The 72,089-nt window shown below is 41.5% G+C and overlaps 1 protein-coding gene across 1 annotated transcript; it reads right to left on the bottom strand.

Moving 5' to 3' along the window:
* Window positions 1-56,010: 56,010 nt before the first annotated feature.
* On the bottom strand, window positions 56,011-58,575 carry LOC123425706 (vacuolar protein 8). Its single transcript, XM_045109419.1, has 2 exons — window positions 56,447-58,575; window positions 56,011-56,350 (listed from the first exon to the last, which is right to left on the bottom strand). The coding sequence occupies exons 1-2, from the start codon at window positions 58,102-58,104 to the stop codon at window positions 56,242-56,244; spliced, it is 1,767 nt and encodes a 588-aa protein (XP_044965354.1). The 5' UTR covers window positions 58,105-58,575; the 3' UTR covers window positions 56,011-56,241.
* Between the last annotated feature and the right edge of the window lie 13,514 nt (window positions 58,576-72,089).

Below are 72,089 nucleotides of genomic sequence, written 5' to 3'. Positions count from 1 at the left end.
AGTGGATTCTCTCGAGAAAATATCAAACGGTGGGTAGACAAATTACTATTGGTCAGTTGATAGAACAACGAATAATTATGAAAATATTCAATACAATGATCATGTATATAGGCATCACGAGCAAGACAAGTAAACCGACTTCTGCCCACATCTACTTCTATTACTCCACACATCGACCACTATCCAGCATGCATCTAGTGTATTGAGTTCATGGAGAACCGGAGTAATGCCTTAAGAATGATGACATAATGTAGAGTAGATCTATTCAGGTAGGAATAGACCCCCATCGTTTTATCCTTGATAACAACGATACATGCGTGTCATGTCTCTTTCTGTCACTGAGATTGGGCACCGCGAGATCGAACCCATCACAGAGCACCACTTCCCATTGCAAGATAAAATATCAAGTTGGCCAGAAAAAACCAAATATCAGAGAAGAAATACGAGGCTATAATAATCAAGTATGAATATAAATTCATATATCTGATCATAAACTCACAATTCATCGCATCCCAGCAAACAGACCGCAAAAGAATGAGTTACATCAAATAGTTCTCCAAGAGACCATTGTATTGAGAAGCAAAACGAGAGAGAGAACCATCTAGATACTGTCTACGGACCCGTAGGTCTGATATGAACTACTCACGCATCATCGGAGGAGCACCAATGAGGATCATGAACCCCTCCGCAATCGTGTTGCTCTCTAGAACAGGCTCTAGATTGGATTTTATGGCTTTTGGAACTTGCAGCAGCTGAAACGATTTTTCGTTGACTCTTCTAGGGTTTCTAGAATATTGGGGTATTTATAGAGGTCAAAGGCAGTGAAGGAGGCGCCCGAGGCCACCACTAGCTACCAGGCCATGCCACAGGCCCTCAGCACGCCCTGGTGCCTAGTGGGCTGCCTGGGCCTCCTCTGGTGATCATTCTTGGCTCCCAACTTTCCTTCTGGTCCAAAAAAATCTCCATAAAGTTTCATGGCATTTGGACCTCATCTGAATTGATTTTATGCAAATGAAAAATAGCAAAAACAACAACTAGCACTAGGTACTATGCCAATAGGTTAGTTCGAAAAATGATATAAAGTTGATATAAAATGATCATAAAACATCCAAGAATGATAATATAACAACATGGAACAATCAAATATTATAGATACGTTGGAGACGTGTCGGCATCCCCAAGCTTAATTTCTGGTCGTCCTCGAGTAGATAAATGCTAAAAATAGAATTTTTGATGTGGAATGTTGCCTCACATGTTCATCATAGTTTTTTCTTTTTAGCCTGGTCATATGGACTTGTAGATGATACAAAACAATAGTCTATAGCTTGACATGAAAATTTCGATACTCAAGCATATCAACAAGCAACCAAGTCTTTCAAAATATCAATGCTAAGAACGCTATCCCTAGCACATCATGCTCCATCATTGATCCATTCATGCAACACACCCAGATATTAACTACATCCAATGCTCAAGTATGATAATGGTGTTCCTTAGTTGGTCCTTTATAAGAGAAGATGGAGACTCAAATTCAAAATAAAAATTGCATGAAGTAAATAGATAGGCCCTTCAGAGAGGGAAGTAGGGATTTGTAGAGGTGCCAGAGCTCAGAGTGAGAAATTTAGAGATAAAATATTTTGGGTGGTATGCTTTTCTTGTCAACGAAAAGGACTAAGAGTTTCCAATATCCTCCATGCTAAACAAATTATAGGCGGTTTCCAAACTGAAAATAAAGTCCATTCCTTTTTCCACCATTCTTTCACTTTGCACGGCTAGCCGCATCCACGTGTACCATTCATACCAACACTTTCCAAGGAATTCATTATTTGACAACATAAAATAGATTTTCTTTGCATTTTGGGACTGGGATCCCTATTATCTTCGTACTCTCGTGCAATGACAAGTGAATAAACACTCATTTTGAGAATAACCTATTTAACATGGAAGATACCGGCCACCCCTCGCCGCTTCAAGAGTGGTACATGCACACAAAACATAAATTTATTTTGAACATTAGAGTTGGCACTTGCAACTTTACTTAGAAAAACATTGAAATACCGTATATAGGTAGGTATGATGGACCCATTTGGCAAAACTTTGGGTTTAGGATTTGGATGCACAAGCAGTATTCCCGCTTAGTACAAGTGAAGGCTAGCAAAAAGATTGAGAATCACCCAACCAAGGAACAAAAATCATCATAAGTGAACATTAAACATAACTAACACCGAATAATGCAACACAAGTAGGATGTAATTTTATAGCATAATTATTGACCTCATGTGCATGCATAGGCTATCACAAACTTTAACACCAATATTCCTACTAAGGCATAATTACTCATCCACATACTCACATATCACTATTTTCATATCACAAAACCATTGAAAAGAATCAAGTTTAACATCCAATGATCTTCACGATTTTTTATTATATCCTTCGTGGATATCTATCACTTTTGTACTAATTTCATTTAAAGCAAATTGCCATTGCAAACAACAAGCTCGCAAACAAATATAAGTGAAGAACAAGAGCACACATTTCTTTTAAATTTTCAGCTCTCAAAATAATATAAGTGAAGCAAGAGAGGATTTCTCCAAAAATTTCTACTACTATAAAAATAATCTATGTTAAGCATGAGAGAAAAATTCGTCAAAATAACAGCACCACTGTGCTCAAAAAGATATAAGTGATGTGCTAGAGCAATTCCATGGCTCTAAAAAATTTAAGTGAAGCATAAAGAGTGATTCTATAAAATCATAGCATAATTTGGTTCTCTCAAATGGGTGTGTACAACAAGGTTTATTATGAAAAACTAGCCAGCAAAGCAAGCAAAGACACAAATGATACAAGACGCTCCAAGCAAAACTCATGATATGTGACGAATAAAAATATAGCTCTAAGTAAAATTATCGATGGTTGTTAGAAGAAAGAGGGGATGCCTTCTGAGGCATCCCCAAGCTTAGTTGATTGATACTCCTTGGATATTACCTTGGGGTGCCATCAGGGCTTTTATCACTCCTTATTCCTTCACACATCGTGATCTCACTCAAAACTTGCAAACTTCAATCACACAAAACTCAACAAAACTTTCGTGAGATCCGTTAGTATACGAAAACCAAACTTTACTTTAGGTGTTGTTGAACTATTCCAATTTTATTTTCACATTATACCTACTGTATTCTAACTTTACCATGGCTTATACCACCCGATACAAACCATAGAATCATCAAAACAAGCACATAATGCAAAGAAAACACAATATGTCAAAAATAGAACAATCTATAAAGATTTGAATTTTACTCATACTTTTGTAAATCTCAAAATTCTGAAAAATTAGGCCAACTTAGATAATTTGTATATCAATCTTGTTTAATAAATTCAGCCACTTTTGATGCATCTATGATTTTTAGGATTTTTATACTTGGCCAAAAGTTTCTGTTTTTCAACATGATTAAAGCAACTAGCTCCCCACATGATCCAAAAGGATTTACTTGGCACAAACACTAAATAAACATTAAAAACGCAATATTAACCATAGAATAATTGTGCTAACACTCAAGAACAGAAAGAAAAAGTGAAAAATAAATTTTATTCATTGGGTTGCCTCCTAACAAGCGCTATCGTTTTACGCCCCTAGCTAGGCACAAAACATAGATTTTAAGGGCCTCTTCAGAGGCACTCCGCTCCGGGAGCGGGTGGAGCTGTAGTTGGCGATAACGGAGTGGAGAAAGTGACGCTCCGCAGATTCTCATATTTATCAGAGCTGGTGGACTTCCGAACAGGCACTAAGTATTGTCATCCTTAGTTTCCAACTCCTCAATCACACATCCATGATTCCTTAGAGATCTAGCATGTATATCCTAAAAATTACACTCCTGGAGATAAAGTTAAAGAATTCATTCATATGAGGAGGTTCATTCAATTGAAGTGAGCCCTAATCATCTTAAGATCTACGTTTGCTAGAAGAGGCGCCATTGTTCTTGGGAGTTTGGGTGGTTTCCTTGCCAAGAGGAGTTTTGTCAATAGTTTCAACAGAAGAAAAAGTTGTGCTCAAGTTGCTGAAAATTTGCTCTAATTTATCAATCCGAGCGGGACTCTCTACTACCCTTTCATTAGTTATGGGTTGTTTCTCTTTTAGCATTTTAATAGCTTCTCCCATCTTCGAACAAATACGACTAACAAGATCTTGCACCCTTTCATCCAAATTTTCAACATGCTCTTTGGTAATAATTTTCTTTTCAATAGCATATATCCTTTGCCTAACATGCTCCAGAGTTAAAAATGTTTCATTTATAATAATAGGTGGAGACCCCAATAGACTTACCATGGCATTTCACCCTGGGCGTTTGGGTACCCGAACCCGAACCAAACCGAATTACCCGAATTGTCGGGTAATTCGGGTATCGGGTAAGGGTTTGGTTCTCATTTCTTGACTATTCGGCTTCCGGGTTAGGGTTCGGGTTCTAGTGTGAAAAACCCGAGATACCCATACTACCCAAATTATTCATACTGTCCAAAAATTTAATGCTATTATTATACTAACTTGTTATCAATACTAACAAAATTACCCATATTACCAAAAATATCCATACTATCCGAGTTATTCATATCAAAAGTTGATGTATGCTCCGAATATTTTGGGTATTTTGGGTACCCGAATTACCCAAACCAAAATTTTGGGTAATTTGGGTTCGGGTATTTTTTTGATAGAAACAATTTTGGTTCCCATTTTCGAATACACGAATTACCCATAAATCGAACTACCCGAACCGAAATAACCAAAATACCCGAACGCCCAGGCTGAATGGCATTGAGAGCATCGAAGGGTGGACAACTTAAGAAATTTCCTCGGTGATAGTGCTAAGGACAATTCTGTACCATGTGGTAATTCCCACATAAAAGTTTCAAAGAACAATAGTAGATTGCTTGTGGATAGATCTGTCATGAGCATTGAAATCCTATACCAAGCATCTTTCAGAGTTTCTCCTCCCTTTTGCTTAAAATTGAGAACTTCAATCTCATGGGTGATCATAGCAAGGAAGGAGTTTTACATAGCGATAAGTAAACAAAAGATCTGACAAGAGAACGGCAAACAGAAATAAGGAAAATAAAAAGGGATTTTTTATGAAGTGGGGGAGAGGAAAATGAGAGGCAAATGGCAAATTATGTAATTGCAAGGAGATGAGAGTTTGTGTATAGGAACCTGATAGATCTTGACTTGATTTTCCCCGACAACGGCGCGAGAAATCTTAACTCCCCGCTGATTTGCATTGATTTCCCTCCAGGCTTAAAGGGTGATGTAGCACAGCAACGACAAGTATTTCCCTCAGTTATGAAAGCAAGGTATCAATCGAGTAAGAAGATCCACAAGACTATGTAAGCAACACTTGCACATAAATAGTGAATCCTCGCAACCCAACACATAGAGGGGTTGTCAATCCCTCATGGGTAAAATAAGGATAGATTGATAGATGTCAGCCTGGGCATTCGGGTATTTTGGTTATTTCGGTTCAGGTAGTTAGGTTTATGGGTAATTCGGGTATTCGAAAATGGGAACCAAAATTGTTTCTATCAAAAAAATACCCGAACCCAAATTACCCAAAATTTTGATTCGGGTAATTCGGGTACCCAAAATGCCCAAAATATTCCGAGCATACATCAACTTTTGATATGAATAGCTCGGATAGTATGGATATTTTTGGTAATATGGGTATTTTAGTTAGTATGGGTAACAAGTTAGTGTAATAATAGCATGAAAATTTTGGACAGTATGAATAATTTGGGTAGTATGGGTATTTCGGGTTTTTCACACTAGAACCCAAACCCTAACCTGAAAACCGGATAGTCAAGAAATGAGAATCGAACCCTTACCCAATACCCGAATTACCCGACAATTCGGGTAATTCGGTTCGGTTTGCGTTCGGGTACACAAACGCCCAGGGTGATATAGATGCAAATAAGAGTGATAGAAAATAGAATGCAAAAAGTTATTTTTGTGGTTTTTGATGATATTGATTTGAAAACAAAAGAGAGAATAAAGTAGAAACACAAATAGTAAAGTAGAGATTGCAAATAGATGATGTGAAGTAGACCCGGGGGACGTAGGTTTCACTAGTGGCTTCTCTCGAGAAAATAACAAGTGGCGGGTAGGCAAATCATTGTTGGGAAATTGATATAACAACGAATAATTACAATGATATTCAAGACAATGATCATGTATATAGGCATCACATCCAAGACAAGCAGATCGACTTCTGCGTGCATCTACTTCTATTACTCCACACATCGACCGCTCTCCAGCATGCATATAGTGTATTGAGTTCATGGAGAAATGGAGTAATGACCTAAGAAGGATGACATGATGTAGACAAGATCTATTCATGTAGGAATAAACCCATCGTTATATCATTGATAGCAACGATACATGCGTGTCATGTCTCTTTCTGTCACTCAGATTGAGCCCCGCAAGATTGGGGCCATCACAAAGCACCTCTTCCCATTGCAAGATAAAATATCAAGTTGGCCATAAAAACCCAATATCGGAGAAGAAATACGAGGCTATAATAATCAAGCATGAATATAATTTCATAGATCTAATCAGAAACTCAAAATTCATCGGACCCCAAGAAACACACCGCAAAAGAATGAGTTACATCAAATAGATCTCCAAGAGACAATTGTATTGAGAAGAAAAATGATGTCTACTACGCAACCTTCTCCTTGTAGACATTGTTGGGCCTCCAAGTGCAGAGGTTTGTAGGACAGTAGCAATTTTCCCTCAAGTAGGTGACCTAAGGTTTATCAATCTGTAGGAGGCGTAGGATGAAGATGGTCTCTCTCAAGCAACCCTGCAACCAAATAACAAAGAGTCTCTTGTGTCCCCAACGCACCCAATACAATGGTAAGTTGCATAGGTGCACTAGTTCGGCGAAGAGATGGTGATACAAGTGCAATATGGATGGTAGATATAGGTTTTTGTAATCTCAAATTATAAAAACAGCAAGGTAACTAATAGTAAAAGTGACCACGAACGGTATTGCAATGCGTGGAAACAAGGCCTAGGGTTCATACTTTCACTAGTGGAAGTTCTCGCCACAATGATAACATAATTGGATCATATAACTAGCCCTCAACATGCAACAAAGAGTCACTCCAAAGTCACTAATAGTGGATAACAAACAAAGAGATTATTGTCGGGTACGAAACCACCACGAAGTTATTCTTTCTGATCGATCTGTTCAAGAGTCCGTAGTAAAATAACACGAAGCTATTCTTTCCATTCAATCTATCCTAGAGTTAGTACTAGAATAACACCTTAAGACACACATCAACCAAGACCCTAATGTCACCTAGATACTCCATTGTCACCTCAAGTATCCGTCGGCATGATTATACGATATGCATCACACAATCTCAGAATCATCTATTCAACCAACACATAGAACTTCAAAGAGTGCCCCAAAGTTTCTACCAGAGAGTCAAAACGTGTGCCAACCCATATGCATAGGTTCCCGATGTCACGAAACCTGCAAGTTGATCACGAAAACATACATCAAGTACTCACATGAATATCCCATTGTCACCACAGATAGACACGTGCAAGACATACATCAAGTGTTCTTAAAGACTCAATCCGATAAGATAACTTCAAAGGGGAAACTCAATTCATTACAAGAACGGAGAGGGGGAAGCACAACATAGGATCCAACTATAGTAGCAAAGCCCGCGGTACATCGAGATCAAGACATCTCAAGAACACGAGAGAGAAAGATCAAACACGTAGCTACTGGTACATACCCTCAGCCCCAAGGGTGAACTACTCCCTCCTCGTCATGGAGATCACCTGGATGATGAAGATGGCCACCGGAGATGGATTGCCCCTCCGGCAGGGTGCCGGAATGGGCTCCCGATTGGTTTTTGGTGGCTACAGAAGCTTGAGGCGGCGGAACTCCCGATCTAGGTTTCTTTTGGGGGGTTTCTATATTTATAGGAATTTATGGCGGTGGAATTACGTCAGTTGGGCCCACGAGGAGGTCACGAGCCTTCTAGGCCCTCCCGAGGGGTAGGGAGCGCCTACCGGGCTCGTGACTCCCTCGTGGCTCTTCTGGCCTTCTTTCAAAGCTTCGGGAGTCTCTTTTGGTCCAAAAAAATCACCGCGAAAGTTTTATTCCATTTGGACTCCGTTTGATATTCCGATCTGAAAAAGGTCAAAAACAAGGAAAAAACAGAAACTCGCACTGGGCTCTAGGTCATTAGGTTAGTCCCAAAAATAATATAAAATAGCATATTAATGCTTATGAAACATCCAAAGTTGATAATATAATAGCATGGAACGATAAAAAATTATAGATACATTGGAGACGTATCAAGCATGCCCAAGCTTAATTCATGCTCGTCCTCGAGTAGGTAAATGATAAAAACAGAATTTTTGATGTGGAATGCTACCTAACATATATTGTGGCATGAATATTCGGATCCATATGATTCAAGCCAAAAAGTTCAATATTGACATAAGAACAATAATACTTCAAGCATACTAACAAAGCAATCATGCCTTCTCAAAATAACATGGCAAAGAAAGTTATCCCTACAATATCATATAGTCTGGCTATGCTCCATCTTCCCCACACAACATATTTAAATCATGCACAACCCCAGTTTTAGTCAAGCAATTGTTTTCACACTTTTACTTTCTCAAACCTTTTCAACTTTCACGCAATACATGAGCGTGAGCCATGGACATAGCACTATAGGTGGAATTGAATATGGTGGTGGTTGTGAGGCAAAAAGGAGGAGATGGTCACATCAACTAGGCGTATCAACGGGCTATGGAGATGCCCATCAATAGATATCAATGTGAGTGAGTAGGGATTTCCATGCAAGAGATGCACAAGAGCTATAAGTTTATGAAAGCTCAAAAAGAAACTAAGTGGGTGTGCATCCAACTCGCTTGCTCACGAAGACCTAGGGAAATTGAGGATGCCCATCATTGGAATATACAAGTCAAGTTCTATAACGAAAATTCCCACTAGTATATGAAAGTGACAATATATGAGACTCTCTATCATGAAGATCATGGTGCTACTTTGAAGCACAAGTGTGGTAAAGGATAGTAGCATTGTCCCTTCTCTCTTTTTCTCTCATTTTTTTTTGTTTGGGCTCTTTGGCCTATTTTTTCTTCTTCTTTTTTTCATTTTCATTTTTTGTGGGCTCTTTGGCCTCTTTTATTTTATTTTTATAGTCTGGAGTCTCATCCCAACTTGTGAGGGAATCATAGCTTCCTTCCTTTCCTCACATGGGACAATGCTCTAACAATGATGATCATCACACTTTTATTTACTTACAACTCGATTCTTAGAACAAAAGATATGACTCTATATGAATGCCTCCGATGGTGTACCGGGATGTGCAATGACTCATGTGTGACATGTATGAAAGATAAGAACGTGGCTTTGCCACAAATACGATGTTAACTACATGATAATGCAAAGCAATATAGAAATGATGGTGCACGTCATAATAAATGGAACGGTGGAAGTTGCATGGCAATATATCTCGGAATGGCCATAAAAACGCCATGATGGGTAGGTATGGTGGCTGTTTTGAGGAAGGATATATGGTGGGTGTAATGCACCGGCAAAAGTTGCGCGGTACTAGAGAGGCTAGCGATGGTGGAAGGGTGAGAGTGTGTATAATCCATGGACTCAACATTAGTCATAAAGAACTCACATACTTATTGCAAAAGTTTTATTAGTAATCGAAACAAAGTATTAGACGCATTCTCCTAGGGGAAGGGTTGGTAGGAGTTAACCATCGCGCGATCCCGACCTCCACACAAAGGATGACACTCAATAAAAATATCATGATCCGACTTCCTAACATAGCGGTTCAGCATATGTGCATGCTACGGGAATCACAAACTCTAACACAAGTATTTCTACCAATCCATAATTACTAACTAGCATGACTCTAATATCACCATTCTTATGTCTCAAAACTATATGCAAAGCATCAAACTTCTCATAGTACTCGATGCACTCTATATGAAAGTTTTTATTATATCCCTCTTGGATGCCCATCATATTAGGACTAGATTCATAACCTAAGCAAATTACCATGCTGTTTAAGACTCTCAAAATAATATAATTGAAGCATGAGAGTTCAACTATTTCTATAAAATAAAATCATCGCAATGCTCTACAAAGATATAAGTGAAGTACTAGAGCAAAAGGCAAACTACTCCAAAAGATATAAGTGAAGCTCAATGAGTAGTTGAATAATTATTTGGCTAGGTGAAGACTCTCCTATTTAAGAATTTCAGATCTTAAGTACCTTATTCTAAAAAAATAAAATGACACTTCAAGGATAGCACGAATCATGTGAAGAAGCAAAAAATTAGGTTCAACCGATACTAACCGATAATTGTTTGAAGAATAAAGGTGGGATGCCATCCGGGGCATCCCCAAGCTTAGGTGCTTGAGACTTCTTGAAATATGAATTGGGGATGCCTTGGGAATCCCCAAGGTTGAGCTTTTGTGTCTCCTTAATTCCTCTCATATGGTGGTTTCCAAAATCTTAAAAACTTCATCCACACAAAACTCAACAAGGACTCATGAGATAGGTTAGTATAAATCAATGCAAAACTTTATCATCCTCTACTGAAGTAAATCACTAAAATTATTATTTGACATTGCATACTAAATGCCTCTGCATATTTAAAACTCCTATCCTCAAATAGGATCATTAAACAAGCAAACATATGCAAACAATGCAAACATAACAGCAATCTGCCTAAACAGAACAGTTTGTAAATAATGCATCAAGATCCATACTTAATTAACTCCAAAAAATATGAAAAAAAATCCACGCTGTATAGAATTTATAAGAGCATACTGTGTCCAAATTTCAAGTTATTCTGACATATATAAAATTCTAGGAAATGTTTGCACTACAAGCAAACTTTCTGTTTTGGAACAACAACTCCTAAACTTGCAAATTAAACATGGTAAAGGCTATACTTGACATTTTTATTGAACTAAATGATGAAAAACATTAATATAAATAACAGCAATCAAGTACTAATAAAATAAAATGATGCTCCAAGCAAAACATATACCATGTGATGAATAAAAATATAGCCCCAAGTAAAGTTACCGATGGATTGAAGACGAAAGAGGGGATGCCTTCCCAGGGCATCCCCAAGCTTAGGCTCTTTGGTGTCCTTGAATATGGATTTGGGGTGCCTTGGGCATCCCCAATATTATGCTCTTGCCACTCCTTGTTCCATAGTCCATCGAAACTCTACCCAAAACTTGAAAAGTTCACAACACAAAACTTAACGGAACTTCGTGAGATGGGTTAGTATGATAACGAGCAAATCAATCACTTGGGTACTTTCAAAACAAGACTGATAATTATTTTCACAATGCCTAATGTATCTTACTATTTCCAAAATTTATATTACTCAATATAATCTATGGAAACACCAAAACAAGCAAACTATGCATTGAAAACAGAATCTGTCAAAAACAGAACAGTCTGTGATGATCTGAATGCTAATCATACTTCTGAACTTCCAAAAATTCTGAAAAACTTATGAAAATTAAGGAAATTTATATATCAATCAGCATCAAAAATAATCAACCTAAAATCACTCTCTGGATAGAAATTAGAAATGATTTCGCGAGCGCAAAGTTTCTCTCTTTTTCAGCATGGTCAAACAACTATCACCCAAACTAATCATAAAGGCTTTACTTGGCACTTTATTGAAATAAAAGATATAAAACATGATTAATACAATATCTTAATCATGTGAACACACAAAAATAGTAATTATACATATTGGGTTGTCTCCCAACAAGCACTTTTCTTTATTGCCTTTCAAGCTAGGCATGATGATTTCAATGATGCTCACATAAAAGACAAGGATTGAAACATAATGGAAGCATCGTGGAGCATATGACTAGCACATTTAAGTCTAGCCCACTTCCTATGCATATGGATTTTGTGATCAAACAATTTATTGGAGCAAGAATCAACTAGCATAGGAATATAAAACAAGCACGACTTCAAAAGTTTCAACACATGGAGAGGAAGCTTGATATTATTGCAATATGTAGAAGCATATGATCCTCTCTCATAATAATTTTCAGTAGCTTCATGAATGAATTCAACAATATAACCAGCACCTAAAGCATTCTTTTCATTATCTACAAGCATAGAAATTTTACTACTCTCCACATAAGGAAATTTATTCTCATCAATAGTAGTGGGAGTATCGTAAAAGACTTGAACACTACGAATTGTTTCCACATTAAAAGAGTAATGTTCAGTAAGAGGGTACTCATAATTGTGACAAGTTTTATTATCATTCTTCTTTATAGCATAAGTATCATCACAATAATCATCATAGATAGGGGGCATGCTTTCATCATAATAATTTTGATCATTCAAACTTGGGGAACTAAAAAGATCATCTTCATCAAACATAGCATCCCCAAGCTTGCGGCTTTGCATATCATTAGCATCATGGGTATTCAAAGAATTCATACTAACAACATTGCAATCCTGCTCATCATTTACATATTTTATGCCAAGCATTCTATGTAATTCTTCTTCTAGCACTTGAGCACAATTTTCCTTCCCATCATTTTCACGAAAGACATTAAAAAGACGAAGCATATGAGGCAACCTTAATTCCATTTTTTTGTAGTTTTCTTTTATATACTAAACTAGTGATAAAACAATAAACTAAAAGATTCGATTGCAAGATCTAAATATATACCTTCAAGCACTAACCTCCCCGGCAACGGCGCCAGAAAAGAGCTTGATGTCTACTACGCAGCCTTCTCCTTGTAGACGTTGTTGGGCCTCCAAGTGCAGAGGTTTGTAGGACAGTAGCAATTTTCCCTCAAGTAGGTGACCTAAGGTTTATCAATTCGCGGGAGGCGTAGGATGAAGATGGTCTCTCTCAAGCAATCCTGCAACCAAATAACAAAGAGTCTCTTGTGTCCCCAACACACCAAATACAATGGTAAGTTGTATAGGTGCACTAGTTCGGCGGAGAGATGGTGATACAAGTACAATATGGATGGTAGATATAGGTTTTTGTAATCTGAAATTATTAAAACAGCAAGGTAACTAATAGTAAAAGTGAGCACGAACGGTATTGCAATGCGTGGAAACAAGGCCTAGGGTTCATACTTTCACTAGTGGAAGTTCTCTCAACAATGATAACATAATTGGATCATATAACTATCCCTCAACATGCAATAAAGAGTCACTCCAAAGTCACTAATAGAGGATAACAAACAAAGAGATTATTGTCGGGTACGAAACCACCACAAAGTTATTCTTTCTGATCGATCTATTCAAGAGTCCGTAGTAAAATAACACGAAGCTATTCTTTCTGTTCAATCTATCCTAGAGTTCATACTAGAATAACACCTTAAGACACACATCAACCAAGACCCTAATGTCACCTAGATACTCCATTGTCACCTCAAGTATCCATGGGCATGATTATACGATATGCATCACACAATCTCAGAATCATCTATTCAACCAACACATAGAACTTCAAAGAGTGCCCCAAAGTTTCTACCGGAGAGTCAAAACGTGTGCCAACCCATATGCATAGGTTCCCAATGTCACGAAACCCGCAAGTTGATTACCAAAACATACATCAAATACTAACATGAATATCCCATTGTCACCACAAATAGACACGTGCAAGACATACATCAAGTGTTCTTAAAGACTCAATCCGATAAGATAACTTCAAAGGGGAAACTCAATTCATTACAAGAAGGGAGAGGGTGAATAACATCATAGGATCCAACTATAGTAGCAAAGCCCGCGGTACATCGAGATCAAGACATCTCAAGAACACGAGAGGGAGAGAGATCAAACACATAGCTACTGGTACATACCCTCAGCTCCGAGGGTGAACTACTCCCTCCTCGTCATGGAGATCACCGGGATGATGAAGATGACCACCGGAGATGGATTCCCCCTTCGGCAGGGTGCCGGAACGGGCTCCCGATTGGTTTTTGGTCTCTACAGAGGCTTGCGGCGGCGGAACTCCCGATCTAGGTTTCTTTTTGGGGGTTTATATATTTATAGGAATTTATGGCGGTGGAATTACGTCAGTTGGGCCCACGAGGAGGTCACGAGCCTGCTAGGCCCTCCCGGGGGGTAGGGCACGCCAACCGGGCTCGTGACTCCCTCGTGGCTCTTCTGGCCTTCTTCCAAAGCTTCGGGGGTCTCTTTTGGTCTAAAAAAATCACCGCGAAAGTTTTATTCCATTTGGACTTTGTTTGATATTTCTATCTGAAAAGGTCAAAAACAAGGAAAAAACAGAAACTGGCACTGGGCTCTAGGTCAATAGGTTAGTCCCAAAAATAATATAAAATAGCATATTAATGTTTATAAAACATCCAAAGTTGATAATATAATAGCATGGAACGATAAAAAACTATAGATACGTTGGAGACGTATCACAAAACAAGAGAGAGAGAGAGATAGAGAGAGCCATGTGGTTACTTACGACGGATCCGTAGGTCTGATATGAACTACTCACGCATCATTGGAGGAGCACCAATGATGATGATGAACCCCTTCGTGATCGTGTTCCTCTCCGGAACGGGCTCTAGATTGGATTTCGTGGCTTTTGGAACTTGCGGTGGCTGGAAAAAAATTGTCGACTCCTCTAGGGTTTCTGGAATGTTGTGGTATTTATAGATCTTATAGGAGGTGGAGGAGGCGCCCGAGGCCCCCACTATCGACTAGGTCGCGCTAGGGGCCTTGGCCGCGCCCTGGTGCCTAGTGGGCTGCATGGGCTTCCTCTAGCGATCATCCTTGGCTCCCAAGTTTCCTTCTAGTCCCAAAAATATCTCCGTAAAGTTTCGTGGCATTTGGACTTCATGTGATATTGATTTTCTGCGAAGGAAAAAACAACAAAAACAACAAGTGACACTAGGCACTATGTCAATAGGTTAGTCCCAAAACATGATATAAAATTCGTATAAAATGATCATAAAACATCCAAGAATGATAATATAACAACATGGAAAAATACAAAATTATAGATACGCTGGAGATGTATCATTCAGCACGGACCTATGGGTATTTAGTTAGTAACTAGATGGCTATCTTTCTCTCTATGTTCTTCATTGCCATGATCACCGTGATTCCCGCGATGATCTGTCTTATGTAATCACTTTGTGCGGTGCGTTTGTTGGGATCCGATGAATTTTGGATTTATGTTTAGATTATTCATGAATAATATTTGAGTCTTCTCGGAATTCTTATATGCATGATTGTGATAGATTCGTAATTCTCTCTGATCAGTTGATTTGGTTTGGCCAACTATGTTGATCTATCTTCACTGGGAGAGGCGCATTGTAGTGGGTTCAATCTTGAGGTGCTCAATCCGAGTGACAGGAAGGGACGTGAGAGGTATTGCTTCCACTCAGGGTAAAATGATGGGGTTCATTCATATTAATTTTATTTACTTTGTCTACATCATGTCATCATTCTCCAAGCATTACTCTGTTTTCACTTAATACTCTTGATGCATGTTGGATAACGGTCAATGGATGGAGTAATAGTAGTAAATGCAGGCAAGAGTTGGTCTATTTGTTTATGGACGTGATGCCTATATGTAATGATCATTGACATGAATAAATATAGAATAATTATGTGCTTTTCTATAAATTGCCAAACAATAATTTGTTTACCCACTTTATGCTTTCTACGAGAGAGGTGCCTCTAGCGAATACTATGGCCCCCGGGTCTATTCACAAATATATTTACAAAAATATTAAATACCTCGCTTCCTTTTATTTTTTGTATTTACTATTTATATTTAATATATTTCAACTAGTTCAAGGGGATTGACAACCCTCTTGCCCGCGTTGGGTGCAAGTCTTTGCTCTTTTGTGTCTAGGCGCTGAAGACAAGAAATTGCATGGTCCTCCTATTGTTTTGATAACCTTGATTATCAGTGAGGGAAATACTTATCTATACTGTGCTACACCATTGCCTCCTCTTTGGGGAAAACCCCAATGCAAAGCACAAGTATTAGTGCCCAAAACCCAAGAGTAATAAACTTCTCAACTTTTCATTTCCACGTATCACGGTGGAGAACTCAAACCGACGCAACTAAGGCAATGACAAGAACACACAAAGTGGTCAAGTCCCCCACACCCCAATCCCACCACAATAACAAAATCTATGGAGAAATATGTGAGGAATAACAAGGAGAACACAAAGAACTCCAAGATCTAGATCCAAGGGGTTCCCGTGAGTTAGAAGAGAAATTGATTGGTGGAATTGTGGATATAGATCTCCTCTCTCTTTTCCCTCAAGAACTAGAAAGAATAATTGGAGGATAGATAGCAAGATCAAAGAAGGAGAACAACGGGGGGGGGGGGGGAGGGGGTATACACGAGCAAAAGAGATAAAGTCCATTGGGGAAGATGACCCCCTTTTTGTTCGGGAACATCGCATGGGAAACAAAAAAAATCCTAAGCGCACATAAGATTTATCCATGGTGATGACCATCTACGAGAGGAGAGATTGGATCCACATACCCGTGTAGATTGCTAAGAGGAAGCATATATAACGCGGTTGGTGTAGTGGAACATCTTCGCGAGCCAAATCGCAGCCCGTCCCGCGATCTCATCACGATCCGTCCCGCGACTCCATCACGATCCATCCCGATCTAGTGCCGAACGGATGGCACCTCCGCGTTCGGCACACTTACATCTCGATGACGGTCACCGCCTTCTTGATCTAGCAAGAGGGGTAGAGAGGTAGATGAGTTCTCCAACATGACGACGTGGTGGTGGTGGTGGTGAACTAATCCAGCAGTGCTTCACCAAGCTTCCGTGATACTAATCTGGAGGAGTAAACAATCCTGAGAGAGAGAGGGTAGTCGTGGCTTATTAGGATTGAGGATGCCCTCAAAAACCTCTAGTATATATAGGAGGGAGGGTAGGAGGCATCCTAAGCCCCTTCAAGGGGTTCAGACGAATAGGGTGGAGGTGGAGGAGTCCACCTCCAATCCTACTCCAAGTAGGACTCCTCTCCTACTTGGTATATTCCCCTCTTTCCTTTGGGGTTTTTTCTTCTCCCACCTCTTGGCCACATGGGCCCTTTGGGGCTGGCTCGGCCAGCTCACGAAGGGCTGGTGTGCCACCCTAAGGCCCAAGTAGCCTCCCAATGTGAGTTACCCCTCCCGATGGCTCTCCCAGCATTCCCGATACAATCCCGAGAACACCCAAAACTTTTTCGGTGACCAAAACGGACTTCCTATATATAAATCTTTACCTCAGGACCATTCCGGAGCTCCTCGTGACGTCCGAGATATCATCCGGGACACCGAACAACTTTCGGTTACCAAACACACATAACTCAATAATACCGAAACATCACCGAACCTTAAGTGCGCAGACCCTGCGAGTTCGAGAACTATGTAGACATGAACTGAGACACTCTCTGGTAAATAACCAATAGAGGGACCTATATGACCATAATGGATCCTACATATTATACGAATATCTCTATCAAATGAACCTCAATGTCAAGGATTCAATTAATCCCGTATGATGTTTCCTTTGTCCTTCGGTATGTTACTTGCCCGAGATTCGATCATTGGTATATCCATACCTAGTTCAATCTCGTTACCAGCAAGTCTCTTTACTCGGTCCATAATACAAGATCCCGTGACTAACTCTTTAGTAACATTTATTGCAAGGCTTGTTGTGATGTTTCATTGCCGAGTGGGCCCCGAGATACCTCTTCGTCACACGGAGTGACAAATCCCAGTCTTGATCCATGCCAACCCAACAGACACCTTCGGAGATACCTGTAGAGCACCTTTATAGTCACCCAGTTATGTTGTGACGTTTTATACACACAAGGTATTCCTCCGATGTCTGGGAGTTGCATGATCTCATGGTCATAGGAACAGATACATTGACATGCAGAAAACAGTAGCAATAAACTGACACGATCATATGCTACGTTCATAGTTTGGGTCTTGTCCATCACATCATTCTCCTAATGATGTGATCCCGTTATCAAGTGACAACCCTTTTTCTATGGCCAGGAAACCTTGACCATCTTTGATCAACGAGCTAGTCAACTAGAGGCTTACTAGGGATAGTGTGTTGTCTATGTACCCACACATGTATTTGAGTTTCCAATCAATACAATTCTAGCATGGATAATAAACGATTATCATGAACAAAGAAATGTAATGATAACTAATTTTGTTATTGTCTCTAGGGAATATTTCCAATAGTTTCCCACTTGCACTAGAGCCAGTAATCTAGTTCACATCACGGTGTGATTTTAATGAATCTAACACCCATACAGTTCTGGGGTTTGATCATGTCTTGCTTCTGAGAGAAGTTTTTAGTCAACGGGTATGAAACTTTAAGATCCATGTTTGCTTTACAAATCTCTATGTTATCCTGTAGATGCTGCTACCACGTGCCATTTGGAAGTATTCCAAATGACTGCTCCACTATACGAATCCGATTTACTACTCAGAGTCATCCGGATTAGTATCAAAGCTTCATCGATGTAACCCTTTACAACAAACTCTTTTATCACCTCCATTATCGAGAAAAATTCCTTAGTTCACTAGTTACTAAGGATAACTTTTGAGCGCCGTCTAGTAATCCATTCCTGGATCACTTTTGTACCCCTTGACAGATTCATGGCAAGGCACACATCAGGTGCAGTACACAATGTAGCATACTATAGATCCTATGGCTAATGCATAGAGACGACCTTCGTCCTTTCTCTTTATTCTGCTATGGTCAGGCTTTGAGTCATACTCAATATTCACACCTTACAACACAACCAATAACTCCTTCTTTGACTGATCTATTTTGAACTCCTTCAAAATCTTGTCATGGTATGTATTCATTTGAAAGTTCTATTAAGCGTTTTGATCTATCTCCATAGATCTTGATGCTCAATGTTCAAGTTGCTCAATCCAGGTTTTCCTTTGAAAAACACTTTTCAAACAACCCTGTATGCTTTCCAGAAATTCTAGATTCTTTCCGATCAACAATATGTCAACCACATATACTCATCAGAAATTCTATAGTGCTCCCACTCACTTCCTTGGAAATACAAGTTTCTCATAAACTTTGTATAAACCCAAAAGCTTTGATCATTTCATCAAAGCGCATATTCCAACTCTGAGATGCTTGCTCCAGTCCATAGAAGGATCGCTGGAGTTTACATACTTGTTAGCATCCTTAGGATCGACAAAACCTTCTAGTTGTATCACATACAACCTTTCCTCAAGGAAACCATCGAGGAAACAATGTTTTGACATCCATCTGCAAGATTTAATAATTGAAAAATGCAGCAATTGCTAACATAATTCCAATAGACTTTTAGCATCGTTACGAGTGAGAAAGTCTCATTGTAGTTAACTCCTTGAACTTGTCGGAAACTTTCTTTGCAACAAGTTGAGATTTCTTAAATGGTGACATTCACCATAATCGTCTATCTTCCTTTTAAAAATCCATCTGTACTTAATAGTCTTATGACGATCAAGTAGTTCTTCCAAAGTCCATAGTTTGTTTTCATACATGGATCCTCTCTTGGATTTCATGGCCTCCAGCCATTTGTCAGAATCAAGGCCCACCATCGCTTCTCCATAGCTCGTAGGTTCATTGTTGTCTAGCAATATGACCTCCATGACAGGATTACCATGCCACTCTCGAGTAGTTCGTGTCCTTGTCGACCTACGAGGTTTGGAAGTAACTTGATCTTGAAGCTTCATGATCACCATCATTGGCTTCCACTTCAACTGGTGTAGGCGCCACAGGAAAAAATTCCTACGCCCTTCTACTCTGTGGTTGAAGTGTTCGTTCAATAACCTCATCAAATTCCACCATCCTCCCACTCAATTCTGTTGAGAGAAACTATTTCTCAAGAAAGGAACCGTTTCCTGAAACAAACACTTTGCTTTTGGATCTGATATAGGAGGTACACCCAACAATTTTGGGTATCCTATGAAGATTCATTTATCCGCTTTGGGTTCGAGCTTATCACGCCGAAACCTTTTGACATAAGCATAGAAGCCCCAAACTTTTAAGAAACGACATCTTAGGTTTCTCTAAACCATAGTTCATACGGTGTCATCTCAACGGAACTACATGGTGCCCTATTAAAGTGAATGTTGTTGTTTCCAATGCATAACCCCAAAACAATAGTGGTAATAAGATACATTATTGTATGCACCATATCTTAATAGGGTGCGGCTACGATGTTCGGACATACCATCACACTATGGTGTTCCAGGTGGCATTAGTTGTGAAACAATTTTCACATTGTCTTAAATGTTTACCAAACTCGCAACTCACATATATATTTACCTCCACGATCACTTTGTAGACATATTATCCTATTGTCACGATGATCTTCAACTTCACTCTGAAATTGCTTCAAATATTTCACACTTGTGATTCATCAAGCAAATACACCTGTATCTACTCAAATCATCAGTGAAGTAAGAACATAACGATATCCATTGCGTGCCTCTACACTCATTGGACTGCATACATCAAAATGTATTATTTCCAATAAATTACTCTCTAGTTCCATCACACTGGAAAACGAGGTCTTAAGTCATCTTTCCCATGTGGCATGATTTGTATGTCTCAAGTGTTTCAAAATCAAGTGAGTCCAAATGATCCATATGCATGGAGTTTCTTCATGCGTTTACACCAATAGGCATGGTTCACATGTCTCAAATGTTTCAAAAATGTGTGAGTCCAAAGATCCATCAGTATGGAGCTTCTTCATGCATCTTAATCCAATATGACTCAAGCAGCAGTGCCACAAGTAAGTGGTACTATCATTACTACTTTGTATATTTTGGCATCATTTTATGAACATGTGTAATACTACAGTCAAGATTCAATAAGCCATTCATATTAGGTGCATGACCATTGAATGTATTATTCAAGTAAACATAGTAACCATTATTCTCTTTACATGAATAACCCTATTGCAATAAACATGATCCAATCATGTTCATGCTCAACGCAAAAACCAAGCAACATCATGGTTCAACACAAATCTCAAAAGTAGAGGGAGCATGCAATGGTGATCACATCAACCTGGGAAACACTTCCAACACACATCATCACCTTGCCTTTATCTAGCCTCCGTTTACTCCGTTGCTTTTATTTCGAGTTACTAACACTTATGCAACCGAACCGATATCTAATACCATGGTGCTACTAGGAGTACTAGTAAAGTACACATCAATATCATGTATATCCAATATACTTTTAACGACTTTGCCAGCCTTCTCATCTACCAAGTAACTAGGGTAGTTCCGCTTCAGTGACCGTTCCCTTCATGAAGTATCCCTTTTAACTAGGGTACTAACACTTAATAGAAGCAGTTAGTCTCGAGTTTGGGTTCAACCTTGGTTTTCTTTATTAGAGTGGCAACTGGTTTGCCATTTCATGAAGTATCCCTTTTAACCCTTGCCTTCTCGAAACTAGTGGTTTTACTAACCATCAACACTTGATGCATACTTGATTTCTACCTTCGCGGCGTCAAACATCGCAAATAGCTCATGGATCATCAACTCTATCCCTGATATGTTATAGTTCATCACGAAACTCCATAGCTTGGTGGCAGTGACTTTGGAGAACTATGTCAATCACTATCTTATCTGGAAGTTCAACTCCCACTCGATTCAAGCGATTGTAGCACCCACACAATCTGAGCACATTCTCAACGATTGAGCTTTTCTACCTTACTTTGTAGGCAAAGAATCTTGTCGGAGGTCTCATATCTCTCAACATGGGCACGAGCCTCAAATCCCAATTTCATCTCTTAGAACATCTCATATGTCCCTGATGTTCGAAACATCTTCGGCGCCTCAATTCTAAGCCGTTTAAGCATTATACACTAAACTATCATGTAGTCATCAAAAACGTGTATGTCAGATGTTTGCAACATCCACGAACGACGCTCAGGGGGTAACACACCGAGCGGTGCATTAAGGACATAAGTATTCTGCGCATCAATGAGGACAATCCTCAATTTACGAACCCAATCCACATAATTGCTACTATCATCTTTCAACTTAGTTTTCTCTAGGAACATATCAAAAACAATAGAGCTACAACGCAAGCTACAACATAATTTGCAAAGACATTTTGACTATGTTCATGATAATGAGTTCAATTAATCATATTACTTAAGATCTCAAACTCAAACTAACATCCCTCTAGTCATTCGAGTGTCACATGATCCAAATTCACTAACTCAAGTCCGATTATCACGTGAGTTGAGTTTAGCTTCAATGGTGAACATCTCCATGTTGATCATATCCTCTATATGACTCATGTTTGACCTTTCGGTCTCTTGTGTTCCATGGCCATGTCTGTACATGCTAGGCTCGTCAATTTTAACCCTAGTCCTCCACGTGTCTTACACCTGTTGCATGTGAACATAGAGTCTATCACACCCGATCATCACGTGGTGTCTCGAAACGACAAACTTTTGCAACGGTGCACACTCGGGGAGAACACAATTTTATCTTGAAATTTTAGTGAGGGATCACCTTATAATGCTACCGTTGTCCTAAGAAAAACAAGGTGCATAAAAAGGATTAACATCACATGCAAATCATAAGTGACATGATATGGCCATCATCTTGTGCTTTTGATCTCCATCACCAAATCACTGGGATGATCTCCATCGTCACCGTCACAACACCATGATCTCGATCATCATGTCTCCCTTGAGGTTGTCACGACAACTACGCTTGTACTACTATTGCTACCTCTTAGCGATAAAGTAAAGCATCACCAAACACAAAATAATTAAAGACAACCTATGGCTCCTGCCGGTTGTCGTAGCATCGACGTGCAAGTTGATATATAACTATTACAACATGATCATCTCATACATCAAATATATCATATCATGTCTTTGGACATATCATATCACAACATACCCTATAAAAACAAGTTAGACGTCCTCTAATTTGTTGTTGCATGTTTCACGTGGCTGCTATGGGTATCAAGTATGATCGCATCTTACTTACGCAAAACCACAACGGGGATACACAAGTTGCTATTTAACCTTCTCCAAGGACCGCCTCTGTCAAATCCAATTCAACTAAAGTAGGAGAAACAGACACCCGCCAGTCATCTTTATGCAACAAGTTGCATGTTAGTCGATGAAACCGGCCTCTCATAAGCGTACGAGTAATGTTGGTCCAGGGCGCTTCATCCAACAATACCGCGGAATCAAGAAAAGACTAAGAAGGGAAGCAATCTGAATACCAATGCCCACAAACACCTTTGTGTTCTACTCGAGATGTCATCTACACATAGACCTAGCTCATGATGCCACTGTTGGGGAACGTCGCATGGGAAACAAAAAAAATCCTACGCGCATATAAGATCTATCCATGGTGATGACCATCTATGAGAGGAGAGATTGGATCCATATAGCTTGTTGATCACTAAGCGGAAGTGTATATAACACAGTTGATGTAGTGGAACATCTTCGCAATCCAAATCGCAGCCCGTCCTGCGATCTCATCATGATCCGTACCGCGATCCCATCACAATCCATCCCGATCTACTGCCGAACGGACAGGACCTCCACGTTCAGCACACGTACAACTCGATCATGATCACCGCCTTCTTGATCCAGCAAGAGGACCGGAGAGGTAGATGAGTTCTCCAGCACGACGGCGTGGTGGTGGTGGTGAACTAATCCAGTAGGGCTTCGTCAATCTTCTGCGGAACTAATCTAGAGGAGTAAACGATCTAGAGAGAGAGGGCAGCCGTGGCTTATTAGGGTTGAGGCTGCCGTCAAAAACCTCTAGTATATATAGGAGGGAGGGAGGGGAGGAGGAAGCCTACGACCCTCCAAGGGGTTTGGCCGAATAGGGTGGAGGTGGAGGAGTCCACCTCCAATCCAACCCCAAGTAGGACTCCTCTCCTACTTGAAATATTCCCCTCTTTCCTTTGTGGTGTTTTTATTCTCCCACCTCTTGGACGCATGGGCCCTTTGGGGCTGGCTCGTCCAGACCACTAAGGGCTGGTGTGCCACCCCTAAGGCCCAATTAGCCTCCCAGTGTGAGTTACCCCTCCTGATGGCCCTCCTAGCATTCCCGGTACAATACCAAAAACACGCGAAACTTTTCCTGTGACCAAAACGTGACTTCCTGTATATCAATACTTACCTCCGGACCATTCAGGAGCTCCTCGTGACATCCGGGATCTCATTCGGGACTTTGAACAACTTTCGGTTACCAAACACACATAACTCAATAGTACCGAAATGTCACCGAACCTTAAGTGTGCAGACCCCGAGGGTTCAAGAACTATGTAGACATGACCTAAGACACTCTCCGGTTAATAACCAACAGAGGCACCTGGATTCCCATATTGGCTCCTACATATTATACGAAGATCTCTATCAGCTGAACCTTTATGTCAAGGATTCAGTTAATCCCGTAAGATGTTCCCTTTGTACTTCCGTATGTTACTTTCCCAAGATTCGATCGTCGGTATCTCCATACCTAGTTCAATCTCGTTACCAACAAGTATGCTTACTCATTTTGTAATAAAATATCCCGTGACTAACTCTTTAACATTGCTTGCAAGGCTTGCTGTGAAGTTGCATTAGTGAGTGGGCCCTGCTACGTCGACAGAAACCTTTTGTCGTCTCTTGAGCTTGCGTTGGTTTTCCCTTGAAGAGGAAAGGGTGATGCAAGACAGGAGCAGTACGTATTTCCCTCAGTTTGAGAACCAAGGTATCAATCCAGTAGGAGAATCTCGTCAAGTCCAGAGTACCTGCACAAACACACAGACCTTGCACCCAACGCTATAAAGGGGTTGTCAATCCCTTCAAGATTGATTGCAAAGTGAGATCTGAAGGCGGAAAGTGAAACGAAGAAAAAGTGTAAGGCTGAAAATATTGTGTGGAGTAGACCTGGGGGCCATAGTGTTCACTAGAGGCTTCTCTCAAAATAGCAAATATTATGGTGGGTGAAAAAATTACTGTCGATCAATTGATAGAACCGCACAAAGTCATGACGATATCTAAGGCAATGATCATACATATAGGCATCACGTCCGAGACAAGTAGACCGATACTTTGTGCATCTACTACTATTACTCCACACATCGACCGCTATCCAGCATGCATCTAGTGTATTGAGTTCATGACAAACAGAGTAACGCCTTAAGCAAGATGACATGATGTAGAGGGATAAACTCAAACCAATGATGAAAACCCCATATTTTTACCCTTGATGGCAACAACACGATGCGTGCCTCGCTACCCCTTTTGTCACTGGGTGAGGTCACCGCACGGTATGAACCCAAAACCAAGCACTTCTCCCATTACAAGAATCATAGATCTAGTTAGCCAAACAAAACCCACAACTCGAAGAAAATTACAAGGATATGAAATCATGCATAAGAGAGATCAGAAGAAACTCAAATAAGATTCATCGATAATCTGATCATAAATCCACAATTCATCGGATCTCGACAAACACACCGCAAAAGAATATTACATCGGATAGATCTCCATGAAGATCATGGAGAACTTTGTATTGAAGATCCAAGAGAGAGAAGAAGCCATCTAGCTACTAGCTATGGACCCGTAGGTCTATGGCGAGCTACTCACGCATCATCGGAGAGGTCATGGTGTTGATGAATAAGCCCTCCGTATCCGAATCCCCCCTCTGGCAGGGCACGAGAACGTGCCCCAGATGGGATCTTGCGGAGACAGAAGCTTGCGGCAGCGGAAAATTACTTTCGATGATCTCCTGATTTTTTTTCTGGGATTTTAGGGAATTTATAGGCCAAAGACCTAGGGCAGAGGAGGCCCAGGGAGCCCACAAGCCTGGGAGGCGCGGGCCCCCTGGCCGCGGCTAGGGGGCTTGTGGGGTCCCTGGTGGCCCCCTACCCTGATTCTCAGGCTTCCCGATCTTTTTTTGTTTCGGAAAAATCTTTTTGGCAGTTTCGTTCCGTTTGGACTCCGTTTAAAATCCTCCTCTGAAAGGGGTCAAAAACATGGAAAAAAACAAGAACTGGCACTTGGCACTGAGTTAATAAGGTAGTCCCAAAAATATATAAAAGGCATACAAAACATCCAAAGTTTGACAAGATAATAGCATGAAACCATAAAAAATTATAGATACGTTGGAGACGTATCAAGCATCCCCAAGCTTAACTCCTGCTCGTCCTCGAGTAGGTAAGTGATAAAGACTGAATTTTTGATGTAGAATGCTACCTAGCATAGTTGTCCTTTGCAACTTATTTCATGTGACATGAATGTTCAGATCCGTAAGATTTAAAACAATAGTTTTCTATTGACATGAAAACAATAATACTTCAAGCAAACTAGCAAGGTAATAATGAACTTTCAAAATAACAAGGCCAAAGAAAGTTATCCCTACAAAATCATATAATCTGGCCATGCTCCATCATCCTCACACAACTAATGTAAATCATGCAGAACCCCGGTATTGGCCAAGTAATTGTTTTCGCACTCTTACTTTCTCAAAACTTTTTATAACTATCACGCAATACATGAGTGTGAGCCATGGATATAGCACTATAGGTGGAATAGAGTGTGGTGGTGGTTGTGAGACCAAAAGGAGGAGATGGTCACATTGACTCGGCGTATCAAAGGGATATGGAGATACCCATTAATAGATATCAATGTGAATGAGTAGGGATTGCCATACAAAGGATGCACTAGAGCTATAAGTATGTGAAAGCTCAAAAGGAGAACTAGTGGGTGTGCATCCAACTTGCTTGCTCACGAAGACCTAGGGCAATTTGAGGAAGCCCATCATTGGAATATACAAGCCAAGTTATATAATGAAGATTCCCACTAGCATATGGTGGTGACGAAACGAGAGGCTCTCAATCCTGAAGAACATGGTGCTATTACAAAGCACAAGTGTGGAAAAAGATAGTAGCATTGTCCCTTCTCTCTTTTTCTCTTTTTTTTATTTGGGCTCTTTGGGCCTCTTTTTTTCTCTCTTTTTTTATTTTTTTTATTTGGGATCTTTGGCCTCTTTTTTTCCCCTCACATGGGACAATGCTCTACTAATGATGATCATCACACTTTTATTTACTCACAGCTCAAAGCTTAGAACGATGATGACTCTATAGGAAATGCCTCAGGCAGTGTACCGGGATGTGCAACGATCTAGCTTGGCGTATGACGTTGAAACTGTTGGGGAACGTCGCATGGGAAACAAAAATTTTCCTACGCGCACGAAGACCTATCATGGTGATGTCCATCTACGAGAGGGGATGAGTGATCTACGTACCCTTGTAGATCGTACAGCAGAAGCGTTTAGAGAACACGGTTGATGTAGTGGAACGTCCTCACGTCCCTCGATCCGCCCCGCGAACAATCCCGCGATCAGTCCCACGATCTAGTACCGAACGGACGGCACCTCCGCGTTCAGCACACGTACAGCTCGACGAAGATCTCGGCCTTCTTGATCCAGCAAGAGAGACGGAGAGGTAGAAGAGTTCTCCGGCAGCGTGACGGCGCTCCGGAGGTTGGTGATGATCTCGTCTCAGCAGGGCTCCGCCCGAGCTCCGCAGAAACGCGATCTAGAGGAAAAACTATGGAGGTATGTGGTCGGGCAGCCGTGAGAAAGTCGTCTCAAATCTGCCCTAAAAGCCCCATATATATAGGAGGAGGGAGGGGGACCTTGCCTTGGGGTCCAAGGGATCCCCAAGGGGTCGGACGAGCCAGGGGGGAGGACTCTCCCCCCCCAAACCGAGTCCTACTTGGTTTGGTGGGAGGGAGTCCTTCCCCCTTCCCACTTCTTCCTTTTTTTTCCTTTCCTTTGATTTTTTCTCTCTTGGCGCATAGGGGATTGGTGGGCTGTCCCACCAGCCCACTAAGGGCTGGTGTGACCCCCCCAAATGCCTATGGGCTTCCCCGGAGTGGGTTGCCCCCCTCCGGTGAACTCCCGGAACCCATTCGTCATTCCCGGTACATTCCCGGTAACTCCGAAAACCTTCCGGTAATCAAATGAGGTCATCCTATATATCAATCTTCGTTTCCGGACTATTCCGGAAACCCTCGTGACGTCCGTGATCTCATCCGGGACTCTGAACAACATTCGGTAACCAACCATATAACTCAAATACGCATAAAACAACGTCGAACCTTAAGTGTGCAGACCCTGCGGGTTCGAGAACTATGTAGACATGACCCGAGAGACTCCTCGGTCAATATCCAACAGCGGGACCTGGATGCCCATATTGGATCCTACATATTCTACGAAGATCTTATCGTTTGAACCTCAGTGCCAAGGATTCGTATAATCCCGTATGTCATTCCCTTTGTCCTTCGGTATGTTACTTGCCCGAGATTCGATCGTCAGTATCCGTATACCTATTTCAATCTCGTTTACCGGCAAGTCTCTTTACTCGTTCCGTAATACAAGATCCCGCAACTTACACTAAGTTACATTGCTTGCAAGGCTTGTGTGTGATGTTGTATTACCGAGTGGGCCCCGAGATACCTCTCCGTCACACGGAGTGACAAATCCCAGTCTTGATCCATACTAACTCAACTAACACCTTCGGAGATACCTGTAGAGCATCTTTATAGTCACCCAGTTACGTTGCGACGTTTGATACACACAAAGCATTCCTCCGGTGTCAGTGAGTTATATGATCTCATGGTCATAGGAATAAATACTTGACACGCAGAAAACAGTAGCAACAAAATAACACGATCAACATGCTACGTCTATTAGTTTGGGTCTAGTCCATCACGTGATTCTCCTAATGACGTGATCCAGTTATCAAGCAACAACACCTTGTTCATAATCAGAAGACACTGACTATCATCGATCAACTGGCCAGCCAACTAGAGGCATGCTAGGGACGGTGTTTTGTCTATGTATCCACACATGTAAATGAGTCTTCATTCAATACAATTATAGCATGGATAATAAACTATTATATTGATACAGGAATTATAATAATAACTATACATTTATTATTGCCTCTAGGGCATAATTCCAACAGAAACATCTCGCTAGCTATCTTACGATCATGCAATGGCAATATGAGAGTGACGGCACAAGTAATGAGATGGAACGATGGGAGTTGCGTGGCAATATATCTCGGAATGTCTATGAAAATGCCATAGTAGGTAGGTATGGTGGCTGTTTTGAGGAAGGCATTATGGTGGATTTGTGCACCGGCGAGAATTGCGCGACACTAGAGAGGCTAGCAATGGTGGAAGGTGAAAGTGCATCTATACCATGGACTCACATTAGTAATGAAGAACTCACATACTTGTTGCGAAAGTTTTTATTAGTTATCGAAACAAAGTGGTAAACACATACTCCGAGGGGAAGGGTTGGTAGGTGTTAACCATCGCGCGATCCCGACCTCAACACAAAGGATGCCAATCAATAGATCAATTATGCTCCGACTTCCTAACATAGCGGTTCACCATACGTGCATGCTACGGGAATCACTGACTTCAACACAAGTATTTCTAGATTCACAACACCCTACTAACATAACTCTTAGTATTACCAAATCCACGTCTCAAAACTAATTGAGAGGAATCAAAACTTCTCTTTCTACTCAATGCACATGAAGATGGAGGTCTTTGTATCCTCTTTGGGTACCTATCACCATTGGGACTACTTTCATAGCATAAGCCAACTACCAAGTCACGCACCGCCGTGTTCTAAAAGATCTAAGTGAAGCACATAGAGCAAAACTATCTAGCTCAAAAGATATAAGTGAAGCACGATGAGCATTCTAGCAAAATCACGATGAGTGCATGTCTCTCTCTAAAGGTGTGCAGCAAGGATGATTGTGACACAACAAAGAGAAAAGACTCCTAAGATACAAGACGCTCCAAGCAAAAAAAACATATCATGTGGTGAATAAAAATATAGCTCCAAGTAACATTACCGATGGATTGAAGACGAAAGAGGGGATGCCTTCCCGGGGCATCCCCAAGCTTAGGCTTTTTGGTGTCCTTGAATTTGGCTTGGGATGCCTTGGGCAACCACAGGCTTGAGATCTTTCCACTCCTTATCTCTTTGTCCATGAGAACATCACCCAAAACTTGAAAACTTCACAGCACAAAACTTAAACAGAAACTCGTCATAACATTAGCACAAGAAAACAAACTACCACCTCTTTAGGTACTGTTGCAATCTTGATTTCTATTTATATTGGTGTTGGGCTAATGTATTCTCACTTTTCCATGGCTAGTACCCCCCGATACTAACCATAGTTTCATCAAAACAAGCAACAACCTCAACAAAAACAGAATCTGTCAAAAACAGACCAGTCTGTAGCAATCTGTATACTTCGTATACTTATGGTACCTCAAAAATTCTGAAAAATTACGAATGCCTGGGCAAAAGGCATATCAACCAGCAGCAAAAATAATCAACTCAAAAGCTCTTTCTGAATAAAAATTAAAAATCATCTCGTGAGTGAAAAGTTTCTGTCTTTTTCTAGTAGGATCAAACAACCATCACCAAGACTAGTCATAAAGGTTTTACTTGGCTCAAACACAAAAAGAAACACAAAAGACACAATCATAACAGAATTATGATGGTGTGGATGCAACAAAACAGAAAGAAAAAGAAATAAATTCATTGGGTTGCCTCCCAACAAGCGCTATTGTTTAACGCCCTTAGCTAGGCATAAGGCGATAGAATCACGTATCGTCGTCTTTGGTGCTCAAACTATAAGTAGCGTGATCACTTATCATCTTAAGGTTTTCATCTTTCTTGCTAGATGATTCACCACTGCTTTTAGGAACAAAAACAGAATTGGTGATTTTATTGTGGGCAAAATTTGGAGTATTCTACACAGCGGCAAAAGCGGAACCCAAGTTGGTTATAACATCCTCTAGTTTGCCAATCTTAGCGGAATCATGACCTATTTTTTCGTTAACTGTGGGTTCCTTCTCCTTTAAATTTTTCAAAACCATTCCCACCTTGTATCCGTACTGAGTGATTTGATTATGGATCTTTTTATCCAAATTCTCAACGAGTTAGATCGTAGCAACTTTATTTTCAATGACGTCCAGCCTACGCATCACATGTTCCAGAGTTAAGGTAGTTCCATTAACCATGAGTGGGGGTGAGCCTACAAAATTTATCACCGCTCCGTAAGAATCAACGGTATGGCTACCCAAGAAATTTCGACCTACGATGGTGTCAAGAATATACCTATTCCAAGGAGAAACACCCACGTAAAAACCACGAAGCAGGACGGTAGTGGATTGCTTATGAGTAGATCTACTCTGAGCATTGCAAATCCTATACCAAGCATCCTTTAAGTTTTCTTCCTCAATTTTTTGAAATTGAGGACTTCGTTCTCGGGAGTATCGTTCGAAGTGGTGGGTCTAGCCATGAGGATGGACTATCCCACACAAACGAACAGAAAACAAGCGAGAGAGAAGGGCAAATGAAAAGGCAAACGAAAAAGGCAAATTGGTGAAGTGGGGGAGAGGAAAATGAGAGGCAACTGGCAAACAAAGTAAATGCAAGAGATGAGTTTGCAACACTTACTTGGATGAGTTCTTGACTTGATCCTCCCCGGCAACGACGCCAGAAATCCTTCTGCTACATCGACAGAAACCTTCTGTCATCTCTTGAGCTTGCGTTGGTTTTCCCTTGAAGAGGAAAGGGTGATGCAGCACAGGAGCAGTAAGTATTTCCCTCAGTTTGAGAACCAAGGTATCAATCCAGTAGGAGAATCTCGTCAAGTCCAGAGTACCCGCACAAACACAAAGAGCTTGCACCAAACGCTATAAAGGGGTTGTCAATCCCTTCAAGATTGATTGCAAAGTGAGATCTGAAGGCGGAAAGTGAAACGAAGAAAAAGTGTAAGGCTGAAAATATGGTGTGGAGTAGACCCGGGGGCCATAGTGTTCATTAGAGGCTTCTCTCAAAATAGCAAATATTATGGTGGGTGAACAAATTACTGTCGAGCAATTGATAGAACCACGCAAAGTCATGACGATATCTAAGGCAATGATCATACATATAGGCATCACGTCCGAGACAAGTAGATCGATACTTTCTGCATCTACTACTATTACTCCACACATCGACCGCTATCTAGCATGCATCTAGTGTATTGAGTTCATGACGAACAGAGTAACGCCTTAAGCAAGATGACATGATGTAGAGGGATAAACTCAAACCAATGACGAAAACCCCATCTTTTTACCCTTGATGGCAACAACATGATGCGTGCCTCGCTACCCTTCTGTCACTTGGTGAGGTCACCGCACGGTATGAACCCAAAACCAAGCACTTCTCCCGTTGCAAGAATCATAGATCTAGTTGGCCAAACAAAACCCACAACGCGAAGAGAATTACAAGGATATGAAATCATGCATAAGAGAGATCATAAGAAACTCAAATAAGATTCATAGATAATCTGATCATAAATCCACAATTCATCGGATCTCGATAAACACACCGCAAAAGAAGAATACATCGAATAGATCTCCATGAAGATCATGGAGAACTTTGTATTGAAGATCCAAGAGAGAGAAGAAGCCATCTAGCTACTAGCTATGGACTCGTAGGTCCCTACGCACGCATCATCGGAGAGGTCAAGTTGTTGATGAAGAAGCCCTCCGTATCCGAATCCCCCTCTGGCAGGGTACTAGAACGTGCCCCAGATGGGATCTTGCGGATACAGAAGCTTGCGGCGGCGGAAAAGTACTTTCGATGATCTCCTGATTTTTTTGTGGGATTATAGGGAATTTATAGGCGAAAGATCTAGGGCAGAGGAGGCCCAGGGAGCCCACAAGCCTGGGAGGCGTGGGCCCCCTGGCCGCGGCTAGGGGGCTTGTGGGGTCCCTGGTGGCCCCCTGCCCTGATTCTCAGGCTTCCCGGTCTTTTTTTGTTTCGGAAAAAATCTTTTTGGCAGTTTCGTTCCGTTTGGACTCCGTTTAAAATCCTCCTCTGAAAGGGGTCAAAAACATGGAAAAAACATGAACTGGCACTTGGCAGTGAGTTAATAAGTTAGCCCCAAAAAATATATAAAAGGCATACAAAACATCGAAAGTTTGACAAGATAATAGCATGAAACCATAAAAAATTATAGATACGTTGGAGACGTATCAGGCCCCGAGATACCTCTCCATCACACGGAGTGACAAATCCTAGTCTTGATCCATGCCAACCCAACAAAGCACCTTTATATTCACCCAGTTACGTTGTGACGTTTGATACACACAAGGTATTCGTCAGGTGTCGGGGAGTTGCATGATCTCATGGTCATAGGAACAAATACATTGACATGCAGAAAACGAGTAAATTCCAAAAAACCATCACAACTGGGGACACGAAAACAAAAAACGGCCGCATTCGCTTTATTTTCAAAATCCCACCAACATTGTGCTGACAGTTTTCAAAAAACGCTCATACACTGATTTGTCGCGTATAAGTGGATTTCTGACCGGTGGGGCAGTACTATCAGGTGCCACGTGTCATAGGGAGACGATGGTCGTGATGGGCCGTTAGCCGACGTCGCTGAAGACCCAACAAAGCCGTGTGCGTGTAGCTCAAAAGAATCCCCTTTCCATGCGTGGGCCGCCGGCCGCCGCCCTTCGCCCACGGCCTCGACCGCGCACTCAAAGACGGTTTCTGCTGCTCGACGTCCTCGACCGCAATTTGAACCGCGCTGCCACCACGGTCCTGGGCCACCGCTCTTGATCACGACTGGTTTCGATGGCCACCACCGATGATCTGGAGGTCGTCCGGCAATCGGCGCTCGACTCCTTCGATAGGATCTATCAGTACGCGTCCTCCTCACCGCCCTCCGCTCCTACCGCTCAACTCGCGTCGCTCCTCAACTACTGCTTCAAGTTGTTGCGTCGCCTGGATCACACCGACCCCGTCCTGGCCACCAGATGCGCCATCCACCTCCGTGCTTTCATCTACACCATCATCTCCGGTGACGTCGACGCCTCCTTGGCACTCGCCCTGGATAAAACCAAGCGGTCCCACGAGGAAGGCTGGAGCGGCCCTGGTGTGGTCGTCCCTTATGGCGCCCGCACAGCCTACACCACCGCTGCCGGTAGACATGGGAGAGTGCGAGCTTGAGCTGCTGGGGGGATATGTGATTTCGGGCTGTCTTCAGTGACGCTGGCTAATGGGCCGTAATGGCCAACGTCTCCCCCTGGACACGTGGCTCCTGGCAGTAGGGCCCATCAGTTAGAAATCCACTTAAATGCGGCAAATCAGTGTATTAGTGTTTTTTGAAAACTGTCTGTAGCGACCCGACTCAAAATGAGTCAAGCCTCTGTGTTTCTGTGCCATCCCTGGATCAGTATGCTGGCACACACAGTACATCAATGTATATATCAAAGTGCAATCAGATGTAAATAGCGTAAAATTGATATATACCTTAAATATTTCAGCGGAAGCATTCAAGGGAGTGGAGTCCCAATAAACACCAACGGCAAGTTGAGTGTAGACCGTAACCCTGAATCGTACTCTTACTCGTCAAAGAAAAATATCTGCAACATAAGACGTTGCAGCCGTGTAGGTCAGCATATTGAATATGCCGGCAAGTCACATAAGAGGGGGGTGAAAAGTAATCATCTATACTATATGCATATATGGCAGGTGGGGCTATAGGTTTTTAGCGAAAAGCAAGTTTTCTCCTACATCGAGAGAGGGCTAAAAGCAAAATGTTACTACATTGTTGGTTGTTAACGAGATGGTTCCGCCAACCAATTCTCGTACCCGAGTTGTCAATAATACCCACATCAATATTATTATTTGTGTTGAGAATTTCGGATAACTTCAGTTCCTTTGGCTCAAGTTGTCCATGACCGTGGACACGGCTAATCGATTAGGTTTGAGTACTCTGCAGAGTTTTGCACACGTTCCCCACAAGATTTGATTGCCTCCGTGTATGTCCTCGCACTTCAGGGTGTTTGAAGACCGGATGATCAAAACATGGTCTTTCAACGGGTCCCTCTGAATCCCTGTCGGTGCCCATCCATTCCTACCGTTCTTCTACATCTGCTAGCACCGCCTGTCCAGAGTCGCCGCGTTGTCCAACCAAGCCAGAGCCCATAATGACTTGTGGCTGTGCAGGTAAGCCTTGGGTCTTGAAAATATCCGTCCGTCTCTTTGAGCCTGGGTGAAGCTTTCCGCAGGATGTCATGACCGTGTCCAGCATCCCGGGTCATCCACTGGTTTCTCCAGGGAGCCGATCAACCATCCTTCACCCAGAGTTGCATTGCATCACGAGGTCTTGAGAAGTCTTGACTTAACCGGTCTTGGTTATTAAATTATTCTCGCATCACTCGTGGTAAACTCTCAACCAGAATCCCGTCTACTCAAGCATAGCAATATGAAATTTGTCGTCCCGGGCCAAGTAACGGGGTTGTTGGGTGACTACCACATGATACTACAATATGTAACCATAATTTCCAAGTACCTACTCAGCATGCAATTGGGCATAGGATGGTAGAACTACGATTTATAAAACATAGGTGATACATGATCAAATGACTTGCCTGGCAATGTTGACGAAGAAGAATTTCTCGAGAAATAACTTGATACACTACTCGTCACTCTCCGATGAATCTATATAACAAACATATCATTCACATAAGCACTCATATTGGCAATCATTCTAGCAATCAAAACAAAAGAGAGAGTGAATAAGAATCCGAAGGAAACTTCAAATAAGACTAGGGAGTCTTCTACTACATCAAACACTAACTAGTTTTTGTCCAACGGAAAATAATAACACGGAACTAAGATATAAATTTAACTAAGATAAAATAAAGTATTTTTCACAAAACTATTTGAAAGTATTTACAAACGGGATTTGAAACAGTGGAGAAACCAATTGCAAGTTATTACAGAACTAGATTTGATTTCATGATAACATATAAAAATAAAAATCAAAACTTGTTGCAAACCTACTGTTAACTAAAAGAAGCAAAACATAATCTTTCTGAAATATAAAAGAAAATAATTTAAAAAAACTAAAGAAGGAAGTTTGTCACAATCCTAAAAGAGGTGAAACAGAAATTGTTTCACAAGAAACAATGAGCTAAAATACTCAAATAAATTCTGAAATTTTTACCACTGATAACTAAGATCACTAGTGATCAGTAGCAAAAAGAATCAAATTAAAAGCTATTTTTAAACTCCTGGAATAAGCAAAACAAGGTTTAAACTAAATCTGATCTAATTCAAATTTGAAAACTTCAAACATAGACAAATTATATGTTTTTAAAAACTACAGAAAAATTGTGATCTACTGGAAAAAGAATCAACCTCATTGTACTTGTGTATCAAAAGTTATAGCGGAAACAAGATTACAACTTTCTCTGTTTTTGAATTAAACAGAAAAAACAGAGAACTAGCTAGTCAACGGGGGGGGGGGGTATGTGGCGTGCTCTGATTGGCTAAGGGGGGGGGGTGAGTGCTGCGGTGATTCTAACAAACGGCCGGAATTTAACAAAACTCAGTCGACTAACTAAATAAATAACAGAACCGCCGGTTCTTTTAAAAGAACCGAAGGGGTATCCCTACTTCTAATCTACACCAGTGGCCTAGGATCCAACGGATGAAGGCAGAGGGGGAGAGGCTCACCGTGGCACAGGAGGCTGGGAGCTCCGGTGGCTGCTCCGGCGAGGGTGGAGAGGCACTCCGGCGAGGGGGCTGGTCGCCGGCAGGGTGGGGCGGCGGAGGAGGGGGCAGTCAGCTCCGGGGCGTCGGGGAGGCAGCAGGGGAGACGTCCGGAGCGACGGGGAGGCATCAGCAGCGGCTCCCTGCTAGCTCGAAGGGGAGCTCCGGCGAGCTATGCAGGCGCGGCGTGGTGGCTGGGCAGGGGCGGCGGGGTGGGGAACGGGGCGAGGGCGGCTCGGGGTTCGGTTTTTATAGGGGAGGGGGGCATAGATGGGTAGGAAATCGGGGCTGCCATGGAAGGTGCGCTGCTTGCTGGAGAAAGGAAAGTCACGGGAGAAGAAAGAAGGAAGGAAGAAGAAGAGGGAAGGAAAGAGAGAGAAGAAAAAAAAGGGGAAAAGGAAGGGGTGGCGCTGCGGTTTGCCAGGGATTGGCTTCATGGCGATGGGGATCTCACCCCAGAATATCTCCCGTGTCTTTTTTTTAACAGAAACTAAAACAAAATAAAAGGAAACAAATAAAATAATTAATATAGGGTATTATATACCAAAATGATCAGAAAAATATCCCCTAACCGATTAACATTTTTCCAAGGCAAAAATAAAAAAATTAGAAAAATGTTTTTTTCAGAAGAAAAAAATCCCTTATGCTATATTTTCTTTTTGGCAATTAATTCCTCCATAAAACTTGGGTCTTCTTGGCTCAAAATATTTCAGAAATGCCTCACATTTTTGGAGGGTCATTTTTCCCCCGCTCTTTCTTGCGTGCAAGAATTTTGTCGGGGCATTTTCTCGGGGAAGAAAAATAAAGAAGCAAGGGCAAATGTTTGAAAGAATTTCAAATGCAAAACTCCGTTCAAATTCTTTATAGTTGAAGAAGTCATGTCATCTTCTCTCATTGATTTTGAATTTGAATCTACCGGAGAAGGGGGAAGTCATTTTATTCCCTCTCATTCAAAAGTTTTTGAAAAGTTTCAAATTTCACTCAAGCTTCAGTCACTCAATCAAACAAACAATCATCCTAATAATTATTCTAACATTCCAAAATTTGGGATGTTACACTGTCAGCACAATGTTGGTGGGTTTTTGAAAAGAAAACGAATGCTGGCGGTTTTCTGTTTTCGCGTCCCTAATTGTGGTGGGTTTTTGCAATTTTCTGTGCAGAAAACAGTAGCAATAAACTGACACGATCATATGATACATTCATAGTTTGGGTCTTTTCCATCACATCATTCTCCTAATGATGTGATCCCGTTATCAAGTGACAACCCTTTGTCTATGGCCACAAAACCTTGACCATCTTTGATCAACGAGCTAGTCAACTAGAGGCTTACTAGGGACAGTGTGTTGTCTATGTATCCACACATGTATTTGAGTTTCCCATCAATACAATTCTAGCATGGATAATAAACGATTATCATGAACAAAGAAATATAATAATAAATAATTTTATTATTTCCTCTAGGGCATATTTCCAACACTTTTATATGTGGGGAAAATCCAACCGTTATGTCTCAACCCGTAGTAAAGCTGTACTACAGTTCGGGCGAGTGGTACTACCCCTTAGAGTTGCAGTACTTCTCTACTACTAGGGATGTATAAAGGGAAAGAGAAACTTAGATACCTCTGAAAAACAAGGGGTAGTAGCATGGTAGAAATAAGCGGCAGTACCGTGCAAGTGGTATGACTCCTCGCAGGTGCGTTGGTTCTCCCTCCTTGCTTAAAGGGTGATGTAGAACATCGACACCAAGTATTTCCCTTAGTTAAGAAACTAAGGTATCTATCTAGTAGGAAGATCCACGAGACTATGTAAGCAACACTTGCACACAAATAGCAAATCCTCGCAACCCAACGCGTAGAGGAGTTGTCAATCCCTCTTCGATAAAGTAAGGATAGATTGATAGATGCAAATAAGAGTGATAGCAAATAGAATGCAACAAGGTATTCTTGCGTTTTGATAATATAGATCTGGAAACAAAAGAGCAAATAGAGTAGAAACACAAATAGCAAAGTAGAGATTGCAAATAGATGAAGTGAAGTAGACCCGGTGGCCGTAGGTTTCATTATTGGCTTCTCTCGAGAAAAGAACAAGCAGTGGGTAGAAATTTACTGTTGGGAATTGATAGAAGAGAAAATAATTGTGATGATATTAAAGACAATGATCATGTATATAGGCAACACGTCCAAGATAAGTAGATAGACTTCTACCTTCATCTACTTCTATTACTCCACACATCGACCGCTATCGAGCATGCATCTAGTGCATTAAGTTCATGGAGAATCAGAGTAATCTGTTAAGAACGATATAGACAAGATCTATTCATCCAGGAATATACCCCATCGTTTTATCCTTAATAGCAATGATATGCGTGTCATGTCTCTTTTTGTCACTGAGATTGAGCACCGCAAGATCGAACCCATCACAAACCACCTCTTCCTTTTGCAAGATAAAAGATCAAGTTGGCCAGGCAAAAACCAAATATCAGAGAAGAAATACAAGGTTATAGTAATCAATCATGAATATGTTTTCATAGATCTGATTATAAACTCACAATTCATCGGATCCCAACAAACACATTGCAAAAGAAAGAGTTACGTCATATGGATCTCCAAGATACCATTGTATTGAGAAACAAAACGTGAGAGACATCCATCTAGCTACTTCCTACAGACCCGTACGTATGATATGAACTACTCACGCATCATGGGAGGAGCACCAATAAAGATGATGAACCCCTCTGTGATCGTGTTTCTCTCCGAAACGGTCTCTAGATTGGATTTTGTGGCTGTAGAACTTGCGGTGAATCAAACAGTTTTTCGTCGACTATTCTAGGGTTTTATGAACATTGTGGTATTTATAGAGCTCAGACGCGGTGGAGAAGATTCCCGAGAGATCCACTAGACACCAGGACGCGCCAGGGGCCTCTAGCGCGCCCTGATGTCTAGTGGGCCCCTGGGCCTTGTCTACTGCTCATTTTTGGTTCCCAAGTTTCCTTCTGGTCCAAAAAATCTCTGTAAAGTTTCTTAGCAATTGGACCTCATCTCATATGGATTTTCTGCGTAAGGAAAAATAGAAAAAACAACAACTCGCACTAGGCACTATGTCAATAGGTTAGTCCCAAAAAATGATATAAAATTGCTATAAAATGATTATAAAACATCCAAGAATGATAATATAACAACATGGAACAATCAAAAATTATAGATATGTTGGAGACGTATCATGGCACTACTTTGCTACTACCGCTCCACCACTGCTATAAAAAATTAGACACTAGAAAGGTGCAAAAAAATGATTTCCAAAGTGGTAATACACAATAGAAGTGCCACCTAAGCATTACTACCGTGGTACCGAGCAAGACTATCTCTTGAGGAGAGAAAAACTGCCCTCACACTAAAACTGCCATAACTTGTGCATACGAGCTCCAAATTGAGAAAATTCAAGCTTGTTGGATAGCACATGAAAAGTACTATCCAAATAGTGACAATAAAAAATCAATGGAGAATAAATGCCAATATGGTAAGGAAGATTACCTCCCCAAAGTATGAACTGATAAATTCTCGAACACCGAAACACAAGATGATGCAAATGAACTCCATTTTCAATGAGCTTGAGTTGACAAGAAGATGGACACAAACTCTAAATCCTCACATAGAGAAAATACAAACAAGAATCAAGAAATATGATGATGCCAAGAATGCAATGGTTTGAGCTCTCTCCGAATGATATGATCCAGCTACTCATTCTAGATCCCCCCCCTTGATAGTACTGCAATTGATCCTATAATCTGGTCTCCCAACTAACACCATGAGACTGGTAAAATATAAAAACTATCAAGGACGAAAAGTTGCCTTGCACGTAGTCCACTTGAGCTTGATGATGACGATATTGTACTCCTCAAGATGGACCACCTTTCTTGATTGCGTCGGCTTGATGAAGACTAGTAGATTGCTCCCCCATACTCCACTATGGGTGAGCCTCTCTTCGACACATATTCACATGTCCATTATAACCATAATGGATGGTAAGCTTCAAACATATGATCTCTTCATGATGCTGCAGCTGACCTTGCACATCGCAATATTGATGATGAACACTACTTGGCGTCATCCTCCATGGGTTGCATGAGATCCTCTGTTTGATGCAAGCCCATGTAAATATATTTAACCCCACATGGAAACCTCACAAGATCATGGGTTAGCACACAAAGCGTAATGGACAATGCTTACCATATCATAGGATCACTTGATCCTACTTGGTACAACTTATACGCTTTGTGTGTTCATCAACTTGAATCACTTTATCCTTAGTCTTGATCAACCTTGTATATTATCTTGTTTCTTCATAAAGATGATGTCTTGAAGGTAAACATGAATGTCCCCACCATCTTGTTCTTCAAGGCATGCTTCCAGTAGGCTCAAATCTCACATGACTAGGCTTAGGATAATTCCTTGAATAGCACCTTGGTCACCCATAATCCCTTCTTATGGCCTTGAAACCAACGAACGATCTTCAAGCAATGCCTATGGACAAACCATAAAGTATAACTCAAAGCAACCATTAGGGATTTTCATCAATTACCAAAACCAGACATGGGGGCACCATGCTATTTCACTAGGACATATTTCCATTAGTCTCCCACTTCCACTATAGTCAATAATCTAGTTAGCACATTTTACTCGGCAATCCGATGTTATTCCATGCTTTGCTTGTGGTAGAGACTTCATCCTATTAAATCTGAAAACTTGAGATCTATGTGTATCATTTTTTAATGCATATTCAATGCTTTCAAAATATTCCATAATTTTATGAAACTAGGCTTGTATATATTAAATCACTCGCAAAATCTTTGATTCCCGAGACTTAGCTATGGAACTACTATTAATAATAGTGTCCCATTGGAACAATCATATAAAAACTATACCAAGTTCGTAAATGAACTTTTGATTCATCACCCTCCATTGTTGTTCCTAAAGAAAGAGTATACTCAACCTTGTGTTATAGAATTCCCCAAAGTGACTTTCTTGGACCAATTGCAACTTACTGTGCCACCATAACTAATTTAATTTAAATTTAAGATCGTTGGAGCATCGATGAAGATTTTTTCAATGTACTGCTTATAATGATCATGTACTAATGTAGTTCTTAACAACAATCTCTTCATTTTTCCATTCACGAGAAACATGTTGTTAGTAGTTAGCGAGATTTTAACTATTGTCGTGTGATCAACAATTTGATCATTCTGGTAATTTTACTCTCAACTTACTTGTAGTACTGGTCATATCTGGTTATTTACATACATGAAATATAATTAACACAAATGTGATTGAAATCATGTATTTCACTCACCAATATTTTAGGATACTGATTCTTGCTTAAAACTCCTTCCATGTGACTTCGACAAAAGAAACTCTCCTTGGCGTTATTCATACTAAACCACTTTAATATTTTGTCAATACATGTTTTGGCTAATCCATTTATACATTACTATATACATAAATTGTTATGCCTAATGACATGACTATATTTCCTAAGTACTTCACTGAAAAACTAGCTTCAACATAGTCTTACTTCATGTCAAGCATTTATATAATTTCCAATCACCAATGTGTCATGCACACAAAGTGTTTAGAAATATTACCATGCTCCTGCTTACTTTCTTGTCAATACAAGTATCTTTGATTTCCTCAATGAAATCAAATTATTTGACCTTTTCATTAGAACAAAGATTCGAACTCCACTATGCTTGCTTCAATCCATTATAGGATCTCTTGAATTTTGCACACCTACTAGCATCCTTTGGATTGACAAAATTACTTTTGATCATATCATATATACAATCCCCGTTCCATTTCCATCGCATGGGAATCCTTTTGACATCCATCTAGTATACCTCATAATCGAAATATGTACTAATTGCTAGATTAATCCGAACTAACTTGAAGTATTGCTATGATGAGATAATCTCATTATAGTCAATTCCTTGATCTTGTCATAGATTATTTGCAACAAGTCAATCTTTATAAAACATTTTTATCCTTGTCAATTTGTAGATCCTATACTATACGTGACTCTAAGTCTTCCGGAGGGTTCATCAAGTTTTAAACTTGATTCACGTACATGGATACTATCTCACATTACTTTGGTATATACCCATTTACGGAGTCAGGGTCCATCAACGCTTCTGTGTGTATCATAGGTTCATTGTTTATTTCAACAATAGTTCTATGCACCAGGAAGGTTTGCATGAATTTGACACAACCTATATAGTTTAGTTGCAAGTTTGATTGACTCTATATCTTCATGTAGAGGCTTTCATATCAGACATTGTAGGAAATTCTAGAACCACCTCTAGCATTTCTTTTCCTTGACCTCATTACGAAGATTATGTAATCTCGTCGAATTGCAGCATCCTCCCACTTACTATTTTGCAGAAAACATTTTCTTCAAAAAACTTCCGCACTCTATGTAAAAATACTTTGCCATGACGTAGTGATAGAGCAATACCCAACCATTTGAGATAACCAACAAAGTAGCACTTATCATTTCATATCTTCTATGGTGTCACTTCAACATTTTTATGGTGCTCCTTTTTCAGTGTAAAAGCCATAGTCTCTAAAGCATCACACTAAAAGTATATTGGAAATTTATTTAATGTCACCTATGATTTTACCATGTCAAACATAGCTTGATTGCATGTATTTATAGTACTCTACTCTTAGTAGTGTTCTGGGAGGTGCAGGCCATAAAATTCTTTTATAGCTCATCATACATTCGCTAAACTTGTAACTGAAATATTCCTTTATGCAATCAAATTGTATAGACATGATTTTATTCTTACAATAGTTTCTACTTCATTTTGAAAGCCTTCTGAAACATTTCAAAGGATCCACATTTATGTCTCAAATATCTTTGAGTCATCTTTGAAGATAGATGAATCCACTATTTGCAACAACACTTATTAGAGTGTTGGTACGTCTCCAATGTATCTATATTTTTTTGTTCCATGCTATTATATTATCATTCTATTGTACTTTATATGCATTTATATGTTGTTTTATATCATTTCTGGGAACTGGCCTATTAACCCAGTGCCTAGTGCCAGTTATTGTTTTCTGCATGTTTCTGGATTTTCAGGAAATCAGTCCCAAACAAAGTCCAAACGCTATTAATTTTTGATGATTTTTTCTGGACTAAAACAAGACCTAGAAGTTTGGTGGGAGGTCAAACGCTACACGAGGCAGCGCCAAGGCAACAAGGCGTGTCCAGGGGGTAGGGCACACCATGTTACCTTGGGACCACCTCGTGGCTCAGTTTGACCTAACTCTGCCTCTATAAATTCTCGAAAATAAAAAAGTCAATAGCGAGCCACCTAAAACACTTTTTCCGTTGCTGCAAGTCTATGTTCCATCGTGATCTCATCTAGAGCCCTATTACTATGCGCTGTCGAAGGGGGGATCAATCACAGAGGGCCTCTACATCAACCTTACTCCTCCCATGATTTTGTGTGAGTAGTCTACCATAGACCTACGTGTCCAAAGATAGTACGTAGATGAATCTCTCTCTCCCTCTGTCTCTCCCTCTCCCTCTCTCCCCCCTCTCTCTATCTCTTTGATCTTCAATACAAAGTTCACCGTGATTTCCACGGTGATCTATTTGATGTAATCTTTGTGGTCTGTTTGCTGGGATCCGATGAATTGTGGGCTTATGATCAAATTATTCATGAATATTAACTGACCCTTCTCTGAATTCTCTTATGCATGATTATTATAGCTTTGTATTTCTCTCTGGTATCAGTTTGGTTTGGCCAACTAGATTGATTTATCTTAAATGGGAGTGGTGCATTTTTGATGGGTTCAATCTTGCGGTGCTCAATCCACCACTGACATAACGGGAGATGACACATATTTGCATTTGTGCCATCAAGGATAAAACGATGGGGTTTATTCATACATCATGTCATCTTGCTCCAAGCATTACTCTATTTCATACTTAATACTCTAGATGCATGATGGATAGCGGTCGATGAGTGGAGTAATAGTAGTAGATGGAGGAAAGAGTCGGTCTACTTGCTTAGGGATCTGACGACTATATACATGATCATTGTGTGAATAAAGATTTCATAACTATACACTATTCTATCAATTTCCCAATAGTAATTTGTCTACCCATGGTATGCTATCTTTGAGACAGATTTCTGTAGCAAAAACTATGGCCATAGGCCATGGGAGGTGGCCCCGAGCCATTTGGGCACGACCACCTCTGGGCGCGCCCAGTTGGCTTGGAGCCACCCCGTGTGGCCTCCGGTCTCCCTCTGAAGCTTACATGTCTTATTTTTGTTGAAAAAATCATCAAAAAGCTTTGGGGTATTGGGAATTCGTTTGGTATAGTATTCTTGAAAGGCCAAAAAATGCACAAAACAACAACTGGCACTAGGCACTGGGTTAATAGGTTAGTGCTGAAAAATGATATAAAACATTGTATAAATGATTATAAAACATCCAAGATTGATAATATAATAGCATGGAACAATTAAAAATTATAGATAAGTTGTAAACGTATCAATGTCCCCAAGCTTAATTCCTGCTCGTCCTCGAGTAGGTAAATGATAAAAATAGAATTTTTGATGTGGCATGCTATCTAACATATAATCTCTTTCAGTTATGATCATTGAGAAATGATTAATCAATAAACATCAACATAGTAATATCCATAAACATAAGTAACATAATAATCAACATTCAAAATATACGATCCCTAAAGGATGTTTACTCCTCATTCATTTTATCATATTAGCATGGCATCACCACATAAATACAAATGTCAAGCACCATGGTGTTAAGCCAAGCAATTGGATCATACTTTTTAACGCACTTCAACATTTTATACCTTACTCAATACATGAGTGTGAACTATGGACATATCATATAGGTGGAATATAATATGGTGGTAGGTTTCGAAGGAGTAAAAGTGGAGAAGAAAGTCTCGCATCAACTAGGCGTACCAACATGCTATGGAGATGCCCATCAATCGATATCAATGCGAGGAGTAGGGATTGCGAATTTGCCATGCAATGTATGCACTAGAGCTATAAGTGTATGAAAGCTCAACGGAAGCTGAGTGGGTGTGCATCCAACTTGCTTGCTCATGAAGACCTCGGGCATTTGTGGAAGCCTATCATCTTAATATGAAAGTGAGCTTCTATAATGCAAAATTCCCACTAGCATATGAAAATGAAAAAAACATGAGACTCTCTATATGAAAAACATGATGTTTTCACTAAGCACAAGTGTGGAAAAAAGTGGTAGTAGCACTGTCCCTTCTCTCTTTTCTCTCATTTATCTTTTCCTTTTTTTTCATTTTTCATTTTTTTTCATTTTTATTTTCTCTCTCTCTTTTTTCTCTCTTTTCCTTTTTCTTTATTTTTCGTTCGGAGTTTTATCGCGATATCTGGGGGAATCATTGTCTCCATAATCTTTTCCTCACTGAGAGAATGTTCTAATAATGATAAACATCACACTTCTATCTACTTACAACTCGATATGAAAAACTACTAAACAAGATGACTCTATATGTATGCCTTCGGCAGTATACCAGGATTTGCAATGATCTAGCATAACATGTAAACAATGATGAACAGTGGCTTTGCCACAAATAGTATGGCAGTTGCATGATCACACAAAGCAATATGATGATGAACACACGAGTCATGAGACGTATTGATGGAAGTTGCATGACAATATATCTCGGAATGGCTATAGAAATACCATTATAGGTAGGTATGGTGGATGTTTTGAGGATGATATAAGGTGGCTTATGTGCAACAAAGCTTATCATGTCACGGTTTTTGGATGCACCGATGGAGTTTGCACCAATCCATGAGATGATAATGGTCAATGCACGGTATTGAAGAGACTAGCAAATATGAAAACGTGAGAGTGTGTACATCCATGGATTCACATTTGTCATACAGAACTCACATACTTATGTCAAAGCTTTCATAGCTCTCTCAAAGCAAAGTACTGCTCACATGCCCCTAGAGAGGAGGTTGGTAGGATTTGACCATCGTGCGCCCCGACCTAAACAACACTAGGATTTCAACAAGGAATAAGAATGATCACACATCATCACCATGCCATTGCCAATATTTAGATGAACAACAAGTTAAAATCCTTTAACAATTGATGTTTCTACTAACCAACAACCATGTACTCACACCCTATCATATTACCACATCAATATCATTAACCCACAATTTCTCTATTATGTGCTATATGAAAGTTTATATTATATCAACCTTTAATATCTGTCCTTTTTGGACTAGTCTTATAACCCATGCAGATTACCGTTGTCATTTATTACACTCTCGAACATATATAAGTGAAGAACAAGAGTGAAATTATTTCTATAAAATCACGCCACCGTGCTAAAAAATATATAAGTGAAGCACTAGAGCAACTGCTTAGCTCAAAAGATATAAGTGAAGCATATAGAGTATTCTAACAAATCATGTTGAACATGTGTCTCTCTCAAGTAGGTGTGTCCATACAAAATGATTGTGGAAAACTAAACAAAAGTAATCTATAATACACAACGCTCCAAGCAAAACACATATCATGTGATGAATAAAAATATAGGTCCAAGTGATATACCAATGGAATGGAGACGAAAGAGGGGATGCCTTCCAAGGCATCCCCAAGCTTAGACGCTTGAGTCTTCCTAATTTATTACCTTGGGTGCCTTGGTCATCCCCAATCTTAGGGTATTTCTACTCCTTATTCCTTCATCCATCGTGATCGCACCCAAAACTTGAAAACTTCAGCACACAAAACTCAACAGGAACCTCATGAGATCCGTTAGTACAATAGGCAAATCATAAACTATAAGTACTTTTATAAATTGATACATATTTAATTATTGCATAATGTACTAAATTCTAACTTGTCCATCGCTTATACCCCCTGAGACAATCCATAGCATCATCAAAACAAGCAAACTATGCAAGCAAAAATAGAATTTGTCTAAAACAGAACAGTGTGTAAAGATCACCACTTAAACCATACTTGTGTAACTCCAAAAATTCTGAAAAATTAGGGAAACCTTGGGAATTTGTATAAAAATAGTGCGTAAACATTAAGTTCAAAAATACGTCCCAGTAAAATCAAAGATGTAAAGTCACACATGTGTAAATATTCTGCACTAGACGTAAAAATTTCTGTTTTTGCATCGTTTCAATTCTACTAATCATCCAAATCATCCCAAAGGCTTTAATTGGCAGAAGCACTAATCCAAACATAAGAAAAATAATAATTATAGTATAAACAATCATGTAAACTCACAATAACATAAAGTAGAACACAAAAAATAAGATAACTATTGGGTTGCCTCCCAACAAGCGCTATCATTTTACGCCCCTAGCTAGGCATAATGCATAGTTTCAAGTAATATCATAATTATTGTCATCCACATCTTGGGATGTGTGTTCATGAGGAGGATTTTCAAGTAATATCTTAGCATTCTGAATGCTACTTTGCTCAAAACCTTATGTATTCTCTCTTACTATCCAGGAATATTGTTTCTTGATAGCATTGAAAACTTGTTGGATAATATGAACAAGAGGAACTTCTCTCTTGGTATTTTCATCAAAATTATGGTTATCTCCAAACACATACCTCATAACATAGTCCTCATTATATAAAATTTCATCTACCATAGGATGTTTATGACTCATATTATAGTGATCAAAGATATCTCGAGGCTCTCACACTATATAGTCAAATTCGTTTACGAGGATAAGAGTGGTCATCTTGTTAGCCCCGAGTTTTTTTATAGCCGAAAAATCATAGAAAATCCTTTTCAAAGTAGGGAGTACACATAAATCTTATTTCAAGTTTAAGAACAAGAGCGGAAATAGGATCGATGTAACTTTTGGTTCTGTTAAGGATATGTGCATCCTTGAAAGCCAAGGTACCCATACAATTAAAGAATTCTTGGATGATGCTTTTCCCTATGGTATTCTCCTTCCCTGCTACAATTTTTTTTACATCTCGCTATGAGGGAGTTTCCTCTTTTGGGGTTTTACCATTCTCACTCTTTCCAATGATATAATCAGACATGGTAGCAACTTCAAACCGGCAAAACAAGTAAACTAGCAAGTATAGCAAGAAAACAAGTAAACTAGCAAAGATATTTATTTTGTTTTTTTATATTTTTAGTAAAACAAATATAACAACAAACAAAAAGTAGAACAAGTGAATGATAATTAGTGTGAAGGTACTTGATAGGTATTTGGTGATACTCCCCAGCAGCCACGTGATACATCCCAAACGAATCTATAATTTCTTCTTGCTCCATGATCTTTTGGGTGACATTGTTATATGTTTTGCTACACTTTTATATCCTTTTACACATATTTGGACTAACCTACTAACTCAGTGCACCCAGTACCAGTTTTTGTCAGCTGATGTCTTTTTTGCAGGGGCTTTTACCCAATTTTCGAGAGCCCCAAAAATCCCGAGAAAAATACATAAAAATCAGCGAAACAGAAGCTTCCACATTACCTAAGATGGGACAGAGGGGAGCCACGGGCTGCCCAGGTGGCCAACCTGCACGGCCTGGCCCCTGGCCGCACCCACAGGCCGCCTAGGTGGGCCCCACCTCCTCTAACGCCCTCCTTTGGCCTATATTTACCCCTCCGATCGCAAACCATTCAATCATATCCAGAATCGCAAATTTCTCCATCGTTCCGCCGCTGCAGCGCTTTCGAGATCGGGAGCGTCAGGAGACCTCTTCCCGGCACCCTGCCGGAGGGAGGATTGACCTCCGAGAGCTTATCCACCGCCATGGACGCTTCCCGGATGTGTCGTGAGTAGTCCTCCTTGGACCATGAGTCCATGACCAGTAGCTATGTGATGTCTTCTCTCCAATCTTTGCTTCAATGATTAGCCCTTGTGAGCTGCCCTACATGATCAAGGCACCAATATAATTTTCAAGTTATTGCTATGCTTGGTTTCTTGGGATCTGATGGATTATGAGATTATGTTCAGATTGTTATGAGTTATATATTTTATTATACTTTTATATTATGTTCTTTAGTGATTCATGCATGTTCTCCGTTGCTCTTTATTGCTTTGGCTACTTTTATAATAATGTCATGTATGGCAAATCCTATTTGGGCAATATATTGTAATATATTCTAACTTTTGTAATATATTCTAACTTTTGTAATATATTCTAACTTTTTAGGCAATGACTATTTTCATATTTTTGTTCTCCAATAGCACGCAAAGCTATCCTCTTTATACCCACAACGCAGTTTTATTTCTCGTTACTAGATAGAAGCTAACGTTCGGTGTATGTAGGGTCGTATCGGTGGTAGATAGGACTTCGGGGAATATTGTTCTTACATTTAGCTCCTTGTGGATTCGACACTCCATACTTATCACTTTCATCTTTGTAAAGTGCTACGATGATTCCTTGCATTTGGGTATTATCATATACCAGTAGTACTACCGCGAACTGCATACAGAGTTTAATAGAATACAAAACTCCACACGGTAGTAGCTCCAATAGAGACCAACGAAAGTACTACATATGCGGTATTACCGTGGGTACTAGGTACTACCATGAACTGCATATGGAGGTTTAACATAATGCAAAACTCCAAGCGACAGTAGCTGCCATACATACCAACAGAAGTACCGCATAAGAGGTACTAACATCGGTACCAGCGGAACTACTGCTTGGTCTTTGACAAAATACCAATGCAACAACAGATGGATGCATGTAAGTTGTAGGAAGGAAATGTGGGTGCATATGGTTTGTGTACGTGTTGATTCCATCCATACCTTCCACTGTGGGACCCCTCTTAATAGTATTATTTTCATACGACTTAAACAAAAGAAACACCGAAAAACCCGTCTTTGTTCTTTATTCCTCCAATGTGAATAAAACCAGCATGTGCCATATATAATAATATCTAAAATGCTCGAAGCACACGGTTAGTCCACAAAGCACATTGTCATCAACACCAAAACCAACTACACACAAATATGCCCTAGCAAGTGCATATTCTAATTAGTTATCAATTTAATGAATCCTTTTGTACTGAAAGATCTATTTCAGTAAAAAGAATCTCAAACCTATATGTTTCCAGTTCAATAGTTAAATGGTCTTAGCATATCATCCCCTTCCTAAAAGCAAGAATGGACAATATTTGAATTAGAATCTGAAGTAGGCCCCCAAACGGAGGTAGGACACAAAAACTGAAATCATCGCTGGTAGATGCAATTGGAACGAATAAACAAACCTTTGTATCTTAGGAACGGAATAATTACCCTAATTCTCCATGCCAACACTTAATTTCTGTCTAATATATAAATAGAGTTGGATATTTAAAAGAGTATATGTATACTTCAGATTTCAAAACAAATAAATCTAAAATATAAATGGCAAATAATTCTACGTAGCAAGCTAAGGACATGTAGTAACTAACCTTCGTGGGTTCTTATCGACCTTATTGACTGTCATATCTATGTGATATTTTGAGTAGTTGCGTATCTCAAGCACAAAAGGACTTTTTCAATAAACACAGGGACATCCACTTCTTACAAAACTTTCCACATCGAACACACTATCATGACCCAACGTTTTAGTCAACCCCTCCACATGAATATTTACAATTTGTGTGTACATTACACAGAAAATCGACACGCTCTCTCTTGCAAGGTTGCGCAACACATGAACTTTCATGGGTTGCCCAACCCACGACAGTTCCAGGAGAGTCTACTCATTGGACCCGAGAGTCCTCCTCACGAGAGGCCGCTGAGAACGCCAAAATTTTACTTTTTTGTTCTTTGGCGACTGTGATTTCTTTTCTCTCTTAAGGCCTCTCGCAAAAATATATGCACGTGATGTAGGCGGAGTGGAATCAGCCATGGATCCCCCATTGTTCCTCTATCAGGTTTGTATGACAGCATGGCCAAGCCGCTTTCAGGCTGAAGTGACATCCTTAGTTTTGTCTACCTCCTCGCCACTATATTTTTATAATAATGTCACTTGTATGGCAAATCCTATTTGGCGCTGTAGAATTTGATGATTTTTTTTCAAATTCGATGAACTTTTTCCATTTTGGATTATGTTTTTTAGAAATCTATAAACCTTTTTCAAATTGAATGAACTTTTTTACAAATTTGATGATTTTTAAAAAATTCAATAAAAACTTGAAATTTGATTTTTTTTTCAAATCCGATGAACCTTTTCAATTTCAATGAACTCTATTTCAAATCTTAAACTTTTTTTAATCGGAAATTAATTTTAAAACTTACATTTTATTTAATAAATAATTTATGTAGGGTATATAATACTAATATATGTTAATGTTTGTACTAAAAGAAGTGTCAAATAGGTCTATTTCCTAGTATTAATCAACAAAACTATGTCTCGTCTAGTGGTGAAGACATGTACTCCCTCCGTTCCTAAATATAAGTCCTTTAAGAGATTTCACTAATGGTCTACATACGGAGCAAAATTAGTGAATCTACATTCTAAAATATGTCTATATACATCCGTATGTAGTTTACTAGTGAAATCTCTAGAAAGACTTATATTTAGGAACGGAGGAAGTAGTTGTATACTTTGGCATGCGAAAAAAATACCAATAAAAAACATGTTCCAAAAATTTATACCTATACTAATAAAAGAAATAAGTATTTCAAATCCGTCATTATATTTTACATGAAACTCCTCAATGTATTTTGGGAGTCAACCTGCAGTACAAACACATAATTCTTTTACGCGTCACCAGCCTCGGGCTTAGCAGGTCCCACGTGATGACAACCGGCCCACATACAGTACTGGCCCAGACCCATGCTACGCTGGTGAGAAGGCAAAAATAAAATTGCCTAGGTGAGGGGGACCGAACTCAAGACCGGGAGCTCCTATGCGCCGCTCGCTGCGGCGAGCAGACGAGCGGGCGCACAGGCGGGACTTCAGCTGCGCCGGCCCATTACTATAACAGGCTAAAAATACTTAAAAAAGACTGCGGGCGCGAGGATCGAACCAGAATCATGTGGCTTCTTTCGTGCGAGCCCAGCCACTGCAATACACACACTTTATTGGTTTATTATGGCGCTTGTGGCTTCTTAATCCGAATATTTTGTCAAATTTGGAACATGAACATTTTTTCCAAAAATCCGAAACATTTTTACAAAAAATCATGAACATATTTATAAATTCTGGAACATTTCTTAAAATTCAGAAACATTTTTTCAAATTCCGGAATATTTTTAAAATTCTGGAACATTTTTCTAATTCCTGAATATTTTTTAGAATTGCATAACATTTTAATAAAAATATCAGAAGATTTTTATAAATTCCAGAACGATTTTTCAACTTTCAGAACATTTTTTAAAATTCTGGACCATTTTAAAAATTCTGCAACATTGTTTTAAATTCCTGAACATTTTCCAAATTTCGGCACATTTTTGAAATTCCAGACATTTTTTCAAACTCCAGAACATTTTTGCAAATTCCGGAATATTTTTTGGAAAAATCTCAAACATTTTATTAAAATATCAGAACATTTTTTCGAATTCCGAAACTTTTTTCCAAATTCCGGAACATTTTTTCAAAATCCGGAATATTTTTTCAAACTCCGGAACATTTTTTCAAATTCCGGAACATTTTTTCAAATTATGGAACACTTTTTCAAATTCCAAAACATTTTTACAAATTCCGGAACATTTTTTCAAATTCTGAAACATTTTTCAAATTCCGAAACATTTTTCAAAATCTGGAACATTTTTCAAATTCCAGAACATTTTTTGAAACAGAAATAGAAAAAAAAAGAAACAAAAACAGAAACAGAAAAATGAAAAAAAAAACGGTTCGGGAAACCTTCTAGAAGTTTCCCAAAACCAAAAAAAACCGGTTGGAAACTCTACAAGGTTCCCAAAACCGGAACCGGTGAAAGTTTGAATGGGCCGGCCCAAACCCAATCGCTCGCTAGCACGCCCCTTTGCGAAGCGGCGACTATTTGCCGCAGTGAGAGGCTAATAGGAAATTCCCTCAAGACCTACCATGTACGATGGAAGGTAACAACCAACTTAGCCAAATCACATTTATGTAGAGAAAATAAGATTATTTTTAGGGGAATTTAAGGATTTGCCACAGGTTTGTTTGCACTTTGAGGATTTACCCTTGTTTTGCTTGTCATCAATTATTTGCCATATCCTTTTGAGTTTCTTGATGATTTGCCTCCGGAGGTACGGACCCACTGGGAAATGTCTAAAAAGCTCGTCGTGATACCCAAGGCCATCCTCGTCTCGTCCAAAAGAGAAGCAGACGGATGCGTCTCTGCCTGCTTGCTCGTTGTCGTTTAGACAAGTCAAGATGTGAGGACGAGAGCGGAGGCAGGGGATAGAGCCGATCCTAACAGGTTGTAGCATGGGAGCACGTCGAGGCGGCTAGGGAGCAATGCGGCGAGCAGCGAGAACGAGGTCATGCAGCCCGTGCACGTGTCACAGCAACGCGGCGGGCAGCAAGAGCAGGGGTGGTCGTCATCGTCTGTCCACTTGGCAAGGCGGCTCAGTGGGTCCGCAACACAAAAACCACCAGGCACCAATCCCGACTATGCGAGCACGCCGTCGGTGAGCGCGGTGTTGGTCTTTGCTGCGGTCGAGGAGGACGGCCGGCGGGGAGCAGTGCGGGAGGAGCGGAAGGTGGTGGCGGCCATTGCTACGGCCCGGGAGGGGACGCATGCGGTTCGTGGGGTCACACCGGAAGGTTTTTTTCTATTTGCATCGGCGGCGAACTTGATGGAATCGTAGTGGTTGACGACCACGGATGCTTGCGTCTGGCACAGACACTCTAAGGTGGTTGGTCAACTACACAGAGAAGAAAATAAGGAATAAAGCAAACACCACAGTAAACAATATGCAGACGAGGCAGACAGCCTAACTCAACAATCACCTCACAGTTTTTCCAAGGTCATATTTCTAGCACTACCTTTTGCGTTGACAGCCTAACCAAAAAGCGTTGTTGCTTGCTGCAGAAAGGCACTCAGCTGCCTCGGAAACATGTTACTTATCATCAGGACCGATGCCACGACGCAGCCCAAGTCTAGCAGTCGTAGCAGATCGATGAAACAGTGAGGACGTTCCCACCGTCCCAGATTAATTAAGTGTATGTGCATGTTTCTTGCTTACCGATGGTTCCATGAAAAGGCAGCTCGCCTTCTCATGTCTGCATGAAAAGGCAGAACAGATCAGATCAGCTCAGCTCAGCTGACTAACCAAGGTGAAGTGCAGTAGTAAACTATCTTAAGCCCAAAGGAAAAATGATCAGTCTACACCCAGGATTCGGTGTTTGAAGACGCATTGTCCGATGCCCCGACGCTGGTGTCGAAGACCCACCGGTCAGATGTCACCACTCACAACAACTCGGCCCGCCTTCTGTTCTGAAGTCATGCTGAACAAGCTTGTCCAAAACCTGAAGCAAGTGACCAGAATACGGATACAACAGCAGTGTAGTTGGCTTGTTTGGATTCTAGAGGGGCAGAGGCCAAGAAATGCGGCCATCATGCTAGCAAAGAATGACGTTAGTGTGCTTTCAGTCAGTTAGCCTCGACAGCGAGGTATGAACAACACATGAACCCTGACAAATGTATCAGTAACAAATTAGAGGTACCAGCAGGACTCTGCGATGGAAAGGGAACACCTCGCTGGTTCCACCGCAGCGCTTTTCTCGTCGTTTAGCAACAGATCGAAGTACGGAGCAACCTACAGCGTAAAGGAGCACTAAACATCCATCAGCAATTACTACAGAATGTCCTTGCAAGATCAGGCACATAATCTACGTCGTCCTCCTTTGACCAGCGTACATCCTGAGTACACGAGCCCATGATCAGAGACACGGCTACATGCTGCAGTCAGAGAGGTCAGCGTCCGAGCATGCAGACGCCGCTCGATCCATCGTCCACGGTTTCGGTTGCAATAAGTACGTAAGAAAAAAAAGGAAAGCGGCCAACTTATTGCGATCACCGGAGCAGATCATCATAATTCATCGGCGTTGCTAGAGTACGTCGGTCAGGCAGGCCCTCGATCCCCACTGCACCGGTGCTACTGTCTAGTGGTACTGAAAAAGGAGAGATCATAACGCGCAGGCGGCCCTACCATGAGATTCTGCGCGCGAGCTGTGACTCGGATCGATCGATTTGCCATTCTTATGATCCAGTGACCCGCTGAAATCATCTCATCGCTGGGTGGACATACTCCTACATTATGGAATGGCTTTGAATGATTATACTTTTATTTCACAGAGATGAGCAATTTACAGAGGAGAGTGCCAGTGCGTATGTGTGTGTGTGATGTGTCAGGAGCGACACATCACGGAGTGCTTGAATACACTGGACACTGGAGAGATTCACTCGTTCGTTCACTGTAACAAAATATGGAGTGAACATATGTGTTAGCTTCCCATACGGACAGCACAATCAAGAACTGGTGCCGGACACAAGGTCACAGGCTCCAAATGCCATGGAACATGTTCCTGAGCTTGCTCCCGCCGAGCTTCTTCACGATCTTCTTAGCGTCTGTCACGTTGGTCTCTGCAAGCTTCTCGAGGTTCCTGACATTCGTCAAGGTTCCAACAAATCTTGTTAGCATCAATGTATTCAGAAGTCGAGAATTTATCATGGGATCGTTTTAATAATGTTGTGATTACCTCACGTGCTCCGATGACATGATCTTCCTCCGGCCGGAGTTGCTGTCCGCCAGATGCACCAGTGTCGACAGCAAGAACCGCTTCGCCGGCGAGGGTTTCTCTTCGTCGGGGCCAAGCAGCTGCAGTATCTGCGCCACGTTGCGGTCATCCTGGACGAAGCGCTTCCGGTTGCGGTGCACGGACATCATGGCGCTGAGCGCCTCCGCCGCCATCTCCCTCGTCTCGAGGGATTTGGCCGCCTGGACGATGCCCACCAGCTCCGGCATGAACCCGGCGTCCCCCATTGCCTTCTTGGTCTCCTCCGACACGTGACACAGCCGGTGCGCCGCTTTTAAGGCGCAGTGCTGCAGCGTGGTGTCGCCATTGCGGAGGAAGAAGAGCACGCGGTTGAGGAAGACGGCGCCGATGAGCCGGTCGATCGAGTCCGGCGATGAGAAGCAGAGCGCGTCGATAGCGCGGAGCGCAACCTCCCGTGCCTTTGAGGAGCGCGGGATGCCCGGGTCCAGTGCGCGGACGAGGGACTCGGCGGTGCCTTCTTGGAGCACGACCTCCCTGGATGAGCTGTCTCCGGAGGCGATCGCCGCGAGGAGCTCCATTGCCTGGATTTGCGCCCCCTCCTCGGCGGGCCCCTGCAAGAGCGACACGAGCACCGGCACCGCCCCGGCGTCGGCCACCATGTACTTCCTTATCTCCTCGACGCCCACGAGGCTCTTCAGCACCCGGCACGCCGCGCATACGAGCTCGCCGCCGCTGGCACGGTGGTCCGAGCAGATGTTGACCAATGCCGTGACGCCGCCGTGCGCGGCGACGGCCCATGCGTTGTCGGCGTTCTCGGTGAGCTTGCTGAGCACCCGAGCCGCCCGCTCCTTCGCTGCCGGCCCGGCGCCCGTGTTAAGAACCCGGATCACCGGAGCGATGACGCCGCCGACGACCAGGTCGCCCTTGCAAGCGTCATGCCCGGCGATCACCGAGATGGCGTCCAGTGCCTCTTCTTGGATGCAAGCGTCTGGGGACTCGAGCAGCCCAACGAGAACCCCAATTCCGTCGGCGACGTCGGACACGACGAGCCGAACGCACTTGTCGTCGTCTCGCAGCACCTCGTTGAGCGCGGCGGCGGCCTCCCTCCGCATCTCCGCTCCGCCGACCCGGAGCCTGGCGAAGAGGTCGCGCACGTAGAACCGCACGTCCTCGCGGCTGGCGCCGGCGCACGGCCGCGGCACCACGAGCGCCCGCGCGCGCGTCAGCGAGCCCGAGGCGCATATCTCGTCCAGCCGCGCCAGGTGCGTGTCGAGCGTAGACGCGACGACGTCGAGGTCGCTCCGCAGCCGCAGCTTTCCGCCTCCGTAGTGCCGCCCCTGGCTCCGCGGCACCAGCTCCCGCGCCTCCCTCACCGCGTCAACGACGTCCCGCAGGAGGCCTTCGAACGCCTCGTGCCTCTCCCCGCCGTCGGAGGCCGCGATGACGGTGATGTCCGCGAGGCCGGCGTGGAGCCGGTTGAACCTGTCCCTGACGAGCTGCCACTTGAGCGGGAAGAGGGAGGCGGAGAAGGATGCAGATATGAGAGAGTTTATGGCGTCCAGTGCCGTCGCAAGCCTCCCCTGCTCGTCTTGCTCTGCTTCTTGGCTGCCCGCCTCGCCCGCCGCCGCAAATTCTCCCATTCTTCCGACGAGCTCAGCTCACGCACGGACCCTTACCACGTCGTCAATTCCTGCCGTTGCATCGAGCGAGCAAGAAAGGGACGAGGAGCCAGAGCAGGCGGTGGAGCCATTACTAGTTGTGGTATGCGGAGACGGCGGGGGAGTGTGACGACTGTGACTGCAAGGTGGTGGCTCAACTCTTGAAGGCAAGCTCTACTTCAAGGTAGTTAATGGAGTTTATGGAGGCGGAGGCGGGGCCGGTGGTGGGTCCCCCGGACGTGGGCGTAGCACGAGCACGACTGTCGATGCAGTCGGACTCTGGGGAGATGCTGCGTCTGTGCCCGCGTGAGGAGTGAGGATGAGGGCCTGGGGATTGGGGCGCTGTGGCGGAGAAGAAGCGAAGGACGATCGAAGGAAGGAATGTAAGTAGAGGCAGATGTCCGGGGGTCTACGAACTAGGATCGTGTGAGTTGCCCAGCGATGCTACACGTACAGTACGAAAATGTTCGAAGGTGCCCGAACCTCTTAACGTCAGATCACTAAACTAACCAATCATAAAAAAGGTGCCCGAACCTCTTAACGTCAGATCACTAAACTAACCAATCATAAAAAAAAATAGATTCACACGGATCCTTCAAACTTACCTCAAACGTACGGGTTGACCGACATTCCTCTTTTTCAGTCCAAATATAAGACGGATACGGAAAGAAGGGCACGCCCGCCTAGCCCGTACTGGCCCGCGTTGGTCCGTATCTATCCCACATATATTCGTTTTATGCGTTCGTCGGATCAAACCCTAGCCGTTTCACAACATTCCCCTCCACTCCCATCAGCCGTCCAAACTCACCTCTTGCATGGCGTCCGCACAACCGGTGGTTGGATCCGGTGTTGCTGGCTCACCAGAGGTGGTGCGGTCCGTCTGGCGTCTGAACGCCATGGCGGAAGCGCAGCCCCTTCGTTGGCGCATTGAGCATGCATCATATGGTCGAACTCGGACGAAATCATGGCGTAGCGTGCCCGCCGGGCGAGGCGGCTAGCACGGAATGCAGCGGAGGCCCTTGCGACGACACATGTTGGAGAGGCGGAGTCACTCTCTTCCGCGCCCCATATTGTGCACTAATGCGGTCGACGCAACCGCGTCGTGATGGACGTCGGCTCCTACGAGGAAGGATACGTCATCAACCTCACGTCGACTCGCACTGTCTGGGTTACGGGCTCCGACAAGGACCTATTGGATCACTAGAAGGGATATCTAGAGGAGGGATGAATAGACTATTTGACAAAATTAAAACCTAACATTTCCTCAATTTCAATGGTTGGCGGATTTTAGCAATTATAGCAAGTCAAGCACACCCTACATATGCAAACCTACGAGTATAACAGGGAATGTAAATACATGCACATGAAAGTAAGGAGTAGAGTTAGGAAGATCAAACGCAAGGATTGACACGATGGTTTTTGGCGTGGTTTCGATAAATGATGCTATCATACGTCCACGTTAATGGAGACTTCAATCCATAGAGGGTAACGACCGCGAGAGTCCACGGAGGGCTCAACCCACGAAGGGTCCACACAGAAGCAACCTTGTATATTCCGTCATGGCTTATGTCCACGAAGGACTAGCCTCACTCAGGGTAGATCTTCATGAAGTAGGCGATTTCCTTGCCCTTACAAACTTCTTGGTTCAACTCCACACGAAGTCGGAGGCTCCCAAGCGACACCAAACCAATCTAGGAGACACCACTCTCCAAAAGATAATAGATGTGGTAGTATGATGAACTCTTCGTTCTTGTGCTTTAAAAGATAGTCTCCTCAACACTCAATCACTCTCTCATTGATTTGGTTTGGGTAGAAGAGATTGATTGGGTGGAAAGCAACTTGGGGAGGATAGAAATCAAGATTCATATGTTAGGAATGGAATATCTTGATCTCAACACATGAGTAGGTGTCTCTCTCTTAGAAAAATGGATGGGGCAAGTGTTTGTTCATTCTGAGTGCTTCCTCTACGAATGAGGGGTTGCTGGAGGGGTATATATATATGCATCTCCAAAAATCCAACCGTTACAACATTATTGCACAACTCGATGAAACCGAAGTAAAATCTCGATGGCACCGACTAGTGCAAAATATGGCAACTTTAGGATTTTCGGTGAGATCGATATATGAATCTCAGAGGTTCCAATTTTGGATGGCTTAGGCAGTTACCAAACTCGGTGGCACTGATTTGCCAAACTCGGAAATTCTGATTTTAGAAAATGGGTAACCAGTGAGTTGGTGAGTGTTTTTCGGTCAGACCGAAACCAAACTTGGTGGAACCGAGATGCTAGGGTTTGGCATGGGTTCTGTCTAGGATAAAACTCAGTGGGGCCGATTTGGAAATGTTGGTGGCACGGAATTTGACTTTGTGGTTTGGACATAATATTTGTGGGAGAATTTCATGAGTATTTTTTGTGGCTAATCTCTAAGCACTTGGGCAACTAGATCATCATGGTCACCTCATACTCTTTTAATAGTATTGTCTTTCCTATGGACTCAAATGTGTTTTCTCACAAAATATAAAATATAGAGTCTTGAAGTTTGAAGCATGGCCAATCCTATTCCTTTAATTCCTTGGGGCTTCTCCTCACAATCCTTAGCCAATCCTGTGTGTGGACTATATCTGAAATACACTAGATAAGATATTAGTCCAAAAGTCAATGTATGTTGTCATGAATTATAAAAACCACCAAGGGAGTATATGTGCTTTCAATCTCCCCTTTTTGGTAATTGATGACAACATACAATGAAAGCTTCAAATAAAGATAGGCAGTAAAGTATGACAGCTTTGAAGGATACATGACTGATACAAGCTCCCCCTAAATGTGTGCCATCCCTTTAAAGGACAATTGCTTTGGAATGCATGGACACACACAAATTGTGAGAAGGGACATGAGGAGTCATCTATACCTTGGATATATGCATCAAACATATGTGAGTAAAATTTCTCCATGTTTAAGACTCAATCGTGCTAACAATATGTGCAAGAGACAAGAGATCATCGTGAACAAGGATATGATGCATATACTTACCTTGGAGTTTTTGACCATCTTAACAGTAGGAACACACTTGAGAAAACTAGTGTTAGATAACACAAGAGTATTCTATTGTAAAGATACAAAGAGCTTCAATAGTACCAAGACATGAAAGACATATTGAAAATAGGATTTGATGATAGATATTTATCCCCCTATTTATCGGGATAGTTATGTCTCCAAGAACATTTAGAACTTTCTCCCCTAAGCATGAATATGTAGGTTTTCCTCTCCCCCTGAATCACAATGTGTAGATATTGGTAGTAGGTAGGGTGAGACAAGTCCAATACAAGATGGCAAATAAAACTTTCTCTCCCTCTTAATGTAGTTCTCCCCGTGGAATATTTCTCCCCCTTTAGGTAAGCATAAGCTTTTGATATTTCTCCCCTTTAAAGCATAAGCTTTGATATTTCTCCCCCTTTGACATTATTTCAAAAAAGTTCAAAGGGTAAGGGTTCCTTGAGAGTAAGGGATCCTTGGTATTTCTCCCCCAAAAAAAGTTGAGATAAATTCCAAGAACTCAAGTAGTGTCAAAATTCGGAGGCTCCGAGGCAAAGTAAATCCGTAGAACCTAAATTGATCTTAGGCCTCTTGGAGAAATCGGTATGACCGATTTTCCAAGTTCAGAGTGACCGAGTTGCAAATAGAAACTTAACTACTTGAAGATATGGGGTTTCTTTTATCACACGAAAATCCTGCTTGGACATTTTGAGAATGAAGATTCTCATATATTTTTGGCCAAAGTTCTCAAAAAATATTCAAATGATTTTCAAGGAATTTTCAAATAGATTTGCAATGAATTTTCACAACTAGATGGAGATTGAATGGTTCCAAGAAGGCATGCAGCTAAACTATGAGCCATACAAGATACTTCATCTAGATGTTGGTCGTGACTACGTCACCTATATTAGAGTATATTAACTTAAGGAGCCAAGCAAGAATGCTTGATCACAGGTCATACTCATCGTTAAGCTCAAAATGGGATTACCATTTTTTGTTAAGCATTTTAATCTCTTCATATCACTTGAGTCGTTTTACCTCATGGCTTGGTGTAAAGTTTTATCATGGATAAGAGTACATACCTTTGAAAGACGTTGATGACATGGCATGTAGGTGAACTTGTTGTGGATTCTCAAGGTTGATGGAGTTCATCTTGAATTGGGAGCAATCCTTGTTGTTTTGGTTCACTTTTCACCTACATAGGTTAGTCATGCAAGGAACAACATAATATATCCAAATGGCAAGAGTGAATTTATTCAACAGATAGTTTCCAAGGATATGATTTGAGTTTTCTTCTTCCTTCATCCTCAAAAAGAGGGTTGTTGATAGTTGGCCATGACAAGATTTCTTCTGATGTGAAATGTAGTTCTTCCAAGTACCTACAAAAGGTTAGATGCAATACAAGGGAGCATAGTTTCCAAGATATAGGCTAGTGGCATATTAATATCATCATGGAGTAGTCAAGGAAGCTCATGCCCTTGCATGCATCCGAGTGAGTCTAGCTCATGTTTGAAGCATCAATGATATTCAACTCACTCCTCAAGTGATAAAACACTTTCTCATCAAGTGTCTTTGGCAAAGATATCGGTCAGTTGTTTTTCGGTATGAACATGCTTGACATTAATATGTCCTTTGCCAACATGATCACGGATGAAATGATGTCGAACTTGAATATGTTTAGTTCGAGAATGTTGCACGGGATCATGAGAAATCTTAATAGCACTTTCATTGTCACCCAACAATGGAACATGTTTCACATGAATGCTATGATCCTTATGAGTTTGCGTCATCCATAGCAATTGCGCACAACATGATCCGACGACAATGTATTCCGCTTCGGCGGTAGATAGAGATAGCGGGTTTTGTTTCTTGGAGGCAAAGACACAAGAGATATCCCAAGAAATTGACATGTACCCGAGGTGGATTTTCTATCAACCTTGTCACCGGCATAGTTCAAGTCGGAATAGCCAACAAGATTAAAAGAAGATCCATTGGGATACCAAATGCCAAAGTTTGGTGTATGTATCAAGTATCTCAAAATTCTTTTCACGGCCTTTAGATGACACTCCCTGGGTGCCGCTTGATATAGAGCACACATGCATACACCTAACATGATATCGGGACGGGAGGCACATAAATATAGCAATGAACCAATCACTAATCGATAAACCTTTTGATCAACCATTTTGTCCTCCTTGGTGAGGTCAACATATCCACTAGTAGGCATGGGATTTTTCATGTTGAACTTCTTGATCAAGTCCTTGGTATACTTGGTTTGATAGATAAACGTACCTTCTCTCATTTGTTTGATTTGCAAACAAAGAAATAATTTCAGCTCACACATCATGGATATCTCATACTTCTCGGACATCAACCTTCCAAAGTTCTCACTAAAATGTGGGTTACTAGATCCAAGGATAATATCATCCACATAAATTTGGCATAAGAATAATTCTCCATTAACTCTTTTAGTGAACAAGGTTGCATCAATTTGACCAATGTCAAAACTCTTTTCAATGAGAAACTTTGTTAGGCATTTGTACCAAGCTCGAGGGGCTTGTTTAAGACCATATAGAGCTTTACGAAGTTTGTAAACATGATTAGGTTTCTTGGGGTTTACAAAGCCGGGAGGTTGTTTAACACAAAATTCCTCCTCAATTTCACAATTTAGAAAAGCACTTTTGATATCCATTTGGTAAAGAGCAATATCATCGTGATTGGCATAAGCAAAAAGAATACAAATGACTTCAAGTCTAGCAATAGGGGCATATGTCTCATCGTAGTCCATACCTTCTACTTGCATGTAACCTTGAGCTATGATGTCGAGATGATGTATATACTTCTCGCACCTCGTTGGCTACCCCAAGTGGAAGGTTGAGATGTAGTCAGCAGCAAATTTTCCCTCACACACAAACTGTAAGGTTTATCGAACCAGTAGGACTCCTAGGATCAACAAGTAGGTGTCTCCCACCCTGACGCTAGCAGAAGACGTGGACCTGCATACACAACAAATAACTTTTCTCCCAACGAGTACAGAGAGGTTGTCAATCTCTTCGGCCTTGTAGTTTGCAAAGGATCAAAACACAAGCAGGAAGAGTGATAGTGATTGCAACGGAAAAGTAAATGAAAACGGTAAATGATGGAGGTGTAAACAGTGATGGTGATATGGACCGGAGTCACATGATGTTCACTAGTGATGTCTCTCTCCCAAAAGACGATAAACAACTATGCTTGGGTAAGCAAATTAAAACTGGGCAATTGACAAAATTATGTACGCACCGCAATGCTAATTATGCTACTTGATAGTTAGAGGTTCAATAGTAATGGGCAGTACGCCAAGACAAGTAGACCGTTTATTCATCAGCATGTACTTACTAATCGTCCACCTTGAGATATCTATCCAGAATATTTTGCCGGTATTAACTTGCTAGCCCCACCCAAAGTGTAAACTCAATGCAACGGACAACTGCATTAACGAACTATGCGTAAGGTAAACAATCCTTGCAACCGTGGTCACAAGCACCGTTGTTTTCTCCCTGGTGGCAACAACACATCCCCTAGTCTCATGTTGCTGTCACTCAAGCTAGACATCGAGGGGCATGAACCCACAATCATGCATAACGCTCCCTCTTGGAGTTACAATATACTACTCGGCCAAAGCAATAAATAGCAACGAAGAACATGCATGAATCACTAAGGAACATAATATAAAAGGATAATCAAATATATAACTCATAACAATCTGAACATAATCTCATAATCCATCGGATTCCAACAAACCGAGCATAGCAATAGCAAGAGAATTACATAGACGCCTTGATCATGTAGGGCAGCTCACAAGGAATAACCATTGAAGCACAAGATTGGAGAGAAGACATCACATAACTACTGGTCATGGACCCATGGTCCCAGGAGGACTACTCACGGCACGTCTGGGAAGCGTCCATGGTGGTGGAGAAGCTCCTGGAGGTCAATCCTCCCTCTGACAGGGTGCCGGGAAGAGGTCTCTTGATGCTCCCGATCTCGGAAGCGCTGCGACGGTGGAACGATGGAGAAATTCGTGATTATGGATGTGATGGAAGGGTTTTCTCGTGGAGGACTAAATATAGGCCGAAGGAGGACACGGGAGGAGGTGGGACCAACCCAGGCGGCCTCTTGGCGCGACCTAGGGCCAGGCCGCGCCCACAGGTCACCTGGGAGCCCCTGGCCCCCCTCTGGCCCATCTTCGGTGATCTGGAAGCTTTCGTTACGCTTATTTTTTATATATTTTTCTTGGAATTTTTTGGGCTTTCGTAAATTGGGTAAAAGCCCCTGCAAAATAGACACGAGCACACAGAAACTGGCACTGGGTGCATTGAGTTAGTAGGTTAGTCCAAATATGTGTAAAATGATAAAAAGTGTAGCAAAACATATAACAATGTCACCCAAAAGATCATGAAACAAGCAGAAATTATAGATACATTTGGGACGTATCAAGCTATGAGACGTGCCTTGTTGCGTACCACTTGGCCATCTCCATCTTGCTTGTTCGGAAACATCCATTTTGTACCAATGATGTTGTGCTCGTCCTTGGGCTTCTCTGCTAGTGTCCATACTTCATTCCTCTCAAAATTGTGTAGCTCTTCGTGCATGGCATTCACCCAATCCTGGTCTTGAAGTGCTTCTTCTACCTTCATAGGCTCAATGGTAGAGATAAATGAGTAATGCTCACAAAATTTAGCTAAACGAGTATTAGAGTGAGTGATTCTCCTGTCTTGTATGTCACCAAAGATTTGATATAGCGGATGATTCTAGTTCACTCGTGCTCAAACTCATGGTAGATTTTGCTTGTTGGATGGTTGAGCTTACTCATCATCATCTTCTTCTTTGTTGTCGTTGAAGGTGTAGTCTCCTTGAGGTGGTGGTGAAGGTGGTTGAGGTGGATCATCATGATGCACTTCTTGCTCCTCATCATCTTGTTGTGTAATGCTTGTGGATGCCTTCATGTTGTTTTGTGGTTCGCCTTGACGCGAAGTAGGAGATTCCACTTGTGCTGACGAAGTACTTTCCTTCACCTACTTGGGACGAATCTTGCCGATGGACAAGTCTTCAATGGCTTCTGAAGGTTCCTTATCTTCTACATCATTTGGCAATTGTTCGACTTGCGAACCACTAGATTCATCATACTTCACATCTACCATCTCTTCAAATTTTCGAGTGAAGTTGTTGTAGACATGGTAAGTGTGAGAGTTTGATCCGTAACCAAGTAGGAAACCTTCATGAGATTTAGGAGCAAATTTAGAATGATGATGCTTATCAACAATGTGTCACTTTGAGCCGAATACCCAAAAGTATCCAACTTGGGGTTTGTTACCGGTGAGTAGCTCATATGTTGTTTTATCGAGAAACTTATGAAGGTAGAGTCGATTTGTCGCATGATAAGCCGTTTCCACAACTTGTGCCCAAAAATGTCTTGGCGTCTTGTATTCGTCGAGCATCGTTCTAGCTATCTCTATGAGAGTCAGGTTCTTCCCCTCGACAAATCCATTTTGTTGAGGTGTGTATGTAGCCGAGAACTGATGTGAGATATCCTCTTCATCAAGAAAGGTATCCACATTAGTGTTCTTGAACTTTGATCCATTGTCTCTTCAAACTTTCTTGATCTTCACTTCAAACTGATTTTGGGCTTCTGGAGCAAAGTTCTTGAAGGTGTTTTCTACCTGCGACTTGTCATCAAGAAAGAATACCCACGTAAATCTAGAAAATTCATCAACAATGACTAGGCTAAGAGAATTTCCACCAAGGCTCTTGTATGGGACCAAAGAGATCCATGTGAAGTACCTCGAGTGGCCTTCTAGTAGTCATGATGTTCTTCACACGATGACTTTCACTTACTTGTTTCCCTACTTGACAAGCACTACAAAGTCTATCTTTGTCAAAGATAACATCTTTAAAACCAAGTATATGATCACTTTGATAAACTTGTCTAGATTACGCATACCAACATGTCCTAGCCTTCTATGCCATAACCATCCTTTAGATGATTTTGCAACGAGACATGTACGAGGTTTGGATTTTTTAGTGGAATCAACAATGTATATATCACCTCTACGAAAACCGGTAAAGACCATGTTATGATTATATTGATGAAACACTTGACAATCAACTTTCATAAATAGCACATTGAAACCAAAGTCCTCTAGTCTAGATATGGAAAGAAGATTGTAGCAAGGGATTCAACAAGCATGCCATTTTGAATGGAACTATCATGAGATATGGCTACCTTACCAAGACCTAGCACCGTACCCTTGGAGTTGTCTCCAAAACTCACATACCGTCATGGTCCATGGTTTGGTGTGATCTATGAAACATATCTCTATCTCCGGTCATGCGATAGGTGTATCCACTATCGAGTATCCACTCCTTTCATCGAGCCATGTAGTCTCTAAGGTTAGCCATAAGACTTAAGCTCCTCATGGTCTTCTCACATTCGATGCCAAACGTCTTGTCTTCATCGTAGTAGCCATGTTCCACATTGTCATCGTCAAATGGAATTTCCTCGTCACGAAAATCAAGAGGTCCGTTAGAATTTTGACCATAACAATGTTCAAGTTTATGAATGCAAATGGATTCAACAATGATGTTATTGATGATGATCACATATCCTTTAGCACACATGAGGTCACGAAGCTCAAACAAATGATTATCAAAGTTTGGATCGTTGGGCTTCATTTTGAGAAAGACAATAGGTTTGTGGAAAATGACATCAAGATTTTTCCAGGAATAATTGGGATATATTTTTTCCAAATCTTTCCACAAAGTATAAGCACACTCAAAGTTCTTCATTTGATTAAGCACAATTCTTGGCAATCCTCTAATGATAAGATTAACAGTTCTAATATTGCAAAGCATATCAAATTCTTCCTCATGGGATGGATGTAAGGGATCAATGGGAGGTACGTAGGGATTTTCAACAACTTGCTCAAATGGAATTTATCAAGGATACTAAACATCCCACCTTTCCATTGACTATAGTACTCCCCATTGTGAATAGGCACACTACAACTAAGATTCCCCAAACTAGACACATCCATGTTCCTCCAATAGTGATGAAACCAAAGCTATGGAGACCAAAGCTGTGATACCAATTGTTGGATTACTATAATAGATGTCTAGAGGGGGTGAATAGACTAATTAATAAAATTAATACATAACCTTTTCCCATTTTCAATCGTTGGAAGATTTTAGTAGTTATAGCAAGTTAAGCACACCCTACATATGAAAGCCTACGAATATACAAGCGGAAAGTAAATACATGCACATGAAAGTAAGGAGTGGATTTAGGAAGATCAAACGCCGAGATTGACAAGGTGATGTTTGGCATGGTTTCCATAGGTGGTGCTATCGTACGTCCATGTTGATGGAGACTTCAGCCCACGGAGGGTAACAGCCGCGAGACTCCACGAAGGTCTCAACCCACGAAGGATCCATGGAGAATCAACCTTGTCTATTCCATCATGGCTTACGTCCAGGAAGGACTAGCCTCACTTGGCGTAGATCTTCACAAAGTAGGCAATCTCCTTACCCTTACAAACTTCTTGGTTCAACTCCACACAAAGTGGGAGGCTCCCAAGCAACACCTAACCAATCTAGGAGACACGAGTCTCCAAAAGGTAATAAATGTGGTAGTATGATGAACTCCTTGATCTTGTGCTTCAAAAGATAGTCTCGTCAACACTCAATCACTCTCCATAGATTTGGCTTGGGTAGAAGAGATTAATTGGGTAGAAAGAAACTTGGGAGGCTAGAAATCAAGATTCATATGGTAGGAATGGAATATCTTGATCTCAACATATGAGTAGGTGGCTCTCTCTCAAATAATTTTTTGGCTGGCCTAGGCAGTTACGAGACTAGGTGGCACCAACTTACAAAACTCGGAAATTCCGATTTTAGCAGATGGCTACCAAAGGAGTTGGTCACTATTTTTTGGTGAGACCGAAACAAAACCTGGTGGAAACGAGATGCTAGGGTTTGGCATGGGTTCTGTCTAGGGTAAAACTCGGCAGCGCCGATTTGGAAATGTTGGTGGCACTGAATTTGACTTTGTGGTTTGGACAGAATATTTGCAGGAGAATTTTATGATTATTTTGGTGGCTAATCTCTAAGCACTTGAGTAACCAGATCATCATGGTCACCTCATACTCTATTAATAGTATTGGCTTTCCTTTGGACTCAAATGTGATTTCTGACAAAATATAAAATGTAGAGTCTTGAAGCTTGAAACTTGGACAATCCTAGTCCCTTCCTTCCTTGGGGCTTCTCCTCACAATCGTTGGTCAATCCTCTTTGTGGACTATATCTGAAATACACTAGATAAAATATTAGTCCAAGAGACAATGTATGTTGTCATGAATTATTAAAACCACCAAGGGATCATATGTGCTTTCAAGACCTTTGATTGAGAACTTTTATTGACCAAATTTGATAGCTAACGTAGCCAAAAAAATGAATTTTTGATCCATTAAAATGTTGGTACCATGCAATAGCAACGGGTACTCATGACACACATCTTTGGCTCTTGTTTTGCCAATGCATTTGAATTAAACATGATTAAAATGCAAAATTAAGAAAAAATATTGAAAAAAAGAATGGTATTGTGCTATACCCATGTGAATAGTTTCGCGAAGGAATGACTTTCATGGTATTCTAGAAAAAAATGACTATGTATAAAACTTATTATTAACACTTATTGTATTCATAATTTTTTTATTGTTGTCCTAGAGTCAACCTAAGTCACTCCTTCGTGAAACGTTTTATGCAAGTATAGCTATATTATTTTATTTCTAAAAGGATTAAAAATTGAAATATTTTGCAATTTATAATTTATTGTTCTCAAAATGAGGTGCAATGGGACCCGAGACACATTAGCTACTTCCGTGGGTAATGGACCTAATTGTTTTTGCAATTTTGAGAACTGAGATGCATGGATTTTATCCCTGCGGTTAAGATCATGAAAACGGAAGAAATGAACACCATCATCACGATTTCACAACTTGTCGGCGAGTTTGATCATTACCGTCATCTTTATAGTGTTCGTGTGTGCGATCGTGTAGCATATATTTTTTGTTGCATGGCTTGTTCCCCTACACGCCGATCTTTCCACCGAGAGCGAGGAGAGACGTGCCTAAAGGAAGTTTTTATGAAGAACTTCCACAATGAGTCTAGGAAACACATGCAAATTTTCAACTAAAACACAAGGCAAAACCAAAAAGCAGAAGCGCTCTAAAAGCCAAGCCAAAGAACAAAGCCAAGCCAAAGAACAAAGCCAAGAACGACCACATAGAGAAAGCACTATACTAGGAAGAACCATCATAACGAAGAAATGGAAGGACGGCAAATGAGAGGAAAACGGACATGAACAACAAAGCTTAGGTTAATAGGCAAGGCCAATGCGAGGCGCAAACATCGATGAACGACAAGAACAAGCTTCTAGAATAGGCACGGCGAAGAACAAAGGGGATCCCCGAGAAGCTGCAAACAGGAGGAAGAAAATAACCGAACCATAAATAGTTGGAGAAGTGTACGACAGGGCTGCAAACTCAAATAATCAAAGAAACACACGACAATGAAGCAGACGAAGCACAAAAGACACCAACAAGCTACAAAATGACCAATAGAGTCGGAGCAAACATGAAGAAGATGTGAATAAATAGAAAGGAGGTATATAATTACCAGCCACCAGCCCACACATAGTGCAAACCTATTTCAAGAAGCAGTAACAACCTTCACCGACTTAGGAACTACATGTGAGAGGCTTTGGGCAAAACCTGACCAAGCATAGGCCAATAGTTGGATAGGAAACTAAGCAATTCTAGCCCAACCAACGGAAAAAACGGCTCACGCGATGCAACATGCCGCCTCGAGCACTGACGCGTATCACTGGCTCATGCGAGCGACCCAAACCAACAGAACACGGCAGACACTAATAGGGCCACCAAGCATGGCCCATCGCGGGTTGTGAGAGCGACCAAAACTACCAAAGGGAGGTGGATTTGACCGCGCACGCGGCCCACGCGTCATCAAGCAAGGAGGAAATCTGTTGGGACGACCGTGCAAATCATACGATGCAGAGGTTCGAAGGAGCCAACCTGTTGGGGATATTATCTGTTGGGTAACCCGCCCTAGTTGGGTCGGGTCAACAAAGCTGGCGACTCATCCTCAAGTGATTCCGGCTTTGGCCCGGTGAAGCCGGCTGCCGGATGGCGGTTCAAGCTCTTTGGGAAGAATCCATCGTTGGGAAGATCTCCAAGTCTTGGGAAGATGGCGACTTAGAGATAGAAAGAATCACGATTTGTGAAAAGGCAAGGACTCTTGTAAACCCTAAGGGCTCGACCTGTATATAAAGGAGAGTCCCAGGGAAGGAGAGGGAAGGTTAGAAATCATCGAGTGCTAGGTCAGGCGAGTTACGCCCTCCTTGTAATCGAGACACCATCAATACAAACACCAAGCAGGACGTAGGCCTTTACCTCCTCAAGAGGGGACGAACCTGGGTAAATATCTGACTCACTTCTGATCAACCCCTTTGAGTCGCCACCAAGGTGCGATGGCTCCAACACTAAGTCCTTTCACGAGGACATCTGCCGTGACAAAACCACGACAGTTGGCGCCCACCGTGGGGCCTGCGCACGGTGGAGTTGATTTCTCAAAGGGAGCCCTACCAGGGTCCGGGAGCTACGCAGCAGGGCTCAAGACTCGGAGCCGTCGCAGGAAGTACTACATCAATAACTTGTTGTGGGGGCCCGAGGACGATTCAATCGAATCCGGCTACAGAATCCCCTTCGGCGAGATCAACGTATTCGTCGGCATGGTTGGATGGCCTATGCTTGAGCCGGACATCTTCTCCGACATCGTCGAGCTGGCCAGGTACGTCCGCCCTGTCGCAACACCGAACCTAAC

Source organism: Hordeum vulgare, chromosome 2H (genome assembly GCF_904849725.1).
Source record: "Hordeum vulgare subsp. vulgare chromosome 2H, MorexV3_pseudomolecules_assembly, whole genome shotgun sequence".
Lineage (NCBI taxonomy): Eukaryota > Viridiplantae > Streptophyta > Magnoliopsida > Poales > Poaceae > Hordeum > Hordeum vulgare.
Note: the sequence above shows the minus strand (reverse complement) of the source record. Positions and strands in the feature narration are given on the sequence as shown.

Excerpts from the sequence above, each read along its gene's own strand:
- LOC123425706 (XM_045109419.1), bottom strand. The coding sequence starts at position 58,104 with ATGGGAGAATTTGCGGCGGCGGGCGAGGCGGGCAGCCAAGAAGCAGAG. Across the intron at positions 56,351-56,446 it reads ATGTCATCGGAGCACGTGAG|GAACCTCGAGAAGCTTGCAG; the intron begins GTAATCACAACA and ends GACGAATGTCAG.